The following is a 72,089-nucleotide window of genomic DNA, read 5'->3' as shown; positions in this document are numbered from 1 at the left end:
TCAGACCCATCAACAGAGGTAACAGACAAGAGAAATAAATCCCCCTGTGATGCTGATCAGACCCATCAACAGAGGTAACAGACAAGGGAAATATCTCCCCCTGTGATGCTGATCAGACCCATCAACAGAGGTAACAGACAAGAGAAATATATCCCCCTGTGATGCTGATCAGACCCATCAACAGAGGTAACAGACAAGAGAAATATATCCCCCTGTGATGCTGATCAGACCCATCAACAGACGTAACAGACAAGGGAAAGAAATCACCCTGTGATGCTGATCAGACCCATCAACAGAGGTAACAGACAAGAGAAATATATCCCCCTGTGATGCTGATCAGACCCATCAACAGAGGTAACAGACAAGAGAAATATCTCCCCCTGTGATGCTGATCAGACCCATCAACAGAGGTAACAGACAAGGGAAATATCTCCCCCTGTGATGCTGATCAGACCCATCAACAGACGTAACAGACAAGGGAAAGATATCCCTTGTGATGCTGATCAGACCAATCAACAGAGGTAACAGACAAGGGAAAGATCTCCCCCTGTGATGCTGATCAGACCCATCAACAGAGGTAACAGACAAGAGAAATATATCCCCCTGTGATGCTGATCAGACCCATCAACAGACGTAACAGACAAGGGAAAGAAATCACCCTGTGATGCTGATCAGACCCATCAACAGACGTAACAGACAAGGGAAAGAAATCACCCTGTGATGCTGATCAGACCCATCAACAGAGGTAACAGACAAGAGGAATGTATCCCCCTGTGATGCTGATCAGACCCATCAACAGAGGTAACAGACAAGAGAAATTTATCCCCCTGTGATGCTGATCAGACCCATCAACAGAGGTAACAGACAAGGGAAATATCTCCCCCTGTGATGCTGATCAGACCCATCAACAGAGGTAGCAGACAAGGGAAAGATATCCCCTTGTGATGCTGATCAGACCCATCAACAGAGGTAACAGCCAAGGGAAAGATCTCCCCCTGTGATGCAGATCAGACCCATCAACAGAGGTAACAGACAAGAGAAATATATCCCCCTGTGATGCTGATCAGACCCATCAACAGACGTAACAGACAAGGGAAAGAAATCACCCTGTGTTGCTGATCAGACCCATCAACAGAGGTAACAGACAAGAGAAATATATCCCCCTGTGATGCTGATCAGACCCATCAACAGAGGTAACAGACAAGAGAAATATCTCCCCCTGTGATGCTGATCAGACCCATCAACAGAGGTAACAGACAAGGGAAATATCTCCCCCTGTGATGCTGATCAGACCCATCAACAGAGGTAACAGACAAGGGAAAGAAATCACCCTGTGATGCTGATCAGACCCATCAACAGAGGTAACAGACAAGAGAAATGTATCCCCCTGTGATGCTGATCAGACCCATCAACAGAGGTAACAGACAAGAGAAATATATCCCCCTGTGATGCTGATCAGACCCATCAACAGAGGTAACAGACAAGGGAAATATCTCCCCCTGTGATGCTGATCAGACCCATCAACAGAGGTAACAGACAAGAGAAATATATCCCCCTGTGATGCTGATCAGACCCATCAACAGAGGTAACAGACAAGAGGAATGTATCCCCCTGTGATGCTGATCAGACCCATCAACAGAGGTAACAGACAAGAGAAATATATCCCCCTGTGATGCTGATCAGACCCATCAACAGACGTAACAGACAAGAGAAATGTATCCCCCTGTGATGCTGATCAGACCCATCAACAGAGGTAACAGACAAGAGAAATATATCCCCCTGTGATGCTGATCAGACCCATCAACAGAGGTAACAGACAAGGGAAATATCTCCCCCTGTGTTGCTGATCAGACCCATCAACAGAGGTAACAGACAAGAGAAATATATCCCCCTGTGATGCTGATCAGACCCATCAACAGAGGTAACAGACAAGAGAAATATATCCCCCTGTGATGCTGATCAGACCCATCAACAGACGTAACAGACAAGGGAAAGAAATCACCCTGTGATGCTGATCAGACCCATCAACAGAGGTAACAGACAAGAGAAATATATCCCACTGTGATGCTGATCAGACCCATCAACAGAGGTAACAGACAAGAGAAATATCTCCCCCTGTGATGCTGATCAGACCCATCAACAGAGGTAACAGACAAGGGAAATATCTCCCCCTGTGATGCTGATCAGACCCATCAACAGAGGTAACAGACAAGGGAAAGATATCCCTTGTGATGCTGATCAGACCAATCAACAGAGGTAACAGACAAGGGAAAGATCTCCCCCTGTGATGCTGATCAGACCCATCAACAGAGGTAACAGACAAGAGAAATATATCCCCCTGTGATGCTGATCAGACCCATCAACAGACGTAACAGACAAGGGAAAGAAATCACCCTGTGATGCTGATCAGACCCATCAACAGAAGTAACAGACAAGGGAAAGAAATCACCCTGTGATGCTGATCAGACCCATCAACAGAGGTAACAGACAAGAGAAATGTATCCCCCTGTGATGCTGATCAGACCCATCAACAGAGGTAACAGACAAGAGAAATATATCCCCCTGTGATGCTGATCAGACCCATCAACAGAGGTAACAGACAAGGGAAATATCTCCCCCTGTGATGCTGATCAGACCCATCAACAGAGGTAACAGACAAGAGAAATATATCCCCCTGTGATGCTGATCAGACCCATCAACAGAGGTAACAGACAAGAGAAATATATCCCCCTGTGATGCTGATCAGACCCATCAACAGACGTAACAGACAAGGGAAAGAAATCACCCTGTGATGCTGATCAGACCCATCAACAGAGGTAACAGACAAGAGAAATATATCCCCCTGTGATGCTGATCAGACCCATCAACAGAGGTAACAGACAAGAGAAATATATCCCCCTGTGATGCTGATCAGACCCATCAACAGAGGTAACAGACAAGAGAAATATATCCCCCTGTGATGCTGATCAGACCCATCAACAGACGTAACAGACAAGGGAAAGAAATCACCCTGTGATGCTGATCAGACCCATCAACAGAGGTAACAGACAAGAGAAATATATCCCCCTGTGATGCTGATCAGACCCATCAACAGAGGTAACAGACAAGAGAAATATATCCCCCTGTGATGCTGATCAGACCCATCAACAGACGTAACAGACAAGAGAAATGTATCCCCCTGTGATGCTGATCAGACCCATCAACAGAGGTAACAGACAAGAGAAATATATCCCCCTGTGATGCTGATCAGACCCATCAACAGAGGTAACAGACAAGGGAAATATCTCCCACTGTGATGCTGATCAGACCCATCAACAGAGGTAACAGACAAGAGAAATATATCCCCCTGTGATGCTGATCAGACCCATCAACAGAGGTAACAGACAAGAGAAATATATCCCCCTGTGATGCTGATCAGACCCATCAACAGACGTAACAGACAAGGGAAAGAAATCACCCTGTGATGCTGATCAGACCCATCAACAGAGGTAACAGACAAGAGAAATATATCCCCCTGTGATGCTGATCAGACCCATCAACAGAGGTAACAGACAAGAGAAATATATCCCCCTGTGATGCTGATCAGACCCATCAACAGAGGTAACAGACAAGGGAAATATCTCCCCCTGTGATGCTGATCAGACCCATCAACAGAGGTAACAGACAAGGGAAAGATATCCCTTGTGATGCTGATCAGACAAATCAACAGAGGTAACAGACAAGGGAAAGATCTCCCCCTGTGATGCTGATCAGACCCATCAACAGAGGTAAAAGACAAGAGAAATATATCCCCCTGTGATGCTGATCAGACCCATCAACAGACGTAACAGACAAGGGAAAGAAATCACCCTGTGATGCTGATCAGACCCATCAACAGACGTAACAGACAAGGGAAAGAAATCACCCTGTGATGCTGATCAGACCCATCAACAGAGGTAACAGACAAGAGAAATGTATCCCCCTGTGATGCTGATCAGACCCATCAACAGAGGTAACAGACAAGATAAATATATCCCCCTGTGATGCTGATCAGACCCATCAACAGAGGTAACAGACAAGGGAAATATCTCCCCCTGTGATGCTGATCAGACCCATCAACAGAGGTAGCAGACAAGGGAAAGATATCCCCTTGTGATGCTGATCAGACCCATCAACAGAGGTAACAGCCAAGGGAAAGATCTCCCCCTGTGATGCTGATCAGACCCATCAACAGAGGTAACAGACAAGAGAAATATATCCCCCTGTGATGCTGATCAGACCCATCAACAGACGTAACAGACAAGGGAAAGAAATCACCCTGTGATGCTGATCAGACCCATCAACAGAGGTAACAGACAAGAGAAATATATCCCCCTGTGATGCTGATCAGACCCATCAACAGAGGTAACAGACAAGAGAAATATCTCCCCCTGTGATGCTGATCAGACCCATCAACAGAGGTAACAGACAAGGGAAATATCTCCCCCTGTGATGCTGATCAGACCCATCAACAGAGGTAACAGACAAGGGATAGATATCCCCTTGTGATGCTGATCAGACCCATCAACAGAAGTAACAGTCAAGGGAAAGATCTCCCCCTGTGATGCTGATCAGACCCATCAACAGAGGTAACAGACAAGGGATAGATATCCCCTGTGATGCTGATCAGACCCATCAACAGAGGTAACAGTCAAGGGAAAGATATCCCCCTGTAATGCTGATCAGACCCATCAACAGAGGTAACAGTCAAGGGAAAGATCTCCCCCTGTGATGCTGATCAGACCCATCAACAGAGGTAAAAGACAAGGGAAAGAAATCACCCTGTGATGCTGATCAGACCCATCAACAGAGGTAACAGACAAGAGAAATATATCCCCCTGTGATGCTGATCAGACCCATCAACAGAGGTAACAGACAAGATAAATATATCCCCCTGTGATGCTGATCAGACCCATTTACAGAGGTAACAGACAAGGGAATGATCTCCCCTTGTGATGCTGATCAGACCCATCAACAGAGGTAACAGTCAAGGGAAAGATCTCCCCCTGTGATGCTGATCAGACCCATCAACAGAGGTAAAAGACAAGATAATTATATCCCCCTGTGATGCTGATCAGACCCATCAACAGAGGTAACAGACAAGGGAAAGAAATCACCCTGTGATGCTGATCAGACCCATCAACAGAGGTAACAGACAAGAGAAATATATCCCCCTGTGATGCTGATCAGACCCATCAACAGAGGTAACAGATAAGAGAAATATCTCCCCCTGTGATGCTGATCAGACCCATCAACAGAGGTAACAGACAAGGGAATGATCTCCCCCTGTGATGCTGATCAGACCCATCAACAGAGGTAGCAGACAAGGGAAATATCTCCCCCTGTGATGCTGATCAGACCCATCAACAGAGGTAACAGACAAGGGAATGATCTCCCCCTGTGATGCTGATCAGACCCATCAACAGAGGTAACAGACAAGAGAAATATATCCCCCTGTGATGCTGATCAGACCCATCAACAGAGGTAACAGATAAGATAAATATATCCCCCTGTGATGCTGATCAGACCCATCAACAGAGGTAACAGACAAGGGAATGATCTCCCCCTGTGATGCTGATCAGACCCATCAACAGAGGTAACAGACAAGGGAAAGAAATCACCCTGTGATGCTGATCAGACCGATCAACAGAGGTAACAGACAAGGGAAATATCTCCCCCTGTGATGCTGATCAGACCCATCAACAGAGGTAACAGACAAGGGAAAGATATCCCTTGTGATGCTGATCAGACCAATCAACAGAGGTAACAGACAAGGGAAAGATCTCCCCCTGTGATGCTGATCAGACCCATCAACAGAGGTAACAGACAAGGGAAAGATATCCCTTGTGATGCTGATCAGACCCATCAACAGAGGTAACAGACAAGGGAAAGATATCCCTTGTGATGCTGATCAGACCAATCAACAGAGGTAACAGACAAGGGAAAGATATCCCTTGTGATGCTGATCAGACCCATCAACAGAGGTAACAGTCAAGGGAAAGATCTCCCCCTGTGATGCTGATCAGACCCATCAACAGAGGTAACAGACAAGGGAAAGATATCCCTTGTGATGCTGATCAGACCAATCAACAGAGGTAACAGACAAGGGAAAGAAATCACCCTGTGATGCTGATCAGAACCATCAACAGAGGTAACAGACAAGGGAAATATCTCCCCCTGTGATGCTGATCAGACCCATCAACAGAGGTAACAGACAAGGGAAAGATCTCCCCCTGTGATGCTGATCAGACCCATCAACAGAGGTAACAGACAAGAGAAATGTATCCCCCTGTGATGCTGATCAGACCCATCAACAGAGGTAACAGACAAGGGAAAGAAATCCCCCTGTGATGCTGATCAGACCCATCAACAGAGGTAACAGACAAGGGAAAGATCTCCCCCTGTGATGCTGATCAGACCCATCAACAGAGGTAACAGACAAGGGAAAGATCTCCCCCTGTGATGCTGATCAGACCCATCAACAGAGGTAACAGACAAGGGAAAGATCTCCCCTTGTGATGCTGATCAGACCCATCAACAGAGGTAACAGACAAGGGAAAGATCTCCCCTTGTGATGCTGATCAGACCCATCAACAGAGGTAACAGACAAGGGAAAGATCTCCCCCTGTGATGCTGATCAGACCCATCAACAGAGGTAACAGACAAGGGAAAGATCTCCCCTTGTGATGCTGATCAGACCCATCAACAGAGGTAACAGACAAGGGAAAGAAATCACCCTGTGATGCTGATCAGAACCATCAACAGAGGTAACAGACAAGGGAAAGAAATCCCCCTGTGATGCTGATCAGACCCATCAACAGAGGTAACAGACAAGGGAAAGAAATCCCCCTGTGATGCTGATCAGACCCATCAACAGACGTAACAGACAAGAGAAATATATCCCCCTGTGATGCTGATCAGACCCATCAACAGAGGTAACAGACAATGGAAAGATCTCCCCTTGTGATGCTGATCAGACCCATCAACAGAGGTAACAGACAATGGAAAGATCTCCCCTTGTGATGCTGATCAGACCCATCAACAGAGGTAACAGACAAGGGAAAGAAATCCCCCTGCGTTGCATGATCATACCCATGTGTTTTTTATTAATCAATATTCTTACCAAATGAATCCTGCAGAAAATCATCAATCTGCTGTAATGTGTACAGTGAACCTAGCTGGTACTCACCCTGAGATGCTATATCTACTTTGTTGGGGATATCTTTTTCTCTATTCCTCCATCCTCATTGGGCAGCTCCATGGAATCCGGGCCCCCCAGCCCCCCCCCCCCCCACTGCCTCCAACTCCTCCCCACCATCACCTTGCATGTCTGTAATTACACTGGGCACATCACCCTGCATATCTGTAATTACACTGGCACATCACCCTGCATGTCTGAAATTACACTGGGCACATCACCCTGCATGTCTGAAATTACACTGGGCACATCACCCTGCTTGTCTATAATTACACTGGGCAAATCACCCTGCTTGTCTGTAATTACACTGGGCACATAACCCTGCATGTCTGTAATTACACTGGGCACATCACCCTGCTTGTCTATAATTACACTGGGCACATCACCCTGCTTGTCTATGAGTACACTGGGCACATCACCCTGCTTGTCTATAATTACACTGGGCACATCATCCTGCATGTCTGTAATTACACTGGACACATCACCCTGCATGTCTATAATTACACTGGGCACATCACCCTGCATGTCTATAATTACACTGGGCACTCTCCATTGTCTGTGAGACAGGTGTATCAGCATCGGAGTCAGCATTGCCACCGCCCTTGGTAACCACTGCTGAGAGCTCATTCACTATCACGCCCGCCCCTGAGCTCTCCGCCACGGCAACCTGCCACGGAAACCTAGGCTACATTAACATTACATCAACAGTATGAGTGACGGATCTTGAAATTCCGATGTTTGGGGTTGAGTCTGGACCTGGGGTGGAGGCCAGCGCTGCCCCGAATCCCCCGGCCCACTCTCATCTCTTGAGCCAGACACGACAGAGGGTCCATCAGTGCCCTGCTCCCTGTGCGTTCATGCCTGCCGCTTCCAATTTCCCCACAATCAAAACACTTCAGACTACCTGTGGTCGCATAAACCATGTAGGCTTTCCCGTCATACCTCACCTAATACATGTATTGATGTATTGTTATCTCTACCTTCTTGCCCTTTGTGCTGTTGTCTGTGCCCAATAATGTTTGTACCGTTTTGTGCTGCTACCATGTTGTGCTGCTGCCGTGTTGTGTTGCTACCATGTTGTTGTCATGTTGTGTTGCTACAATGCTGTGTTATCATGTGTTGCTGCCATGCTGTGTTGTTGTCTTAGGTCTCTCTGTATATAGTATTGTGTTGTCTCTCTTGTCGTGATGTGTGTTTTGTCCTATATTTTGATTTAATTAATTTGTATTTTTTACCCCAGCCCCCCGTCTCCGCAGGAGGCCTTTGCCTTTTGGTAGGCCGTCATTGTAAATAAGAATTTGTTCTTTACTGACTTGCCTAGTTAAATAAAGGTTAAATACAATTAAATAAAATACAAAATGTCAAACGTTTTTTGGGGTGAATATAAAAACATGAAAACCTGCCTTCTACAATCAGTAACATCTTTCAACATTGTATTTTGTACATACAAGTGTAACGGATGTGAAACGGCTAGCTTAGTTAGCGTGGGCGCTAAATAGCGTTTCAATCAGTGACGTCACTTGCTCTGAGACCTTGAAGTAGTAGTTCCCCTTGCTCTGCAAGGGCCGCGGCTTTTGTGGAGCGATGGGTAACGATGCTTCGAGGGTGACTGTTGATGTGTGCAGAAGGTACCTAGTTCGCGCCTGGGTATGGGCGAGGGGACGGTCTAAAATTATACTGTTACACAAGTAATAACTCTCTCATTGGGCGGGCGAATTTCCGGTAACATGTGAGCTCTCGCATCAGGTCGCCATTGGGAATTAACAGCGGCAGAATGGATATAGTAACCCTCGTAGCTGGGGAGAAAAGTGGCATGATTTGCAAAGAACACATAATTTGGAGTAACACCTGTCTCAACCAGCGCGCTCCTCTTTCAGAAACACAGTCTCTGCTTTAGTCATTCGCAAAGCAGTTATTCGATTTTCATAGCAAACCTGTTCTCCCACAGCGAGGAGAACATCCTCCATGGTGGAGAGACATGGACGGTCTCTCCACATGAGGTGCCCATCCCCACTGCTACCAAACAAATGCCACCCAAGAGACTAACTCGCCCAAGAATGAAGGCTATGTACACACTAAAAATCACTTAGCCTAAATCATGCTGGTGGAAAAAGATAAAGAAATAAAAAAATTAATTGCCATTAAAAGGCACAGCAAACCTTCACCACCCACAGAAAACCCTCCTCATCCACAGCACCCTCACACAACCAACACCAGAGAGAGAATGAGCTCAAGAGAGTGAGAGAGAGAGTGAGAGAACGAGAGAGAGAAGGTCGAATTTTGAAGGGAGGAAAGTAATCTCCAATAAGATATTTTTGGGAACAATGAGCAAAGATGCAAGCTGACTCTCTCACACCTAAACAGCTGAATGACGTCCGTTCGTGAAGCTCTTTTGCCAGGGGAATTCACTCCAAAGACAAAAAGTACAAAACTGGATGAAAAATAGAAGAATTCTAAAAAGCTCTTGAAACTAGGACAAATGTTACAGTGTTTGTCTGGAGTCTGTCCTTAGCTATGACTGATAGATGATGAAAACACACACACGTGAGACTAGGTTTAGCCCGGTGCTTGGGCAGGTACGTAAAGGAAAAGGTGTGTGTGTGTGTGTGTGTGTGTGTGTGTGTGTGTGTGTGTGTGTGTGTGTGTGTGTGTGTGTGTGTGTGTGTGTGTATGTGTGTGTGTGTGTGTGTGTGTAGGGGTGTTAGAGTTGGGCAAAGTGCCAGTCAGCCCTCTGCCTGGAGAGATAAACCTTCCTGCTGCTGGTCCCTCCACTTACACATCAAACAGCCATAATGATCCCACTGCGGACGAAAAGAGAGAGGGAGAGAGGGAGGGGGAGGAGGGGGAGGGAGAGGGGGGGATAGAGAGAAAGAGGGGTGATACATAGGAGGACTGGGGAAATTAAAGGGAGCGAGGGAGGGGGGGGGGTGGAGCGAGGGAGAGAGGGAGGGGGAGGTGGGGGGTGGAAAGAGGGAGAGAGCGAGGGGGAGGTGGGGGGTGGAGTGAGGGGGAGGAGGGGGAGGGAGAGGGGGGATAGAGAGAAAGAGGGGTGATACATAGGAGGACTGGGGAAATGGAAAAGGAGAGAGGGAGGGGGAGGAGGGGGGGTGGGGGGTGGAGAGAGGGAGAGAGGGAGGGGGAGGTGGGGGGTGGAGAGAGGGAGAGAGGGAGGGGGAGGAGGGGGAGGTGGGGGGTGGAGAGAGGGAGAGAGGGAGGGGGAGGTGGGGGGTGGAGAGAGGGAGAGAGTGAGGGGGAGGAGGGGGAGGTGGGGGGTGGAGAGAGGGGGAGAGGGAGGGGGAGGTGGGGGAGGTGGGGGGTGGAGAGAGGGAGAGAGGGAGGGGGAGGTGGGGGAGGGAGAGGGGGGATAGAGAGAAAGAGGGGTGATACATAGGAGGACTGGGGAAAGGGATAGAGCCCCAGAAACAGAGGGAGAGAGAGGGATGGGGAGGGGGGCTGAAGATTACTCGAACATTACCCCTATAGAGACACGTATGACTTCAATGCCTTAGCAACCCTGATGATTACAATATAAGTTATACAATATAATATCACAATAATGTGTTCTCCACAAGAGTTATTCAACAGACTTCTGAAAAGCACCAGTCATGGATAGGGTTAGAAGTGTCTGGTTAGGAGTGTCTGGTTAGGGTTAGGAGTGTCTGGATAGTGTTAGGAGTGTCTGGACAGTGCTAGGAGTGTTTGGTTAGGGTTAGGAGGGTCTGGTTATGGTTAGGAGTGTCTGGTTGGGTTTAGGAGTGTCTGGTTATGATTAAGAGTGTCTGGAAAGTGTTAGGAGTGTCTGGCTAGGGTTAGGGCTGTGGGGATCATGTCATTTTGTCAGCCGGTAACTGACATTTAATCTTGTCTTTACTAATATGTGAAATTTGTTTTGATTTAGAATGGGCCCAAATGGGCAGGAACAGGGGCAGGAACAGGAACAAGGGCAGGAACAGGGGCAGGAACAGGGGCAGGAACAGAAACAGCGGCAGGAACAGGAACAGGGGCAGGAAAAGGAACAGGGGCAGGAACAGGAACAAGGGCAGGAACAGGGGCAGGAACAGGGGCAGGAACAGGGGCAGGGGAAAAATACATATCATCTTTATACACACTCGGGACCATTGATACTAACATGTTTTTACAACAAAATATATTTCATTAAACTTGGCATCCCTTCTCTGCATGCTCAAGAAAGCAGAGACAGGAGATGGAAACGCACGGTGGTGAGAAATTCTGTAGCTAAAGGTAATGTGTCAGCTTATTAATTAGGAAAATTAAAAAATAATCCCTATTATTAGGTTATTTCAAATCAAATCCAATTCACTATAATTGTAGGCTAACTCTCAGCCCTACATAGTCAATGAACCAACAACATTTCCTCTGCTTATTTGTTCTCTCCCAAACTCATGGACAGACATTTTGGAGAATAGGTAACCCGTCCATCCATTAAGTATAATCATACAGTCCACACTCAAAGTCAATTACTTGAGTTTGTTCAATTTTGGAGAATAGGCTAGACCAATTATGTACCATAGACACCTTAAATCTATGTGTTTCTGCAATTAAGGCATTTTTTCGGGCTTGGGATATAGGCCTATTATTATGGATCAGCTCTAATGCAGACCATGTATGGATGTGGACAGTATGTACAACATCTTCAGCGCTTTGAATTAATCAGAACCTTAGAAAGTGCTGTCCATTTCAATGTTTGACTTTGATACAAGATCCACAAAGAATATGTTTTCCACTCAGTTTCAACCTGTTATTGAACTTCTTACTTCAAACTGACCGATCACAGTGAGATCAAACAATGTAGAATAACAGCGAGTTTTAAAAGCACAATACTGTTTTGATGATAAGTGTCAGATGTGATTTTCTATTGCATTTACATTAATGTCAGAGTGGTTAGAGGGTCAACAGAGCCCTGAGTACCAGACCATTAGGAAGTGATGGAGGAACAATAGAACCGTAAGTACCAGATCATTAGGACCTGATGGAGGAACAATAGAGCCCTGAATACCAGACCATTAGGACCTGATGGAGGGTCAACAGAGGGCTGAGTACCAGACCATTAGGACCTGATGGAGGGTAAGCAGAGGGCTGAGTACCTGACCATTTGGACCTGATGGAGGGTCAACAGAGGGCCGAGTACCAGACCATTAGGACCTGATGGAGGAACAATAGAACCGTAAGTACCAGACCATTAGGACCTGATTGAGGGTCAACAGAGGGCTCAGTACCAGACCATTAGGACCTGATGGAGGGTCAACAGAGTGCTGAGTACCAGGACATTTGGACCTGATGGAGGGTCAACAGAGGGTCGAGTACCAGACCATTAGGACCTGATGGAGGAACAATAGAACCGTAAGTACCAGATCATTAGGACCTGATGGAGGAACAATAGAGCCCTGAATACCAGACCATTAGGACCTGATGGAGGGTCAACAGAGGGCTGAGTACCAGACCATTAGGACCTGATGGAGGTTCAACAGAGGGCTCAGTACCAGACTATTAGGACCTGATGGAGGGTCAACAGAGGGCTGAGTACCAGACCATTAGGACCTGATGGAGGGTCAACAGAGTGCTGAGTACCAGGACATTTGGACCTGATGGAGGGTCAACAGAGGGTCGAGTACCAGACCATTAGGACCTGATGGAGGAACAATAGAACCGTAAGTACCAGACCATTAGGACCTGATGGAGGAACAATAGAGCCCTGAATACCAGACCATTAGGACCTGATGGAGGGTCAACAGAGGGCTGAGTACCAGACCATTAGGACCTGATGGAGGTTCAACAGAGGGCTCAGTACCAGACTATTAGGACCTGATGGAGGGTCAACAGAGGGCTGAGTACCAGACCATTAGGACCTGATGGAGGGTCAACAGAGGGCTGAGTACCAGACCATTAGGACCTAATGGAGGGTCAACAGAGGGCTGAGTACCAGACCATTAGGACCCGATGGAGGGTGAACAGAGGGCTGAGTACCAGACCATTAGGACCTGATGGAGGTTCAACAGAGGGCTCAGTACCAGACCACTAGCACCTGATGGAGGGTCAACAGAGGGCTGAGTACCAGACCATTAGGACCTGATTGAGGGTCAACAGAGGGCTAAGTACCAGACCATTAGGACCTGATTGAGGGTCAACAGAGGGCCGAGTACCAGACCATTAGGACCTGATGGAGGGTCAACAGAGGGCTGAGTACCAGACCATTAGGACCCGATGGAGGGTGAACAGAGGGCTGAGTACCAGACCATTAGGACCTGATGGAGGTTCAACAGAGGGCTCAGTACCAGACCATTAGGACCTGATGGAGGGTCAACAGAGGGCTGAGTACCAGACCATTAGGACCTGATGGAGGGTCAACAGAGGGCTGAGTACCAGACCATTAGATCCTAATGGAGGGTGAACAGATGGCTGAGTACCAGACCACTAGGACCTGATGCAGGGTCAACAGAGGGCTGAGTACCAGGACATTTGGACCTGATGGAGGGTCAACAGAGGTCTGATGAGTACCAGACCATTAGGACCTGATGGAAGATCAACAGAGGACTGAGTACCAGACCATTAGGACCTGATTGAGGGTCAACAGAGGGCTCAGTACCAGACCATTAGGAACTGATGGAGGGTCAACAGAGGGCTGAGTACCAGACCATTAAGACCCGATGGAGGGTGAACAGAGGGCTGAGTACCAGATCACTAGGACCTGATGGAGGGTCAACAGAGGGCTGAGTACCAGGACATTTGGACCTGATGGAGGGTCAACAGAGGACTGATGAGTACCAGACCATTAGGACCTGATGGGAGGTCAACAGAGGACTGAGTACCAGACCACTAGGACCTGATGGAGGGTCAACAGAGGGCTGAGTACCAGGACATCTGGACCTGATGGAGGGTCAACAGAGGACTGATGAGTACCAGACCATTAGGACCTGATGGAGGGTCAACAGAGGACTGATGAGGACCAGACCATTAGGACCTGATGGAAGGTCAACAGAGGACTGAGTACCAGACCATTAGGACCTGATTGAGGGTCAACAGAGGGCTCAGTACCAGACCATTAGGACCTGATGGAGGGTCAACAGAGGGCTGAGTACCAGACCATTAGGACCTGATGGAGGGTCAACAGAGGGCTGAGTACCAGACCATTAGGACCTGATTGAGGGTCAACAGAGGGCCGAGTACCAGACCATTAGGACCTGATGGAGGGTCAACAGAGGGCTGAGTACCAGACCATTAGTATTTATGGAAGGTCAACAGAGGGCTGAGTACCAGGACATTTGGACCTGATGGAGGGTCAACAGAGGACTGATGAGTACCAGACCATTAGGACCTGATGGAAGGTCAACAGAGGACTGAGTACCAGACCATTAAGACCTGATTGAGGGTCAACAGAGGGCTCAGTACCAGACCATTAGGACCTGATGGAGGGTCAACAGAGGGCTAAGTACCAGGACATTAGCAACCTGCGGTCATTAGAGAGTTGGGTTCTACCAATGCATCTCGAACATTAATGTAGCCTATAGATCATCTGCTGTAGCAGGAGAATACCATGACTCAATCATCATGTGGGATTTTACTGAATCATGACTGCTGGTCTGGCGGTAATATGGTCACCACAACACTAGTTGGGAGGGTTTGGAGTGTAGGGTTAGGAGTATGGAGTAGGAATACAGTCTCTCAGGACCCCTAAAAATATGTCATGCTCTGTTGTTTGATTTACTCTATTCCTCTGCTGTTATCCAGGCAAGTTGATGTTCATTGTCATGAGTCTTGACCTGGAGGCAGAACTGAGAAATTTCCCATTAGGCCAGCTGCAAAGTCAAAATTAGCAATATTGTAAAAATTCATGAAAATAAACATTTTCTCTTTTCATTTGAGGTTATGGTTAAGCATTAGGGTTAGCAGTGTGGTTACGGGTGGGGTTGGAGTTAAGGTTAGGTTTATAATCAGATTTTATGACTTTGTGGCTCTTCCAGCTTGTGACCACTCTGCAGAGCTGCCTCCAGAACAAGATTCATGACGAGAAATGCTAACCTGCTTAAAAGCGTGAAGTGGTCAGAACATGCGGTTTGAGAGTCAAATCCGACGGCGCAGGTTATTGAAATTCACCATCCATTTGTAGGAAAAGTTTTGCATTACACTTTCCATTTGAGTTAAAAGGATCATATCAAACATTGTGTGTGTGTGCCAGGGTCCCCTCTGAGGTGTGTTCAACGATTTATACACTACAGAAAGCATTCTCTCATGCCAGCCAGCATTCTCTCTCACTCTCTCTCCCTCTCTCTCTCACTCTCTCTCTCTCTCTCTCTCTCTCTCTCTCTCTCTCTCACTCTCTCTCTCTCTCTCTCTCTCTCTCTCTCTCTCTCTCTCTCTCTCTCTCTCTCTCACACTCTCTCTCTCTCCCTCTCTCACTCTCTCTCTCTCTCTCTCTCTCTCTCTCTCTCTCTCTCTCACTCTCTCTCTCTCTCTCTCACTCTCTCTCACTCTCTCTCTCTCTCTCTCAAATCTCAAATGGCAAATTACACATTTCAAGTCATCATCAATAATAAAGTTGTAGTCTTATATTCACCACTTGACAAAATACATTTAAGTGGAGAACCCCAGAAGCAGTGAGCCATCCCATTCCATCCCATCCTAAGCCAAGCCTTTCAAGTGCATTGATTCAGTAGCAACATGAGCTCTATTGATTATTACCTAAACTCATAAACAAACACAGTGTGATACCCTGGCTGTGGATTATGAAAACAAATTGCTCTCATGAAGCAGAGTGGGGTTTAATTTCATTACAGTGTACATGCTAGAGCTCTTTACAATTCAATTAGGCTCTAAATAAAACAAAAACCACTTCATAGGAGCTGAGGGTAACACTAATGTAGCGGTTATTTGACTATATCAACTGCATGACTGCAATAGCATTTCAGAGGATTTAAGAGATATTTAAGTATTCTCCTTACCTCATCTTTAGTCATAATTTGGGTAGTTTGCGTAGCTGAGTGGATAGATTAAAGCCACTTCAAATTTTAGTTCAACACTCTCTTCTTAGCCCACCCATTTAGAACAGGCAAATATTATATCCCTCAAAAAAAATAAACAAGAAAGATGTGATATAAGAATTCAGGGACTAAACAAATCATAGTTATTTAATAGGTACAATATGTTATATTAAAAAGGCTTATTCTGGAACTGATGGACCGTAATGGGAATACACTCAGCCAACGTTAACTCTGCTAGAAATCATACTATATACATGTATACTAACCAGGTAAATTCAAAAGATTGGACATGATTTCGAAAGGCACAAAGTCTATATAAAGGTCCCACACTTGACAGTGCATGTCAGAGCAAAAACCAAGCCATGAGGTCAAAGGAATTGCCTGTAGAGCTCCGAGATAGGATTGTGTCGAGGCACAGATCTGGGGAGGGGTACCTAAACAGTTTTGCAGCATTGAAGGTCCCCAAGAACACATAGCCCTCCATAATTCTTAAATGGAAGAAGTTTGGAACCACCAGAAAATCCTATAGCTGGCCGCCCGGCCGAACTGAGCAATCAGGGGAGAAGGGCCTTGGTCAGGGAGGTGACCAAGAACCCGATGGTCACTCTGACAGAGCTCTAGAGTTCCTCTGTGGAGATGGGAGAACCTTCCAGAAGGACAACCATCTCTGGAGCACTCCACCAATCAGGCCTTTATGGTAGAGTGGCCAGACGAAAGCCACTCCTCAGTTAAAGGAACATGACAGCCCGCTTGGAGTTTGCCAAAAGGCAACTAAAGATTCTCAAACCATGAGAAACAAGATTTTCTGGTCTGATGAAACCAAGATCGAACTGTTTGGCCTGAATGCCAAGCATCACGTCTGGAGGAAACCTGGCACCATCTCTACGATGAAACATGGTGGTGGCAGCATCATGCTGTGGGCATGTTTTTCATGCAAAGATGAACGGAGCAAAGTACAGAGAGATCCTTGATGAAAACCTGTTCCATATTGCTCAGGACCTCAGACTTGGGCAAAGGTTCGACTTCCAACAGGACAACGACCTTAAGCACACAGCGAATACAACGCTTCGGGACAAGTCTCTGAATGTCCTTGAGTGGCCCAACCAGAGCCCGGACTTGAACCTGATTGAACATCTCTGTAGAGACCTGAAAATAGCTGTGCAGCAACGCTCCCAATCCAACCTGTTTTTGCTTTGTCATTATGGGATATTGTGTGGAGACTGATGAAGGAAAAATAAACAATGAAATCAATTTTAGAAAAAGGCTGTAACATAAAAAATGTGGAAAATGTCAAGAGGTCTGAATACTTTCCGAATGCACTGAGTGTACAAAACATATTGAGTTGCACCCACTTTTGCCCTCAGAACAGCATCAATTCGTTGGGGCCTGCATTCCACAGGGATGCTGGCCCATGTTGACTTCAAGTTGTGGTGGACCATTCTTGATACACACTGGAAAATGCTGATTGTGAAAAACACAGCAGTGTTGCAGTTCTTGACACATTCAAATTGGTGCGCCTTGCACCTCCTACCATATCCGTTCAAAGTCACTTAAATAATTTGTCTTGTCCATTCACCCTCTGAATGGCACATATGCACAATCCATGTCTCATTTGTCTCAAGGCTTAATAAAAATCCTCTTCAACCTGTCTCTTCCCCTTCATCTACGTTGATTGAAGTGGATTTTAAAGGGGACATCAATAAGAGATCAAAGCTTTCACCTGGTCAGTCTATGTCATGGAAAAAGCAGGTGTTCCCAAGCTCTGTGAATTCAGACTATAAGGTTCTATATGATAATTTTTCTAAATGTAGTTATCGACATAGCCTGGTTCTGTTCAATATTTTCTACCTATATAGTATTCTAAATACCCAATTCAAACGAGGAAAATTGCTGCCACCAATTTTCAAAATTGCACCTTGTGTATTCTAAACCCCAAAAGTAAATTGAGACCCCAATTGATTTATTTATTTTTATATAAATTACCGAGGTCTGGAGCTTGATGTCCTTATACTGTATGTAGCTACGACCCTGCTTGAGTCACTACTTGGGCAAAACCATTGCCTCAACATGTAGGGGTGTACCACGGGAAAAGAAGAGTGTGCTTCTCAATCAACTGCAGGTGTTTACGCTCACGTCTGCAGGCAGAGCTCCGAGAAGTGGCACCGAACACAAGACAAACACAAACACTGGAAATGAATCCACGAACAGAAGGTCAATAAATTGACTAGAGTTACAACGATAACTGGGTAACTTGCAAGCTGTAAGGTAAGAGGAGTATTATATCTACCACAACCTTACCAGTTCCAACAGGAGTTACACTTATCTGACCTGGGAACTGTGCTGAGAAGCCAGGGTTTCCAAAACTAGGGGTCGCCTGATTTTAAAATTGGGAGAAAAGAGAACATGTGTGTTTGGTTGATAAAACCGGGGTAACATCAGTAAACTCTAGTAGCCGCTACAGGAGGTTGTAATAAACAGAACCGTTTCTGTTTCCGTCCTATGAATGTGGCTCTATCTTTTGAACGATTTAAGATCAAATATTATGACCTCATCACTGAAAGCTAAGACTCTCAGGAACCCATACATACTGTTTCCCTCTACTATACCCACAAGCAGGTTGGACACGTGTGGACAATACTAGGCACTAAGACTGGGGGAAAAAGAACATCACCAATGATGACCTTCTTTTCTACACAGAAGATCATACAACATTATTGCCTGATGATCTTCAGATCTTCTGAACTTTGCAATACCTTTCTGATGCATTTCAGTCACCTCAAACCATTTCAGAATAAAATACTGTGAAAGAAAATACTGCCAGACTGATTCGTAATAGACTGTCAAGTAAACATTGGCCGTTGATCACTTTTTTTTACATGGTTGGGCCATTGAAGAATTTTTATATCAAAATGGGGTCGCGGGCCCAAACATTTGGGAACCCCTGCTATAAGCAATCAACATCATAATAATAATGAAATTAAACAATTAAACATCATACATTTTAATAATTGAAACAGAAGCAAGCGATCAAAAACAATTACATTTTTAAATAATGAAGAAAAAAAATGCAATTCTTCAGGGATGATCACAGAGTTACAGGCCAGAGTAATCAAGCACAGTCCCTGCAATGTATGTTCGTGATTTTAGAATCAGGTCACATCATGTGCTTCCACTATAGGAGATGTCTATATTTGAAATGAATTTCATCCCCACAGTATGGATTCACCTCACGTGTTATTACATTAATTAAATATGTATACTGTGGTATATTTAATGAGCTACGTCCATGTGGATTTGACGGCTGTAGTGAACTGCTGAGTACTCCCTACGTCTTATCCAAAGACCACGGTCAGATGAACAATATCCCAAAAGAATACTAACAGTTAATTGTGAATAAGCACATTATCTATCACTCTGGTCATGATGATGCAGAGAGATCAAAGATTGTAGGAGAGTAAAGAGATTAAAATATAATATCAGACTGTAAATTTGTTTAGTTCACCACAAACATCTAGAGGGCTAGTTTGACATCTTGCGTCAAAGACTTTCATTGACACAAGTAGACACATGCACGCACACACATACAGACACTCAGACACTCACACTCAGACACAACCCTTTAGAATAAAATGGAGGTACGTCCTTATTCCCACAGGGAAAGTTTGTTTAGTATGTATCTCCAGTCCTATCCTGGCGTCCAGGTGACCTAAAAGCAGCCAGGTGACCTACAAGTAGTCAGGTGACCTACAAGCAGTCAGGTGACCTACAAGCAGCCAGGTGACCTACAAGCAGTCAGGTGACCTACAAGCAGCCAGGTGACCTACAAGCAGCCAGGTGACCTACAACCAGTCAGGTGACCTACAAGCAGCCAGGTGACCTACAAGCAGCCAGGTGACCTACAACCAGTCAGGTGACCTACAACCAGTCAGGTGACCTACAAGCAGTGCCAACGGCATGTTTTAACAGCTGAATGATACCTTTCCTCCCCTTCCTCTCCCCCTTCTCACGCCATCCTCAACCCCCACCGTTAGTTCAAATATTCCCACTCGTGTTTTGTTCTGCTCCCCTCCCCTTTGGGATGACGCATTGTGTGAGTGTGTGTGTGTGTTTGCGCATGTGTGTGTGAGCGCACAATCAATCCCATTGAAGGTGAGAGCAGGAGGTCTGTGAAAAGCAGATAAACGAGGGAACGCCATGGGAGAATAGAAATAGTTGTTGTTTGAATTGTTTCACTGTGAGGGGGAAGGCAGGGGGAGAGGAGGAGAGGGGACGGGGGAGGCAGGGGGAGAGGAGGGCACGGGGAGAGGGGGAGAGGGGACGGGGGAGGCAGGGGGAGAGGGGGAGAGGGACGGGGGAGGCAGGGGGAGAGGGGGAGAGGGGACGGGGGAGGCAGGAGGAGAGGGGGAGGCAGGGGGAGAGGGGACGGGGGAGGCAGGGGGAGAGGGGGAGGCAGGGGGAGAGGGGGGCAGGGGGAGAGGGGGGGAGAGGGGGAAAAGGGATGGGGGAGGCAGGGGGAGAGGGGGGGCAGGGGGAGAGGGGGGGAGAGGGGGAGAAGGGATGGGGGAGGCAAGGGGAGAGGGGGGGTAGGGGGAGAGAGGGTAAGGGAGCCAGAGGAAAAAGCAGATAGAAGGGAGAAGGACAGGGGGAGATATAACGGCACTAGAAGACAACCAGGCAGAAATCCATAATGAATCTTTAGAAGAGGAGGGAAGGAAAAAGGATACGCTTGATTATTAGGAACAGATTACCCTTTGCCCTTCTAGTGCAACCTTCACAATATCTTATGAAAGTGGTTAAATCACAAACAGCAAAATACAAAAACGTAGCTAGAGTGGTCATATCGTTTTGGAGGCATGACGCAGTTACTGTAGCTAGAGGAAAGGTAATTTAATCTACTGCTGTGTTCTGCGTTCAGTATTCATACTTCATATAATTTATGTTCCATACCGTAACTCTGAACTAGCTCTCCCCTGGATCATGCAGCGGTGTGTGTGTGTGGGTCATGTCTGTGTGTGCGTGCGTGCGTTTGTGTATCTGAGTGTGTGAACCGGAATTTGAGTGTGTGAATGTGCGTTTGTGTGCGTCTGCTGATGTAACAGGCTGTAATGCTCTGTGTTGTCTACTGCTGATGATGATCTCGGAGTGTGAGACTGTTCGTGGAGGGTAGAATCACACATACGGTACTTATGATAACACATTATATAATGTCTATATAGAAGAAGAGGTGGTTATTGGACACCGAGCTGTTTGTGATTGCCTGTGGAGAGGAAGGGAGAGCACTCTGTTAAATGGCACAGTGTATGTTTGGTTGTGTGTGGTTGTGTGTGTGTGAGAGAGAGAGAGAGAGAGAGAGAGAAGCCATAACAATGGATGTGCTGTCAACTCCTGTCTAGGTTCTGTCAGGGCTCTGGATGCTAATGTGACCGCACAGGGACACAACACATCCAACCAGACCAACATCCTCAGCATGACCAACCAGACAAACATCCCCAGCATGGCCAACCAGACCAACATCCCCAGCATGGCCAACCAGACCAACATCTCATCATGTCCAACCAGACCAACATCCCCAGCATGGTCAACTAAATCAACATCCCTTCAGCATGGCCAACCAGACCAACATCCCCAGCATGGCCAACCAGACCAACATCCCCAGCATGGCCAACCAGACCAACATCTCATCATGTCCAACCAGACCAACATCCCCAGCATGGTCAACTAGACCAACATCCCCAGCATGAACAACTATACCAACATCCCCAGCATGGCCAACTAGAACACCATCCCCAGCATGGCCAACTAAATCAACATCCCCAGCATGGCCAACTAAATCAACATCCCCAGCATGACCAACTAGACCAACATCCCCAGCATGAACAACTATACCAACATCCCTGGCATGGCCAAACAAACCAACATCCCGCCATCATGTCCAACCAGACCAACATCCCCAGCATGACCAACTATACCAACATCCCCAGCATGGCCAACTAGACCAACATCCTCAGCATGAACAACTATACCAACATCCCCAGCATAGCCAGCTAGACCAACATCCTCAGCATGGCCAACTAGACCAACATCCCTGGCATGTCCAACTAGACCAACATCCCCAGCATGGCCAAATAGACCAACATCCCTGGCATGGCCAACTAGACCAACATCCCCGGCATAACCAACTAGTCCAAACATCCCCGGCATAACCAACTAGTCCAACATCCCCATCATGTCCAACTAGACCAACATCCCCATCATGACCAACTAGACCAACATCCCCATCATGACCAACTAGACCAACATCCCTGGCATGACCAACTAGACCAACATCCTCAGCATGAACAACTATACCAACATCCCCAGCATGGCCAGCTAGACCAACATCCTCAGCATGGCCAACTAGACCAACATCCCTGGCATGTCCAACTAGACCAACATCCCCAGCATGGCCAACTAGACCAACATCCTTGGCATGGCCAACTAGACCAACATCCCCGGCATAACCAACTAGTCCAACATCCCCGGCATAACCAACTAGTCCAACATCCCCATCATGTCCAACTAGACCAACATCCCCGGCATGACCAACTAGACCAACATCCCCATCATGGCCAACTAGACCAACATCCCCATCATGGCCAACTAGACCAACATCCCCAGCATGGCCAACTAGACCAACATCCCCATCATGACCAACTAGACCAACATCCCCGGCATGGCCAACTAGACCAACATCCCTGGCATGGCCAACTAGACCAACATCCCTGGCATGGCCAACTAGACCAACATCCCTGGCATGACCAACTAGACCAACATCACTGACATTGCCAACTAGACCAAAATCCCCAGCATGGCCAACTAGACCAACATCCTCAGCATGAACAACTATACCAACATCCCCAGCATGGCCAGCTAGACCAACATCCTCAGCAAGGCCAACTAGACCAACATCCCTGGCATGGCCAACTAGACCAACATCCCGGCATAACCAACTAGTCCAACATCCCCGGGATGGCCAACCAGACCAACATCTCATCATGTCCAACCAGACCAACATCCCCAGCATGGTCAACTAAATCAACATCCCTTCAGCATGGCCCACCAGACCAGCATCCCCAGCATGGCCAACTAGACCAACATCCCCATCATGATCAACTAGACCAACATCACCAGCATGAACAACTATACCAACATCCCCATGATGGCCAACTAGACCAACATCCCCAGCATGGCCAACTAGAACACCATCCCCAGCATGGCCAACTAAATCAACATCCCCAGCATGGCCAACTAAATCAACATCCCCAGCATGACCAACTACACCAACATCCCCAGCATGACCAACTATACCAACATCCCTGGCATGGCCAACTAGACCAACATCCTCAGCATGGCCAACTAGAACAACAGCCCTGGCATGTCCAACTAGACCAACATCCCCATCATGACCAACTAGACCAACATCCCCGGCATGTCCAACTAGACCAACATCCCTGGCATGGCCAACTAGACCAACATCCCTGGCATGGCCAACCAGACCAACATCCCTGGCATAGCCAACTATACCAACATCCTCAGCATGGCCAACTAGACCAACATCCCTGGCATGGCCAACTATTCCAACATTCTCAGCATGGCCAACTAGACCAACATCCCCGGCATGGCCAACTAGACCAACATCCCCGGCATGTCCAACTAGACCAACATCCCCATCATGACCAACTAGACCAACATCCCCGGCATTTCCAACTAGACCAACATCCCCATCATGGCCAACTAGACCAACAGGGGACATGTACAGGGGACATGTACAGTACACACCTACTCATTCCAGGGTTTTGTTTATTTTTACTATTTTCTACATTGTAGAATAATAGTGAAGCCATCAAAGCTATGAAATAACACATATGGAATAATGTAGTAACCAAAAAAAGTGTAAAACAAATCAAAAACATTTGTCATATTTGAGATTCTTCAAAGTAGCCACCCTTTGCCTTGATGTCGCAAAAACCGTCAGGCGCTATGATGAAACTGGCTCTCATGAGGACCGACACAGGAAAGCAAGACTCAGAGTTACCTCTGCTGCAGAGGATACGTTCATTAGAGTTACCAGCCTCAGAAATTACAGCCCAAATAAATGGTTCAAAGAGTTCAAGTTACAGACACATCTCAACATCAACTGTTCAGAGGAGACTGTGTGAATTTGGCCTTCCTGGTCAAATTGCTGCAAAGAAACCACTACAAAAGGACATCAATAAAAGAAGAGACTTGCTTGGGCCAAGAATCATGAGCAATGGACATTAGACCAGTGGATGTTCAACCCCAGGATGTGGATGCTCACCTTACACTGTGATTCCCCAGTGTTTCCTCCTTTGTCATAGAAAAAAAAATGGCGTACCAAAAACAGCTGATTTATTGGATAGATTTATTATAGATATATTGCAAATTTGAGATTTTTGGTTCCAACCGCTGTGACTTTGTGCGACACAGAGTAGGTGAACAGATGGTCTCTGTATATGCGGTTCTCACTATGAAGCATGGAGGCGAAGGTGTGATGGTGTGGGGGAGCTTTGCTGGTGACACTGGCAGTGATTTATTTAGAATTCAAGGCATACTTAACCAGCATGGCTACCACAGCAATCTGCAGCAATACGCCATCCCATCTTGTTTGCGCTTAGTGGGATCATTTGTTTTTCAACAGGACAAAAACCATAAACACACCTCCGGGCTGTGTAAGGGCTATTTGACCAAGAAGGAGAGTGATGGAGTGATGGAGTGCTTCGTCAGATGACCTGGCCTCCACAATCACCCGACCTCAATCCAATTGCGATGATTTGGGATTAGTTGGACCGCAGAGTATTTGCCCTACTTCTGTAACTACTCGAGCAAGACTCCACAGTCTGAACAGAACACAGTCTGAACAAAACAAAGTCTGAACAGAACACAGGGAATTCAGAGCAGTGTCATAATCACTCAATTCAATGCTGACTCCTAATGGTTCTCATTCCTGACTTATCCTCTGAACAGAGCCAGTCATATCTCTCATCTCTCTCTCTCTCCCTCTCTCTCTCTCTCTCTCTCTCTCTCTCTCTCTCTCTCTCAATACTAAATCCTCTCTTTTACATTGTTCTTTGCTGGGATGCACAGATGAAGCAATGCCTGTTTTAACAGTTTTACAGCTTTTTTCATGACTTGTGAATGTTAATGTGATATCTGAGTGAGAGTGACTAAATAATTTGTGACCCTGGAGGTCAGGATCCCTGGGTTTGTGCCCTGAATGTCTAGTTGGTAATTTGGCCATGACAGGTATTTTTTTTGGGGGGGGGGCAGTCACTGATCCCCTAGCGGCCGGGGGCCATAAGCGACCGCTTCTGTCGGCCTTGCAGTAATGAAAGAACAGTGTGTATGTGTGTGAGTGTGTGTGTGCTTGTATTCGTACATGTGCAGAGACAAAACCACGTATATTCATTATTTTATACCCAAGTTATTATCTTATTTATAGCTCTGTCTCCCCACGTGGAGAGGCCAAGGTCTTTTGGGTGATTTGACAGTTGGATAATGAGAGTGCAACACAGTGACACACACACACACACACACACACACACACACACACACACACACACACACACCTCAAGATACCAAGCTTATTCACTCACCTCAGTAATTACAATTCTAGCTCAGCACTGTGAAGAAACCCTAGTTTTGTTTTTTACCTTGCCAACTACATGAGTCAACTAAAGAGTAGCCAGTTTCTGTGCTGCTTGCTTTTAAAGCTCGGTGAAAGAGTGCAACACATATACATTGAACTATGCTCACAGCTTGCTCTGTGGTGTCTGCGTGGTGCTAAATCCACCCGGCTGAACACTCCAAGCAGCCTACCCAACCACTCGGAGGCGTCCACATTGTCCGAAAGCACACAGTTGCCACTTATTGTATCACATTGCAATGGTAAACCTGAGGAGGGACAAAATGCAATTTCAGAATGTGCCACCCCCTCCCCCGTATTCCGAAATTGTATTTTTGCCCCCTCCCATGACCCCTTGTCCCCAGTGAAAGTTGCGCCCCTGAGTAATTTGATTTACTGTAGTGGTTGGTGAATGTGATTCTCTGTGAACATAATCTGTGATGTCTGTAATGATGCACAAAGACACTCATGCTAGTGATGCGCGAGTCAGCTGTTTGTTCACCCGAACAGGCCCGCAATTGCTAATAACACATCCACAAGGCCCGTACCTGGCGAAACGATTTGACAGGCCTTTTTAGATAGGAATATGTTTCTGCTTGTAATATCAGACATTTTGCTAGGCTATTTGTTAGTCAACTTGCCTATAATTAAATACATGCAGCTTCTCTTCTGTCATTACTTGTTGCTCTAGAACACTAAATCAACCTTGCTCTCCAGAAGAATGTCATAAATCGATAGAATTAATGCTTCAACCTAGTTGACATCGGTAAAGTTTGTTTACTCCTTCATCTCTGCTTCTCTCACACAGCAAAGTTGTTTAAGGAGCGAGGAGAAAATGCAAAAAATACAAATACGGAAATATTTTCCATCCAAAATTTCAGTTTGACGGATTTAAGGGAAATTAAAAGCTGTTAAAACGACGACAAGATTTAAGTTCAGCTTGGATGCATATTTTATGTGGTTGAAATTATTTTACTGAAATTAATTCTGTAGGAGTTAATATTAAGGCTATATTAGCGGCTACAGTCAGTGTCCAGATTTCAGTTAAGCTACTATTCCATTTAGCCTATCTGAACAGTACAGTTCACTTAGACGCGCCATTTTGAAGTCCTCGTCTTGTGACTGTCTAATTTGTATGGCGTCTTACAATTGTCACACATAACATAGTTATCATCCTCTTTTACCACTTCACCAAGTCTTTCCCAAACACTAGGCTACTGTTCTGGCCCTCCTTCTATTCATTTTTAACTCTCCACTGCGCAGCTTTTCTCTTATTGAATTAAACTTTGACATTGTCCTTTTTGCCTCAGTGGATCAACATTTTCTGCCCAAGTTACCAAAAGCAATTGGCATGTATTGGCATGTATTGGCATGTATTGGCACGCTACAGTTATGCCATAAAGCAAGGGTGTCAAACTCATTCCACGGAGGGCCAAGTGTCTGCTGTTTTTTTTTCTCCTTTCAATTAAGACAAGTAGGTGAGGGGAGTTCCTTACTAGTAACCTTATTCCACGGAGGGCCAAGTGTCCTCCCACTCCTCCCTTGTACTTGATTGATGAATTTAGTTTGACACATACACAACCGTTCAAAAGTTTGTGGTCACAAAGAAAAGCATATTTTTTGTCATTTAAAATAACATTACATTTATCAGAAATAAGGTATAGACATTGTTAATGTTGTAAATGACTATTGTAGCTGAAAACTGCTGATTTTTAATGGAATATCTACATAGATGTACAGAGGCCAATTATCAGCAACCATCACTCCTGTGTTCCAATGGTACGTCAACAGTGAAGAGGCGACTCCGAGATGATGGCCTTCTAGGCAGAGTTCCTCTGTCTAGTGCCTGTGTTATTTTGCCCATCTTAATATTTTCTTTTTATTTGCCAGTCTGAGATATGGCTTATTCTTTGCTACTCTGCCTAGAAGGCCATCATCCTGGAGTCGTCTCTTCACTCTTGCGGGTTACTATTTAATGAAGCTGCCAGTTGAGGACTTGAGGCATCTGTTTCTCAAACTAGACACTGTAATGTACTTGTCCTCTTGCTCAGTTGTGCACCGGGGCCTCCCACTCTTTTTATTCTGGTTAGAGCCAGTTTGCGCTGTTCTGTGATGGGAGTAGTACACAGCGTTGTACGAGATCTTCAGTTTCTTGGCAATTTCTTGCAGGGAATAGCCTTCATTTCTCAGCACAAGAATAGACTGATGAGTTTCAGAAGAAAGGTCTTTGTTTCTGGCCATTTTGAGCCTGTAATCGAACACACAAATACTGATGCTCCAGATACTCAACTAGTCTAAAGAAGGCCAGTTTTATTGCTTCTTTAAACAGCACAACAGTTTTCACCTGTGCTAACATAACTGCAAAAGTGTTTTCTAATGATCAATTAGCCTTTTAAAATTATAAACTTGGATTAGCTAACACAATGTGCCATTGGAACACAGGAGTGATGATTGCTGATAATGGGCCTCTGTACCCCTATGTAGATATTCCATAAAAATCATCCGTTTCCAGCTAGAATAGTCATTTACAACATTAACAATGTCTTCACTGTATTTCTGATCAATTTGATGTTATTTTAATGGACAAAAAAAAAGTTTTCTTTAAAAAACAAGGACATTCCTAAGTGACCCCAAACTTTTGAACGGTAGTGTATACCCTAAAGCTTAGGCATTATGCCCCATTCACATTAACCATGAGAACTCTGTTACGTAGCGCCAGAGGTCATTTGTTTGAATGGGGACCGTCCACAACAGAGTTGAATGCTCCATTGTCAGACGGACGGACAGAAGATGAAAGTATGTGGTTTTCGACTATGGTTTTATGGGATAGCTAACAACTTGTAAAACAGAATCATTCTATTTGTATGGTATTATCCAGAAGAAAGTTCACCCAGTGACAGATTCATTCCATTTACATGGAGCCAGACTTTGTCTTTGTGTGTGTGTGTGTCTTAATAACAATACCACCGGTTTTAGTGTGTCTAGACGTTATGCTTGACTAAATACCTAATTAAATGCATTGTTTCAAAGGGATGTGTAACTAAAGAACTAGAGGTATTTGTAGATCATAGGATAGAACTCAGAGCCCTTGAACAGTTTGATAGTGCTCAGGACACACAACCTACACACAACCCAGCATCCAAACATAGACACCATGTCCTAAAGTCCAACAATACAGCACACATCTACTGAACACACTCTTATGTGTGGTCTTTCTGTAACATTGTGTGCCATACGGCCTACGTTTTGATAGGCTGATTCAGCCGCCTAATTTACATATTACCCAGCTGACCTTGCATGGTCTTTATCTTCCTACGCATCCTAAATACAGAGAACTGAGCACTGTGCCCTCATACACACACATAAACACTTACAAACAAGGAACATGCGCACATATATGTAACATATGTGTGTATGTGTTTGTGTGTTAGCGTGGGTGTGTAATCTGTGTGTTATCATTTTGTGGCCAGCCTTGCAGAGTCTTGTCAGAGTACGTGAGGAATACCCTGAGTAATCCAAGATTTTAGGTGAGAATAAGTTCTGGAAAGGATCTTTCCTTTCAGCTCCGTGGAAAAAGACTGGTAAGCCCCTTTGGTGATGCGTTCTCGTTCTCTTTCTCTCTCTGACACACACACACACACCTTTTCTCTCTTCTCTTGCACATGGTTGATCTATTTCTCCCTCTCTTTACTTATCTCGCTTCCTCTCTCTCCCTCCCTCACACAAGCTTCATCCTTTTCCTTTTTCATTTATTCAAAAACATTTCTCACACTCTCTATCCATTACTCTCTCTCCCTTCCTTTTCAGTTTTTTGTAAACCTACTCTGGTGAATCCTTTCCATTAGATTAGGCTGAGTGTGGGAAAATGATGTTGTATTAGTTTCTCTCTCTCTCTCTCTCTCTGTGTGTTTGTGTTGTACATAGCTTTCTTGGAAACAAATCAAATCAAAGAGGAGATAATAAACACCAACCAGGATTATCCCTTTTATGGAGTCAGATGGGGAGAGAAATAAAAAGAGAGATAGAGGCCGTCACTGAACAGACAGCTTCGTTGCTAAGAGACCAGGAGGTTGTCCCAACACAGAAAATACCCCAAACCAGGTGTGACACCTGCAGAGGAGTGGAGAGGATAGGCATGGAGAGGAGTGGAGTGGAGAAGAGTGGAGGTGATAGGATAGGATAGGAGAAGAGTGGAAAGGAGAGGGTGCTCTGTTAATCATCCTGCATAGAACCCTGGAACTGACTGCTACTCTGACCTCAACACAGCCTTGCAACCCACTCCTCTCCTGCACCCCTAGAGAGAGAGAGTGTGGGGGGGGGGGAGTAGGGTGAAGAAGGGAGTGAGGAAGAAGGGGGAAAGGGTAAAGAGAGAGCTGACATAAGTAAAAACCTTGTACACCCTCCTCTCAATCCACAGACACTTTCTGACATCCTGTAGAAAGTTTAGACGAGGAAAAAAAGGGAAGAGTTGTGTGTGTGTGTTTGTGTGTGTTGGTGTGTGTTGGTGTGTGTTTGTGTGTGTGTGTTTGTGTGTGTTTGTGTGTGTGCAGGCGTGTATCTCAGCTTTATCCTCTTACAGCTCCCGCCCTACTTTGTGCAATTTCCGCCTGAAGACATACCCAAATCTAACAGCCTGTTGCTCAGGCACAGAACCAAGGATATGCATATTCTTGGTACCATTTGAAAGAAAACACTCTGACGTTTGTGTAAATATGAATTGAATGTAGGAGAATATAACACAATAGATCTGGTTTAGATAAAACAATGAAAAAAGCCATACGTTTTTATTTTTTATTTTTGTATCATCATCTTTAAAATGAACAAGATAAAACAAACATTCAGATAGGATGATGGGGACAATTTCAGTGAAAAATATAAGAAGGCAACAGTACTTGTGCAAAGTTTCAGAATGATAACTTCCAAAATGAGTGTGCTACATGACATTTATCATGAAGTCACCCAGGTGTCCCACACAAGTAGCCCAAATGTACCAAAGTGGCCAAATTGGTGAAGGTATATATTTTGAAACAAATAACCATATACAAAATACCAAAATGGTATTCTAACACCTCCCCCCAAATAATTGATTAAAAAAATGAAAAAAATAATAATTATTGATTAAAAAAATATATGAATATATATATATATATATATATATATACATTTACAAAATAACATGGGTAACTATTTACACACTTTCAATATTTGGAAGACCCTCAGTCCTCTATCAAATCAAATCAATTTATATAGCCCCAGCCTAAAACCCCAAACAGCAAGCAATGCAGGTGTAGAAGCACGGTGGCTAGGAAAAACTCCCTTGAAAGGCAAAAACCTAGGAAGAAACCTAGAGAGGAACCAGGCTATGAGGGGTGGCCAGTCCTCTTCTGGCTGTGCCGGGTGGAGATCATAGTGGTTGTAGAGGGTGCAACAGGACAGCACATCAAGAGTAAAAATGAACAGTTTAGGGTTTCATAGCCGCAGGCAGAACAGTTGAAACTGGAACAGCGCCAAGGCCAGGTGGACTGGGGACAGCAAGGAGTCATCATGCCAGGTAGTCCTGAGGCATGGTCCTAGGGCTCAGGTCCTCCGAGAGAAAGAAAGAGAGAATTAGAGAGAGCATACTTAAATTCACACAGGACACTGGATAAGACTCCCATTTGGAGTCAGTGTCACTGTGAAAGAAAATGTTCCGTTAGAATAGTTTCACATATGAGCCCTGTATCAACAGGTATAATAAACAGATATATATAGAGAGTACAGGGAACATAAGGTTGAATATATTATTATGACCTGCTAGATCTACTGTTTCTTTTATATTATGACATTTCAGCTAGATCTACTATCTCTATTGTATTATGACAGACCAGCTAGATCTACTGTCTTTATTATATTACAACAGACCAGCTGTAACTGCTGTCTCCACTTCACTTTGGCCATTGTTGTGGGCCTGCCCTCCCCTCAACAGCCTCAAATAGGCTAATTCATGTGGGTTGGGGTGGGGCGGCAGACACAGGCATCTCACATTTCATGACATTACATGTTTATATATTGCTTCTAAAATAAATAAAAAATCACAAATTATTTTTTATGTTATTAATTTCAAACAAGGGCATTAGCATTTTAAGAATTTACCAGTCCAAAATGATGTTCTCTCCTTCACAATCGCTAAATGAATCGTCCTACAACAATCTCTGTCTCACTTTCCCAATCAATTTATTCTAAAATTGTGTGTACATCTGTATATCTAGACTTAGATTTAGCTTTCCAATTGTCTAAGGGTGACAGATATCAAATAATATAAAATAAAATGTATTTGTCACACACATGGTTAGCAGATGTTAATGCGAGTGTAGCGAAATGCTTGTGCTTCTAGTTCCGACAATGCAGTAATAACCAATGAGTAATCTAACCTAACAATTCCAAAACTACTACCTTATACACACAAGTGTAAAGGGATAAAGAATATGTACATAAAGATATGAATGAGTGATGGTACAGAACGGCATAGGCAAGATGCAGTAGATGGTATCGAGTACAGTATATACATATGAGATGAGTAATGTAGGGTATGTAAACAAAGTGGCATAGTTTAAAGTGGCTAGTGATACAAGTATTATATAAAGATGCAGTAGATGATAGAGTACAGTATATACATATACATATACATATGAGATGAATAATGTAGGGTATGTAAACATTATATTGAGTAGCATTGTTTAAAGTGGCTAGTGATATATTTTACATAAATTTCCATCAATTCCCATTATTAAAGTGGCTGGAGTTGAGACAGTGTGTTGGCAGCAGCCACTCAATATTAGTGGTGGCTGTTTAACAGTCTGATGGCCTTGAGATAGAACCTGTTTTTCAGTCTCTCGGTCCCAGCTTTGATGCACCTGTACTGACCTCGCCTTCTGGATGATAGCGGGGTGAACAGGCAGTGGCTCGGGTGGTTGTTGTCCTTGATGATCTTTATGGCCTTCCTGTGACATCGGGTGGTGTAGGTGTCCTGGAGGGCAGGTACTTTGCCCCCGGTGATGCGTTGTGCAGACCTCACTACCCTCTGGAGAGCCTTACGGTTGTGGGCGGAGCAGTTGCCGTACCAGGCGGTGATACAGCCCGCCAGGATGCTCTCGATTGTGCATCTGTAGAAGTTTGTGAGTGCTTTTGGTGACAAACCGAATTTCTTCAGCCTCCTGAGGTTGAAGAGGCGCTGCTGCGCCTTCTTCACAATGCTGTCTGTGTGGGTGGACCAATTCAATTGGTCTGTAATGTGTACGCCGAGGAACTTAATACTTACTACCCTCTCCACTACTGTCCCATTGATGTGGATAGGGGGGGGGTTCCCTCTGCTGTTTCCATAATCATCTCCTTCGTTTTGTTGCCGTTTCGTGACACCACACTCCGAGGGCCCTCACCTCCTCCCTGTAGGCCGTCTCGTCGTTGTTGGTAATCAAGCCTACCACTGTAGTGTCGTCCGCAAACTTGATGATTGAGTTGGAGGCGTGCATGGCCACGCAGTCGTGGGTGAACAGAGAGTACAGGAGAGGGCTCAGAACGCACCCTTGTGGGGCCCCAGTGTCTAGGATCAGCGGGGTGGAGATGTTGTTACCTACCCTCACCACCTGGGGGTGGCCCGGCGAAGTCCAGTACCCAGTTGCACAGGGCGGGGTCGAGACCCAGGGTCTCGAGCTTGATGACGAGTTTGGAGGGTACTATGTGTTAAATTAAACAATGGTGGCCCTCTTGAAGCATGTGGGAACAGCAGACTGGGATAAGGATTGATTGAATATGTCCGTAAACACACCAGCCAGCTGGTCTGCGCATGCTCTGAGGTCGCTGCTGGGGATGCCGTCTGGGCCTGCAGCCTTGCGAGGGTTAACACGTTTAAATGTTTTACTCACATCGGCTGCAGTGAAGGAGAGTCTGCATGTTTTGGTTGGGGCCGTGTCAGTGGCACTGTATTGTCCTCAAAGCGGGCAAAAAGTGATTTAGTCTGTCTGGGAGCAAGACATCCTGGTCCGCGACGGGGCTGGTTTTCTTTTTGTAATCCGTGATTGACTGTAGACCCTGCCACATACCTCTTGTGTCTGAGCCGTTGAATTGCGTCTCTATACTGACGCTTAGCTTGTTTGATTGCCTTGCGGAGGGAATAGCTACACTGTTTGTATTCGGTCATGTTTCCGGTCACCTTGCCCTGGTTAAAAGCAGTGGTTCGAGCTTTCAGTTTAACACGAATGCTGCCATCAATCCACGGTTTCTGGTTTGGGAATGACTTAGTCGCCATAATGATTGATATATAAACAGCTGAATCTGCGCGTTTACCAAACAATGCAGTGTGTAATATGTGTTTCTCCTTCCGGTATGAAACTTCAAAATAGCGAATGACTCTCTGGTCTTGCAACACATAAACATGGCATATTGCCGTTTACCTCAGCTCATTGGCTATATACCCAGCTAGATTTTAAGACGATCAGTGGTCATTGTGTTAAAAGACAGTCAATCAACGAAACAGCGGGCAAATCATTGGTGCACAATGATGTCATGACTTGTTGTCTTCAAATCGGTTTCTTTCAGTCAATATGTCCCGCGAAATGGCCCATCATGTTTGATTGTGTTACAAACAAACCAGTTGATTGCAGTGAAACCAAACATGACTGGAAAAGTCACGTTCTGTGTGGGTTATTTACCTGGAATGTGTCGTCGAAAATGGAATGAGACGGAATTCACGACACAAGTGGTTCACAAAATGTTTCGTGTTAGGCTATAAAAATTGATTTTATCAAACTAAAGATCATTCATTGTGTAACAATGAGCATTGGAATTGCAAACAGATGAAGATCGTCAAAGGTAAACGATTTACTTTAATGCAGTTTGTGATTATGTTACGTCTGTGCTGGTTAAAATTGTTGTTTTTTATAGGGCTCTATGCTCAGATAATCGCATCGTATTCTTTCGCAGTAAATTTTAGACAAAAATTTAAATATTTTTTAAATCTGACAACGCAGTTGGATTAGCAAGATTCTAGGCTTTCGATACATGTGAGACACTTGTATTTTCATGAATGTTTAATGTGACTATTTATGTAGCGATCACCGTATGTTGTGGAATTTCAGCCCGCTAGCGGGTTCCGTGCGCAGAGAGGTTAAGCAATATCAGTCCTCAATATCAATATTGCTAGCCTTATCATCTGTGTAAAGTGCATGTGTTTGTTGAAGCAGAGTAGCTGTTGAGAGACATCCATCTGCAATGCCAGAGTCTGCACACCAATGCCAGTCCAGTGCAGCGGAGTGGCACAGCAGTGACAAACGTGCTGTCATTCCATCTCTCCATTACACACACATAGGCATACTCTACCACACACAAACACACACACACACTTATGCATTTCCCCAACAACAGTCCCAGCAGGTTGACAACACTCAAAGAGAGGCAGTTACTTTCATTTCACCATTAAGACACACTTTACATATAGTTATTGTATTCGTGGTTGTTTTCTTTTAACAAGTCGAGGTAGTAGCCATCAAAGCTGGAATCCGTAATGGTGAAAGTGCCACGTCAGGCAGCGATATTACAACAACAAAGAAGTTATTAAAACTTTTTCTCCCTGTGCAATGTTTGGTTTTTGGGACCTATGCCATCATAAAAGTTACACTTTTGGCTAATCTGTCCATAGAACATTCTTCCAGAATTCTTGATGATCATCCAGGTGCTTTTTGGCAAACTTGAGTCGACTTTCTGGACGACATGGGTCCTGTTGTTTCTGGTGAAAACCAAACACTGCATTCCACAGTAAGAACCTCATACCAACTGTCAAGCATGGTGGTGGTAGTGTGATGGTTTGGGGATGCTTTGCTGCCTCAGGGCCATCATCTAAGTAATGGAGAATATCAGGCCATCTGTCTGTGAGCTAAAGCTGAAGCACAGCTGGGTCAGGCAGCAAGACAATGATTCAAACAATAAAGCACATCTACATCAGAAAGGCTGAAAAGCAACACATTTCAAGTTTTGGAATGGCCTAGACAAAGTCCAGACCTAATCCCAATTGAGATGTTGGGGCGATTTTATGCTCGAAAACCCACAAATGTCATAGAGTTAAAGCACTTCTGCATGGAAGAGTGGGACAATCATTCAGTGTCAGAACATTCAGTATCAAAAAATGCAGATAATAGAAAATCAGAAAGGGTCCAATTACTTTTTCAACGCACTGTGCGTACGGGCTTCCAATATAAAGTTGATTACAAATGTTGAATATGTTTTGGATCAACATACTGTATACCCCTAATATTACGAGAATACATTCTCATAACCTGGATAACATTATTGAACAGGAATTTCCATCTGGAAGTGGATGAACCGCCCAACATGCAATATTGACTCACAAATGAATCTATGTATTGTTTTTTATCATTTTTTATTGTGTTTTTATTTCACCTTTATTTAACCAGGTAGGCTAGTTGAGAACAAGTTCTCATTTGCAACTGCGACCTGGCCAAGATAAAGCAAAGCAGTGCGACACAAACAACAACACAGTTACACATGGAATAAACAAACATACAATCAATAATACAGTAGAAATATATATATATACAGCATGTACAAATGAGGTAGGATAAGAGAGGTAAGGCAGTAAATAGGCCATGGGGGCAAAGTAATTACAATATCGCAATTAAACACTGGAATGGTAGGATGTGCAGAAGATGAATGTGCAAGTTGAGATACTGGGGTGCAAAGGAGCAAGATAAAAAATATATATATATGGTATGGGGATGAGGTGGATTGGATGGGCTATTTACAGATGAGCTATGTACAGGTGTAGTGATATTTGAGCTGCTCTGACGGCTGGTGCATAAACTAGTGAGGGAGGTAATTGTCTCCAGCTTCAGACATTTTTGCAGTTCGTTCCAGTCATTGGCAGCAGAGAACTGGAAGGAGAGGCGGCCAAAGGAAGTATTGGTTTTGGGGGTGACCAGTGAGATATACCTGCTGGAGCGTGTGCTACGGGTAGGTGCTGCTATGGTGACCAGTGAGCTGAGATAAGGCAGGCCTTTACCTAGCAGAGACTTGTAGATGACCTGGAGCCACTGGGATTGGCGATGATTATGAAGCGAGGGCCAGCCCACGAGAGCATACAGGTCGCAGTGGTGGGTAGTATATGGGGCTTTGGTGACAAAACAGATGGCACTGTGATAGACTGCATCCAATTTGTTGAGTAGAGTGATGGAGGCTATTTTGTAAATTACATCATCGAAGTCGAGGATCGTTAGGTTGGTCAGTTTTATGAGGGTATGTTTGGCAGCATGAGTGAAGGATGCTTTGTTGCGAAATAGGAAGCTGATTCTAGATTTAATAATGGATTGGCGATGTTTAATGTGAGTCTGGAAGGAGAGTTTACAGTCTAACCAGACACCTAGGTATTTGTAGTTGTCCACATATTCTAAGTCAGAATCGTCCAGAGTAGTGATGCGGACAGCGGGTGCGGGCAGCGATCGGTTAAAGAGCATGCATTTAGTTTCCCCTGCATTTAAGAGCAGTTGGAGGCCACAGAAGAAGAGTTGTATGGCATTGAAGCTCATCTGGAGGTTTGTTAACACAGTGTCCAACGTATGTCCAGGTATACAGAATGGTGTCGTCTGCGTAGAGGTGGATCAAAGAATCACCAGCTGCGAGAGCGACGTCATTGATATATACAGAGAAGAGAGTCGGCCCGAGAATTGAACCGTGTGGCACCCCCATAGACTGCCAGAGGTCCGGACAACAGACCCTCCGATTTGACGTACTGAACTCTATCGGAGAAGTAGTTGGCGAACCAAGTGAGGCAATCATTTGAGAAACCAAGGCTGTTGAGTCTGCCAATAAGAATGTTGTGATTGACAGAGTCGAAAGCCTTAGCCAGGTCGATGAATATGGCTGCACAGTAATGTCCCTTATCGATGCTGATTATGATATCGTTTAGGACCTTGAGAGTGGCTAAGGTGCACCCATGACCAGCTCTGAATCCAGATTGCATAGCCGAAAAGGTACGGTGGGATTCGAAATGTTCGGTAATCTGTTTGTTAACTTGGCTTTCAAAGACCTTAGAAAGGTAGGGCAGGATGGATATAGGTCTATAACAGTTTGGGTCTAGAGTGTCTCCCCCTTTGAAGAGTGGGATGACCGCGGCAGCTTTCCAATCTATGGGAATCTCAGACGATATGAAAGAGAGGTTGAACAGGCTAGTAATAGGGTTTGCAACAACTTCGGCAGATTGTTTTAGAAAGAGAGGGTCCAGATTGTCTAGCCCAGTTGATTTTTAGGGGTCCAGACTTTGCAGCTCTTTCAGAACATTAGCTATCTGGATTTGGGTGAAGGAGAAATCTCCTCTCCTCTCCTCTCCTCTCCTCTCCTCTCCTCTCCTCTCCTCTCCTCTCCTCTCCTCTCCTCTCCTCTCCTCTCCTCTCCATATCCAGCCCTTTGGCATCCTCCTCTCCTCTCCATATCCAGCCATTTGGCACCCTCCTCTCCTCTCCTCTCCTCTCCTCTCCTCTCCTCTCCTCTCCTCTCCTCTCCTCTCCTCTCCATATCCAGCCCTTTGGCATCCTCCTCTCCTCTCCATATCCAGCCGTTTGGCACCCTCCTCTCCTCTCCTCTCCTCTCCTCTCCTCTCCTCTCCGCTCCTCTCCCCTCATATCCAGCCCTTTGGCATACTCCTCTCCTCTCCTCTCTTCTCCTTTCCTCTCCTCTCCTCTCCTCTCCTCTCCTCTCCTCTCCTCTCCTCTCCATATCCAGCCCTTTGGCATCCTCCTCTCCTCTCCATATCCCTGTCCTCTTCATATCCAGCCCTTTGGCATCCTCCTCTCCTCTCCTCTCCTCTCCTCTCCTCTCCTCTCCTCTCCTCTCCTCTCCTCTCCTCTCCTCTCCTCTCCTCTCCTCTCCTCTCCTCTCCTCTCCTCTCCTCTCCATATCCAGCCATTTCGCACCCTCCTCTCCTCTCCTCTCCTCTCCTCTCCTCTCCTCTCCTCTCCTCTCCTCTCCTCTCCTCTCCTCTCCTCTCCTCTCCTCTCCTCTCCTTTCCACTCCCTCTCCCCTCCTCTCCTTTCCACTCCCTCTCCCCTCCTCTCCTTTCCACTCCCTCTCCCCTCCTCTCCTTTCCTCTCCCCTCCTCTCCACTTCCCTTCCGCTCCCCTCCCTTCACCTCCTCTCTGTGTTCGGCCCTCTCTCTCTGACACCACACCAGGCCACCAGCTGACTCTACCCAGATGGCTCTTTGACACTCAGATGTGGAATCAGGTGGTGCCCTGTTCATATCTGCATATTTAGTGTCACATTATACGCTATATTAACGCAGGGTGTTTGTGACTCAAGGTAACGTCTAAGTCAACAGAATCAAATAAAAAAGTAAACAACTTTCCTTCTTAACTGCAGCATCTCCACTGATGACCTTTCAAGGGTACGGCTGGGCGTAAGCGTACAACAGGATCTCTTGCTGTTCCTGGAGAAGAGTCTTTATGGATTTTTAATCTAGACGGGCGAGGTGTAATCCACTCAGAGCAATTTGTATTTGTATTTTATTAGGTATCCCCATTAGCGGCTGCCAAGGCAGCAGCTACTCTTCCTGGGGTCCAAACACATTAAGGCACTTACATTACACATAAAACAAAAGATAAACCACTGTCACACCACCACATATCCACAACACCAAATGTATGATACGATCATACAACAATACCACAATGCACATGTGTGTAGAGTTAGTGTGCGTATGTGTGTGTCTGTACCTGTTTGTGTGTCTCTTCACAGTCCACGCTGTTCCTTAAGGTGTATTTTTATCTGTTTTTTAAATCTGATTCCACTACTTGCATCAGTTACCTGATGTGAAATAGAGTTCCATGTAGTCATGGCTCTATGTAATACTGTGCGCATCCCATAGTCTGTTCTGGATTTAGGGATTGTGAAGAGACCTCTGGTGGCATGTATTACAGGGTATGTATGGGTGTCCAAGCTGTGTGCTAATAGTTTAAACAGACAGCTCTGTGCATTCAGCTTGGCAACACTTCTTACAAAAACAAGTAGAGATGAAGTCAATCTCTCCTCCACTTAGAGCCATGAGCGATTAACAGGCATATCATTAATGTTAGCTCTCCATGTACATTTAAGCTGCCTTGTTCTGAGCCAATTGTAATTTCCTGGACTTGGACAGGTGCGACATACCCAAGGCCTGTAGGACCTGCCTGGTTGATAGTGTTGTTAAGGCAGAGTAACACTTTATTATGGACAGACTTCTCCCCATTTTAGTTACTATTGTATCAACATATTTTGACCATGACATTTTACAATCTAGGGTTAATCCAAGCAGTTTTGTCACCTCAACTTGCTAAATTTCCACATTATTCAATACAAGTTAGTTGAGGTTTTGGAACCTTTGTCCCAAATACAATGCTTTTCGATTTTGAAATATTTAGGTAATCCTTGCCGCTCTTTGTTAAGTGTTGCAGACATTTCAGTCACTGTAGTAGCTCACGTATATGGTGTTGAGTCATCCTCATACTCAAAGCTGTTGTTAGTAAAATTGAAAACACAAGGGGCCTAAACAGCTTCCCTGTGAATTCCTGATTCTACCTGGATTATGTTGGAGAGGCTTCCATTAAAGAAACACCCTATGTGTTCTGTTAGAAAGGTAATTCTTTATGCACAATATAGCAGGGGGTGTAAAACCAAAACACAAAACAATTATTCCAGCAGCAGACTGTCACATCCTGATCTGTTTCACCTGTCTTTGTGATTGTCTCCACCACCCTTCAGCTGTTTCACCTGTCTTTGTGATTGTCTCCACCCCCCTCCAGGTGTCACCCATCTTCCCCTTTATCCCCTGTGTATTTACACCTGTGCTCTCTGTTTTGTCTGTTGCCAGTTCGTCTTGTTTGTCAAATCAACCAGCATTTTCGTGTTTCAGCTCCTGCTTCTCCCACTCTATCTTTTTCTCGCCCTTCTGGTTTTGACCCTTGCCTGTCCTGACTCTGAGCCCGCCTGCCTGACCACTCTGCCTGACCCTGAGCCCGCCTGCCTGACCACTCTGCCTGAGCCTGCCTTCCATCCGGTAGGCTCTGGCTCTGGATAAGAGCATCTGATAAATGAGTAAAATGTAAATGTAGAGAATTCACATTTAAGGGCAACATATTACAGACTTTCACCATGTTTCCATCCACAGTTTTTATGCGAGTAAAGTCATACCGTATATATTTTTTAAAAATCACGACAGCTGTGATTGAAATGTTATCAATGCAGACAGATTACTTGTTTATTTGACTTTATTTGACGATATTTTTTACATAATAACCATCATAATGAAGTAAACTTGGAGTCACGCGACAATGTAGTGTGTGGTCCTCCCACTATGACTCGGGAAACCATGCATTTTATTAGGCTACAGATGAATTAAGTTGAACTTCACAGGGTGGTGAATGTGCGAGGTGAACTTGATTCTCCTTTATTATTCTGGTGACATGATGATTGATGCTTGACTGCAGTTTGACAAATAAAAATGATCCATAGTAATCTCATGTAGACTAGCCTACCCACTGTAACTGTGAGCTGTAGTCTAGAGTGCAGGTGCCAAGACCAGAGTGGGCACATTTGCTATTTAACGCAACAGTTTTTGTGACAAAACTAAAACAAAACTGCTTTTTATGGAAACACACAACTGGTGGGAAAATGCTTATATTTTCTTTATGCTGATTCTAGAATATTCACAATAAAATCTGTCGCCAATGGGATGGAAACCTACCTAATGTTGTTGATAGGGTTAAGTAAAGAGAGACATGGAAAGAGACAAACTGTGGGAACTGTAGACAACTATTTGTTAAGTTTTAAAACGTTTTTATCTATTGAAAAATAAAATGTTACTCACTTCAACACTAACCTCCTGGCTCTCATGAAGACCTCCACAGGAAAGGAAGACCCAGATTTACTTCTGCTGCAGTGGATGAGTTAATTATTTACCAGCCTCAGAAATCGCAGCCCAAATAAATGCTTCACAGAGTTCAAGTAACAGACACATCTCAAGATCAACTGCTCAGAGGAGACTTTGTGAATTAGGCCTTCATTGTCAAATTGCTGCAAAGAAACCGCTACTTAAGGACACCAATGAGAAGTAGAGACTTGCTTGGGCCAAGAATCATGAGCAATGGACATTAGACCGGTGGAAATCTGTCCTTTGGGCTGATGAGTCCAAATTTGAGATTTTTGGTTCCAACCGCCATGTCTTTGTGAGATGCAAAGTATTTGAACGGATGATCTCCGCATGTGTGGTACCCACCTTGAAGCATGGAGGAGGAGGTGAGATGGAGTAGGGGTGCTTTGCTGTTGACACTGTCAGTGATTTATTCAGAATTCAAAGCACACTTAACCAGCAAGGCTACCACAGCATTCTGCAGCGATACGCCATCCCATCTGGTTTGCGCTTAGTTGGACTATCATTTGTTTTTCAACAGGACAATGACCCAACATATCTCCAAGCTGTGTAAGGGATATCTGACCAAGAAGGAGAGTGATGGAGTGCTGCATCAGATGACCTGGCCTCCACAATTACCCGACCTCAACCCAAATGAGATGATTTGGGATGAAATGGATCTCAGAGTGAAGGAAACGCATCAAACAAGTGCTCAGCATATGTGGAACCCCTTTAAGACTGTTGAAAAATCATTTCAGGTGAAGCTGGTTGAGAGAATGCTAAGAGTGTGCAAAGCTTTTTAACACTTTTTTGGTTACTGTATGATTCCATATGTGTTATTTCATAGTTTTGATGTCTTCACTCTTATTCTACAATGTAGAAAATAGTAAAAAATAAAGAAAAACCCTTGAATGAATAGGTGTGTCCAACTTTTGACTGGTACTGTATATCTATAGGTTTATCTAACCTATACTTACACTGCATAACTATATACATAACTGTGTGCTGATAGTCAGGGGGAATTATGATTTTACTTATAGGAAAAGCTTGACAGTGTGCTATAGAATCATAAACCAAACCAGCACTAAGTAAGCATGTAACAATTAACGAAAATCACCATGACGACAATGGAAAACGTTATGCACCAACCGTAGAGCTGGGCATAAAACGTGTCTACATAAGGGAAAATCGGACACTGTAAAGACAGACACTGATTGGTGGTAAGGCGAACAACTCTTCCAGCAATTCTCTTTTGTCTTCTTCGAAAAGACAAGACCAATTTCTTGTCTGTCCCTTCTACTCGATGTCTGCACTCCGCTCATACATTCCTCCTTAATGATTCAAAAGAAAAGGACTGGCCTATAGAGTATGGTGTAAGCTCATTCCAGGCATCCTTACTTACAGCGACTAAACCAATGCTTTTAAATCCTTGAGGGTGAGTGAAAAGTGTACACTTCAAGGAGAAGAGAGAAACACGGTATTGGATAAGGGTCTGACTCGCTCCCTTGGGGGGTTCCAGAAGGATGTGAGATGGAGATGGAACGTCAGAATACTGCAGAACAACTCCCCATCACACCCCATCAGGGACGTTCCTAACAATGATCCCAATCTCCCTGCTCTTTATCAGCCCATCACCAGAGGTAACACTGACACCAGGAACCATGATATTGAGAGAAGACCAACATTAGTTAAACATCTACTTTAAAATTCAGTATAAGCCCTGCTGGCAAACTAAACCCCAAGTGGTAGCATTGGGTTTGGTTGCACTACACAGTTCTGTTCTCTCATCTCCTGCCCTGTCACATGATGATTCATAGATTTGTACCCGGCGATGCTTAGGCTTCATGGCCAGTATTGGCAGAGACATCTTATACACATTTGGCCCTGTTTTAAGGGCCCTTCCTCCCTCCCTCTCTCTACCTTTCTTCATTGTCCACCTTTCTTCCTGCCCTTCTCCCTCTCTGGCGTTGGCACACCTGTCACCAGCCTGGCAAGAGCAGGCGTTGTACCTGTGTGTGTGTGTGTATGTGTGTGCTTACATGCATTAATGTGTGTGTGTGTGTGTGTGCTCCATACCCTCATCCAGAGCTGAGCAGTGCACTGACTTTAACAGGGATATAAATCTGATCAGCACTTTAACAGGCCTCATACTCACTATGCCCCTGAGACATTTACCCCCAGTGGGGCAGATCAGTCAGGCATCCTCCAGACGGCAGACCTACAGCCCTGTTAGCCTGCAGACAGGCCCCAACTAGCAGCACACTACACCAATAATCACATTTTAATCACTGTCCCATCGTGGAGCAGCTGAATGGCAGAGCGTACACACATTAGTGAGGACATTACCTCTGAAGAAGGGAGAGGAGAGGTGAGGATGGAGCGATATAATTGAAAGGATAACAGTTATTGTCATATTTATTGACTGCTGGGACATTGGGTCAGTGGGATAGTAACACACTTGGCACTCTGTAGTCACTTGGACAACATTAAATCTGGAGACACATGCTTCTACATCTGCATTGCTTGCTCGTTGGGGTTTTAGGAAAGGCTGATTGTTGATTTTGATGATAGTTGATTTTAACACTGTAGTTATACGCTGTAGTCACATGCACACACACACAAACAAATACACACACACACAAATGCACACACGCCTCCAAGTACACACACACACACACACACACACACACACACACACACAGAGAGAGCAGCATAGTTACCAGTATGTTAGTAGAGTAATGATTGCGTGAAAATCCTATTTTCATGCAGACAACCTGTTGATTGGTTGGGGTTCCCAAAGAAACTAACAACCATGTCATAACCTCCAATAATTCCATATGGCTCACAGCCCAGAATCTCAATCCACAACCACAAGCCATATGGTAGTAGCTCCATCGTCCTCTCTGATAGGCTATGAAAATGTGCTTGTCATATTGCAATACCTATTACAGTGACTTCAGAAAGTATTCACACCACTTGACATTTTCCATATTTTGTTGTGCCTGAATTTAAAAAGGATTTAAATTAGATGTTGTGTCACTGGCCTAAACACAATATCTCATAATGTCAGAGTGGAATTATGTTTTCAGAAATGTTTAAAAATTAAGAAAAAATGTTTTACTGAAATGAGTCAAGGATTCAACCCCTTTGTTATGGCAATCCGAAACAAGTCCAGGAGTTACAAATGTTCTTAACAAGTCACATAATAAGTTGAATAATAGTAATAATAGTGTTTAACATGATTTTTGAATTTCTTTCAGTATCCCATAAATATACTGTAATTATCAGTAACGTCCCTCAGTCGAGCAGTTAATTTCAAACACAGATCAACCACAAAGACCAGGGTGGTTTTCCAATGCCTCGTCAAAAAAAGGCACCTATTGGTAGATGGGTAAAAAAGGAGAAAACTGAGAATGAATCAACAACATTACAGTTACTCGACATTACTAACCTAAATGACAGTGAAAAGAAGGAAACCTGTACAGAATAAAAACATTCCAAAACATGCATCCTGTTTGCAATAAGGCACTAAAGTAAAACTGCAAAAAAATGTGGCAAAGAAATACACTTTATGTCTTGAATAAAAGCGTTAAATCCAACACAACACATCACTGAGTGCCACTCTTCAAATTTTCAAGCATGGTGGTGGCTGCATCATGTTATGGGTATACTTGTCATCGGCAAGGACTATGGCATTTTTTTTTTAGGATACAAATAAACGGAAAAGAGTTAAACAGGCAAAATCCTAGATTATTTCCAACAGAAACTGGGAGGCAAATTCACCGTCAGCAGGGCAATAATCTTAAACACAAGACCAAATATACACTGGAGTCACTTATCAAGACGAAATTTACTCTTCCTGAGTGGCTGAGTTACAGTTTTGACTTAAGCTTGAAAATGCATGGCAAGAATTTAAAAAACAATAATGTCCAAATAATTTACAATCCAGCGGTCATGCTGGGACAGAGAGGGTGTTATTCAAAGGCATCCAGAGCAGAGAGGCTGTAGAGTAATCCAGGTGACATATACCAGACAATATAGTCTTGGTCCTCAGCAGAGAGTCTGTAGAGTGAGCTAGGTTATATACCAGACCATATAGTCTTGGTCCTCAGCAGAGAGGCTGTAGAGTGAGCTAGGTTATATACCAGACCATATAGTCTTGGTCCTCAGCAGAGAGGCTGTAGAGTAATCTAGGTGACATATACCAGACCATATAGTCTTGGTCCTCAGCAGAGAGGCTGTAGAGTAATCTAGGTGACATATACCAGACCATATAGTCTTGGTCCTCAGCAGAGAGGCTGTAGAGTGAGCTAGGTTATATACCAGACCATATAGTCTTGGTCCTCAGCAGAGAGGCTGTAGAGTGAGCTAGGTTATATACCAGACCATATAGTCTTGGTCCTCAGCAGAGAGGCTGTAGCGTGAGCTAGGTTATATACCAGACCATATAGTCTTGGTCCTCAGCAGAGAGGCTGTAGAGTGAGCTAGGTTATATACCAGACCATATAGTCTTGGTCCTCAGCAGAGAGGCTGTAGAGTGAGCTAGGTTATATACCAGACCATATAGTCTTGGTCCTCAGCAGAGAGGCTGTAGAGTGAGCTAGGTGTTATACCAGACAATATAGTCTTGGTCCTCAGCAGAGAGGCTGTAGAGTGAGCTACAGTGCCTTGCGAAAGTATTCGGCCCCCTTGAACTTTGCGACCTTTTGCCACATTTCAGGCTTCAAACATAAAGATATAAAACTGTATTTTTTTGTGAAGAATCAACAACAGGTGGGACACAATCATGAAGTGGAAAAGACATTTATTGGATATTTCAAACTTTTTTAACAATCCAAAAAAGTTCAGTGAGGATCTCTGAATGATCCAATGTTGACCTAAATGACTAATGATGATAAATACAATCCACCTGTGTGTAATCAAGTCTCCGTATAAATGCACCTGCACTGTGATAGTCTCAGAGGTCCGTTAAAAGCGCAGAGAGCATCATGAAGAACAAGGAACACACCAGGCAGGTCCGAGATACTGTTGTGAAGAAGTTTAAAGCCGGATTTGGATACAAAAAGATTTCCCAAGCTTTAAACATCCCAAGGAGCACTGTGCAAGCGATAATATTGAAATGGAAGGAGTATCAGACCACTGCAAATCTACCAAGACCTGGCTGTCCCTCTAAACTTTCAGCTCATACAAGGAGAAGACTGATCAGAGATGCAGCCAAGAGGCCCATGATCACTCTGGATGAACTGCATAGATCTACAGCTGAGGTGGGAGACTCTGTCCATAGGACAACAATCAGTCGTATATTGCACAAATCTGGCCTTTATGGAAGAGTGGCAAGAAGAAAGCCATTTCTTAAAGATATCCATAAAAAGTGTTGTTTAAAGTTTGCCACAAGCCACCTGGGAGACACACCAAACATGTGGAAGAAGGTGCTCTGGTCAGATGAAACCAAAATTGAACTTTTTGGCAACAATGCAAAACTTTATGTTTGGCGTAAAAGCAACACAGCTGAACACACCATCCCCACTGTCAAACATGGTGGTGGCAGCATCATGGTTTGGGCCTGCTTTTCTTCAGCAGGGACAGGGAAGATGGTTAAAATTGATGGGAAGATGGATGGAGCCAAATACAGGACCATTCTGGAAGAAAACCTGATGGAGTCTGCAAAAGACCTGAGACTGGGACAGAGATTTGTCTTCCAACAAGACAATGATCCAAAACATAAAGCAAAATCTACAATGGAATGGTTCAAAAATAAACATATCCAGGTGTTAGAATGGCCAAGTCAAAGTCCAGACCTGAATCCAATCGAGAATCTGTGGAAAGAACTGAAAACAGCTGTTCACAAATGCTCTCCATCCAACCTCACTGAGCTCGAGCTGTTTTGCAAGGAGGAATGGGAAAAAATGTCAGTTTCTCGATGTGCAAAACTGATAGAGACATACCCCAAGCGACTTACAGCTGTAATCGCAGCAAAAGGTGGCGCTACAAAGTATTAACTTAAGGGGGCTGAATAATTTTGCACGCCCAATTTTTCAGTTTTTGATTTGTTAAAAAGTTTGAAATATCCAATAAATGTCGTTCCACTTCATGATTGTGTCCCACTTGTTGTTGATTCTTCACAAAAAAATACAGTTTTATATCTTTATGTTTGAAGCCTGAAATGTGGCAAAAGGTCGCAAAGTTCAAGGGGGCCGAATACTTTCGCAAGGCACTGTAGGTGTTATACCAGACCATATAGTCTTGGTCCTCAGCAGAGAGGCTGTAGAGTGAGCTAGGTGTTATACCAGACCATATAGTCTTGGTCCTCAGCAGAGAGGCTGTAGAGTAATATAGGTGTTATACCAGACCATATAGTCTTGGTCCTCAGCAGAGAGGCTGTAGAGTGAGCTAGGTGTTATACCAGACAATATAGTCTTGGTCCTCAGCAGAGAGGCTGTAGAGTGAGCTAGGTTATATACCAGACAATATAGTCAGATGGATTAAGATTATCACTTATAAGTCCTCTGAATATCTCACACAGAGATGTAGAGTGGAGGAAGGTGGGTGACGTATGGAGAGGATGGAGGAAGGTGGGTGATGTATGACGAGAGTGGGGGAAGTTTGGTGATGTATGAAGAGAGTGGGGGAAGTTTGGTGATGTATGGCGAGGATGGGGGAAGGTATTGATGTATGGAGAAAGTGGGGGAAGGTGGGTGATGTATGGAGATGATGAGGGAAGGTATTGATGTATGGAGAAAGTGGGGGAAGGTGGGTGATGTATGGAGAGGATGGAGGAAGGTGGGTGATGTATGAAGAGAGTGGGGGAAGTTTGGTGATGTATGGCGAGGATGGGGGAAGGTATTGATGTATGAAGAAAGTGGGGGAAGGTGTGTGATATATTGAGAGAGTGGGGGAAAGTGGTGGATGTAGGGAGAAAGTGGGGAAAGGTGGGTGATGTATGGAGAGAGTGGGGGAAGGTGGTGGATGTATGGAGAAAGTGCGGGAAGGTGGTGGATGTATGGAGAAAGTGGGGGAAGGTGGTGGATGTATGGAGAAAGTGGGGGAAGGTGGTGGATGTATGGAGAAAGTGGGGAAAGGTGGTGGATGTATGGAGAGAGTGGGGGAAGGTGGTGGATGTATGGAGAGAGTGGGGGAAGGTGGTGGATGTATGGAGAGGATGGGGGAAGGTGGTGGATGTAGGGAGAAAGTGGGGAAAGGTGGTGGATGTATGGAGAGAGTGGGGGAAGGTGGTGGATGTATGGAGAGAGTGGGGGAAGGTGGTGGATGTATGGAGAGAGTGGGGGAAGGTGGTGGATGTATGGAGAAAGTGCGGGAAGGTGGTGGATGTATGGAGAAAGTGGGGGAAGGTGGTGGATGTATGGAGAAAGTGGGGGAAGGTGGTGGATGTATGAAGAAAGTGGGGAAAGGTGGGTGATGTATGGAGAGAGTGGGGGAAGGTGGTGGATGTATGGAGGAAGTGGGGGAAGGTGGTGGATGTATGGAGAAAGTGGGGAAAGGGTGTGTGATATATGGAGAGAGTCCGGCTGTGTTCCTGTTTTTGTTGCTTTTTCCTCCAGGAATTATGAACCCCACTGTCATTGCTTCGTTAGTTGGGTGAACCCCATTGTTAAAAAAAAACTGTTCTGGTAGTTGTTGTACTTGCCCAACACCCCTTACTTTCACCATAGTGATACCTACAAGCCATCCCACTTGTATCAGCCAATTACAGTCTGCCATTCCCCGTGCACCTCCCTGAACTCTGCTCCTGCCATCAGAGTGAGATCGGCGTCTGAAGAGGATGGACTCATTGGACTGTTCCTCAACTTTCTGTATATGACGTGTGTTTATTGCACATATCTAAGTGTAAGTAATGTCCAACCTGTCATTGCTTCATTAGTTGGGTGTTGCTAAGGCAGTTTAGTTATTTACCATGTTTATAATGTTATGGCGGTATTTTCCTTTTCCATGTGCGTCATGCTGGCCTGCAAGCCAAGATGTTAGCCAGTCATGCTAGCATATTTATCCTGTGTACCACATGTCTTGTTTAGGGTAGCCTATTCATTGTTATTATATTCATATTGTCTGTTTATGTGTACAGCTGTGTTTATGGACATCCAGCACCTTTATGTAGCCTCATGCTAGTGTGTACTGTATTTGCTTTATGTAGCATGTAGCCTCATTTTGCCTTATATGTATCATGTAGACTCATTTAGCCTTAGGTTACATGAGGCATAATTTAACCTTATGTAGCATGTAGCCTAATCTGGCCTTATTTAGCATACAGCCTCATTTAGCCTTCCGTAGCATTTAGCCTCATTTAGCCTTATGTAGCACGCAGCCTCATTTAGCCTTATGTAGCATGCAGCCTCAGTTAGCCTTATGTAGCATTTTGTCTAATTTAGCCTTATGTAGCATGCAGCCTCATTTAGCCTCATGTAGCATGTAGTCTAATTTAGCCTTATGTAAAATGCAGCCTCATTTAGCCTGTGCCTGGTGGCACAGTTACTATTCCACGTTGGGGCCTCGTGCACATGTGCCGACGTTCGTTACACTGCAGTCACCTTTCAGTTACTTTCTGTCATTCATTGGTATAGATTTATCATATGCGTACCAGTAATTGGGCCGTTGTCCTGTTAGTGTATTTCCATAGCCTGTAAATGTGCTTTTCTATTAAATAGTAGCATGTATACCTCCATAGTCTACTACTGTATGTAAACCAGTACGTATGGTTATGTATTTATTTCCTATAGCACCTCTTAGACTTACACTGTCAACACAATGAGTATGGTGTGGTGAATCCTTATCTGTAATAAACCTGATCTGAAGACATCTGACATGTTCTTCCCCAGACAGACCTGTGGTGTCTGAACGGTACCCACTGGCACCTATATCTCTCTACTAGTGCCCCTTCTACATGGTCCTCCCAGATCTGGCTTGACTATTTTTCACCCATGGTATTTACATGCTGCGCACACACACACACACACACACACACACACACACACATCGTGATTCACAGTCTGGTCTCACGAAGTCTCTCCTCAAGAAAACAGTGTTTGAATGTTTAAAAATGTTTAATTACATGAAGGATGCAGCTTGATATTTGCCCAGGTGTGATATACAGTGTAATGTCTAGTTACAATATAACCCAGGTTTACTGAGCATGATAATACAAATGTACCTGGTAGGAAATCACACAAACTAATTAAGCAGAGGTAGGCTATAGTAATTATTTTCTTGAAAGGTAAACGAGTTATCTAGCTCTTTTTTTTATAAAGAACAAACAACATAGTCTACGTCACAAAAGAAAAGTCTATTCCATAGTGTTTTAGTCAATACATAAGGGTTCTGATCAAAAGTAGTACACTATGTAGTTTGTTTTCAATAAAACGTCACAATACGTTCGATTTGGCTGACGGAGAGTAAGGAGACCCCCAGCTCTGCTATAACCATTGACAGCTACGTGACGTTTTCAAGGGATTCTTAAATAAATGTTTTAACTATTTGGTTTTAATAACATCACCTTTTGAAGAGCATAGTCAGAACCATGCAAAATAGTTGCGCACATTTACTGTAGCTCTATCATCAGAGATATACAGCAAGGAACTGCATGTTTTTCATGATCAGTAAACATCAATGATCATGTCATTTCAGATACGTAAAGGTACCTATTAATTTGGCAAGTACAGTGCCTTGCGAAAGTATTCGGCCCCCTTGAACTTTGCGACCTTTTGCCACATTTCAGGCTTCAAACATAAAGATATAAAACTGTATTTTTTTGTGAAGAATCAACAACAAGTGGGACACAATCATGAAGTGGAACGACATTTATTGGATATTTCAAACTTTTTTAACAAATCAAAAACTGAAAAATTGGGCGTGCAAAATTATTCAGCCCCCTTAAGTTAATAATTTGTAGTGCCACCTTTTGCTGCGATTACAGCTGTAAGTCGCTTGGGGTATGTCTCTATCAGTTTTGCACATCGAGAGACTGACATTTTTTCCCATTCCTCCTTGCAAAACAGCTCGAGCTCAGTGAGGTTGGATGGAGAGCATTTGTGAACAACAGTTTTCAGTTCTTTCCACAGATTCTCGATTGGATTCAGGTCTGGACTTTGACTTGGCCATTCTAACACCTGGATATGTTTATTTTTGAACCATTCCATTGTAGATTTTGCTTTATGTTTTGGATCATTGTCTTGTTGGAAGACAAATCTCCGTCCCAGTCTCAGGTCTTTTGCAGACTCCATCAGGTTTTCTTCCAGAATGGTCCTGTATTTGGCTCCATCCATCTTCCCATCAATTTTAACCATCTTCCCTGTCCCTGCTGAAGAAAAGCAGGCCCAAACCATGATGCTGCCACCACCATGTTTGACAGTGGGGATGGTGTGTTCAGCTGTGTTGCTTTTACGCCAAACATAACGTTTTGCATTGTTGCCAAAAAGTTTAATTTTGGTTTCATCTGACCAGAGCACCTTCTTCCACATGTTTGGTGTGTCTCCCAGGTGGCTTGTGGCAAACTTTAAACAACACTTTTTATGGATATCTTTAAGAAATGGCTTTCTTCTTGCCACTCTTCCATAAAGGCCAGATTTGTGCAATATACGACTGATTGTTGTCCTATGGACAGAGTCTCCCACCTCAGCTGTAGATCTTTGCAGTTCATCCAGAGTGATCATGGGCCTCTTGGCTGCATCTCTGATCAGTCTTCTCCTTGTATGAGCTGAAAGTTTAGAGGGACGGCCAGGTCTTGGGAGATTTGCAGTGGTCTGATACTCCTTCCATTTCAATATTATCGCTTGCACAGTGCTCCTTGGGATGTTTAAAGCTTGGGAAATCTTTTTGTATCCAAATCCGGCTTTAAACTTCTTCACAACAGTATCTCGGACCTGCCTGGTGTGTTCCTTGTTCTTCATGATGCTCTCTGCGCTTTTGACGGACCTCTGAGACTATCACAGTGCAGGTGCATTTATACGGAGACTTGATTACACACAGGTGGATTGTATTTATCATCATTAGTCATTTAGGGCAACATTGGATCATTCAGAGATCCTCACTGAACTTCTGGAGAGAGTTTGCTGCACTGAAAGTAAAGGGGCTGAATAATTTTGCACGCCCAATTTTTCAGTTTTTGATTTGTTAAAAAAGTTTGAAATATCCAATACATGTCGTTCCACTTCATGATTGTGTCCCAGTTGTTGTTGATTCTTCACAGAAAAATACAGTTTTATATCTTTATGTTTGAAGCCTGAAATGTGGCAAAAGGTCGCAAAGTTCAAGGGGGCCGAATACTTTCGCAAGGCACTGTAGCTAGCTAAGCAAACAACATTAGATTTAGCTTGCTTCATCAGAGATTAGGCTTTTGGAAAGAGCTTTGCATCGTCAAGTCCTCGCCCTGGTAGTTGTCAGTCTGAATACTGTCATCACCACTATAGATGCTAATGTGCCAAACAGGGCCTCATTAACATCGACACGACTGTAGTGGAGCGGATCGAGAGTTTCAGGTTCCTTGGTGTCCACATCACCTACAAACTTTAATGGTCCAAACACACCAAGACAGTCATGAAAAGGGCACGACAACACCTTTCTCCCTCAGGAGACTGAACATCTTTTTTTGCATGGGTCCCCAGATCCTCAAAAAAATCTACAGCTGCACCATCGAGAGCATCCTGACCGGTTGCATCACCGCCTGGTATGGCAACTGCTCGGCATCCGACCGTAAGGCTCTACAGAGGGTAGTGCGTACAGCCCAATACATTACTGGGTCGGTGTCAGAGGAAGCCCCCAAAAATGGTCAAAGAATCCAGTCACCCAAGTCATGGACTGTTTTCTCTGCTGCCGCACGGCAAGCGGTACCGAAGGGCCAAGTCTAGGACCAAAAGGCTCCTTAACAACTTCTATTCCCAAGCTATAAAACAGCTGAACATTTAGTATTTGCATAGTCACTTTACCATTTAGCTACATGTACAAATTACCTCGACTAACCTATAGCCCCGCACATTGACTCGGTACGATTACCCCCTGTATAGAGATTTGTTATTGTTTATATTTAGTAAATATTTTCTTGATCTGCATTTTATTTTTTATTTTATTTGATCTTTATTTAACTAGACAAGTCAGTTAAGAACAAATTCTTATTATGGGATATGTTGAGATATATTGATGGTTAAGGGCTTGTAAGTAAACATTTCACAGTAAGGTGAAATACCTGTTGAAATACCTGTTGTATTCAGCGCATGTGACAAATACAATTTGATTTGAATTAAGTCAAACAATATTTGGAAATAGCCATCTAGTTTATCCCCTGAAAGTTTGGTTTCTAGATAGCCATATTGACGTGAGCTGTTGTTAGCTAGCTAGCCATATTGACGTGAGCTGTTGTTAGCTAGCTAGCCAGATTGACGTGAGCTGTTGTTAGCTAGCTAGCCATATTGACGTGAGCTGTTGTTAGCTAGCTAGCCATATTGTCTATATATAGTCTATATCGTGTCTGTCAGCAGCAATCGTAATTAAACAATGATGAAAAGGGGATCATGTTAGCTAACTTCCCTAGGTAGGCCTACATCAGGTTGTTTAGCCAACGTTCAAAGTAAACTTTATCAGCTAACAGGACCACGGCAAATGCACCCTTCTGCTGCTTGAAAGGCAGAGCCCACAAAAGATTGGAAATTGACCTAAACCACTCATACTTGTCAGTCATAGTTCACTTTTTATTCAATATCACTCAAATATCCAATTAATGGTGGCCAATATCGATATCGATATCGTGAGGCTACCCTATGTATTTTAAATTACATGATCATTAATGTTTACTGATCATGAAAAACATGCAGTATATCTCTGATGATAAAGCTAAATGTGAGCAACTGTTTTGCATGGTTCTGACTATGCTCTTCAAGAGGTGATGCTATTAAAACCAAACAGTTATAACATTGATTTAAGAATCCCTTGAAAACGGCATGTAGATGTCAATGGTTTTAGTGGATCTGGGGGTCTCCTTGCCCCCCAAGCAGGCAAATCAAATGTTCTACACCTTATTGTGACGTTTTATTGAAAAACGCAATTTGAGACCTCTTTTCATTTAACAGTACAGTACTTCTGCCTCAAATCACCACTGAAACCTAGGAGAAGCCTTCATCAGGTATGCACGTCCATGGAGAAGTTATATATGCTAAATCTAGCCAGTCTCAATGTGATGTAAAACCTAATGCACTGAATGTCTACGGATCATTCTGCCACCAGACAGAAAGTCGATTTTTACGGTCACTAATCAGAACAGCCATTGTGGGGGTGGGGAACCATGGGGGACCAGCCCCATAAACTCCCCCAGAAAGGAGGCTGGTACGGCTGATCGATGACCCTCCAGACCATGCCCTTGGCAATGGTGCCATAACTTGTCTCATGATCACATGTTGAGTCCATAAATGGAGGAGAGTGCCACGTAGGGGTTAATTTCCTTTATATTAAAGAGACATTTTTAAACATCCACACACACACCGTCTTGTATAACTAACCTTGGGGGACACACAATCCAGTCCCATTCAAAATCCTATTTTCCCTAACCCTAACCCAAACCTTACCCCAAAAACCTAACCTTAACTCAATCCCTAAACCTAGCACTGACCCTAAAACTAACCCTAGCTCCTAACCCTAAACCTAATTTGAACCCTAACACTAATTCTAACCTTAACCCTAAACCCACTAGAAATAGCATCTGACCTTGTGGGGACTAACAAAATCTCAAATTGTTTGTTTGTTTACTATTGTTGTGTGGACTTCTGGTCCCCACAAGTATAGTTAACCACACGCGCATACACACCCGTGGAGCACTCGCAAATACACACAGACAGAGAGACACACATGCATTATGGGTTACCATGGTAATATCTGAGTCTGGAGACGTATCCAGTTTCACTTGCATGTTGACGTTTATTGTCATGAATCTTGTCCTGGAAGCAGAACCGAGCGATTTCTGCTGGATGGGCCAGCTACAAATTCAAAATGGGCTATATTGTAAAATTTTATGAACAATTTTTTCAAATTTAAGGTTAGGTTTAAAATCAGATTTTATGACTTCATGGCTGTGCCAGCTAGTGACCACTCTGCAGAGCTGCCTCCAGGGCAAGATTCATGACAATAAAGCCAACCAGCGTTTCACATTCTCAATCTAACAACGATGAAGTCAAAGTGCCAAGACACAATACATCCCCACATGCCACTACTACACTCTAATGGCCAGACAGGGGCCATAATTTTTACCCACCGACACCACTGTTGCGTGTGTGTGCGTGTGTTTGTGGAGGGGGTGTTATAGGGAGAAACATATGTTCATATACAGCTACAGTACCAGTCAAAAATTTGGACACACCTACTCATTAAAGGGATATTCTTTATTTTTACTATTTTCTACATTCTACTATAAAATAACACATATAGAATCATGTAGTAACCCAAAAAGTTTTAAACAAATCAAAGTAACTTAGATTTTTCAAAGTAGCCACCCTTTTCCTTGATGACTGCTTTGCACACCCTTAGCATTCCAACAGTCTTGGCTGCTTTTCCTTCACTTTGCGGTCTAACTCATCCCAAACCATCTCAAAGGGGTTGAGATCGGGTGATTGTGGAGGCCAGGTCAGCCTTGAGGTGTGTTGAGTCATTTTCCTGTTGAAAAACAAATGACAGTCCCACTAAGCACAAACCAGATGGGATGCCATATCGCTGCAGAATGCTGTGATAACGATGCTGGTTAAGTGTGCCTTGAATTCTAAATAAATAACTGACAGTGTCACCAGCAAGGCACCCCCACACCGTCACACCTCCTCCTCTGTGCTTCATGGTGGGAACTACACATGCAGAGAGAAACTTAATCTGTGTCTCACAAATACATGGTGTTCGGAACCAAGAATCTGAAATTTGGAGAAAAAAAGTATATGTAAATCTGAAAATATTCTGATTACAAAGTTATAATTTCCTAATATAACTTTTCAGATATTTTATATCTGATCAATTAGTTTTCGTATGAATGAATTATTTATTTTACTTCACGTTAGTCTCATTCCAAACGTCGTAAATTGTTGGTTATCTGCACGAACCCAGTCTTCACTATCAGTCATCCATACATCAATTGTCTTAAATCATTTATTTATTAACTAACTAAACAATCACAGAAATGCATAAACAAAGAAAGTAAATATTGTTACAAGAACTGATATGGGGAATGTGCCCTACTGGGCTAAACCGGCATGGCGGCTTGTTGTACAAAAGGGAAGTGGGGGTCGACTGAGATATAACAACGCACAGTTGATCATTCTAACAATTGAAATGCTAATCCTTTGCACATGAACGCTCGCTCACTCATTCGGGAACAACTGCAATCCATATATATATTTACGCTCGGGGTGTCATCGGGATCTCTGCTTAAAAGTTAGTTTCTGTTGGAGAGTTTCCGTCCTCTCTCTCTTTTTCGTGCTTAGTTCAGAGTGACATTCATTCATGTTGTTGTAGAATGGATGTCTCGGCGGTTGTCGTTCTTCATGTTCAATGATACCGAATTCCTAGCTGCAGACTAGTAATTACTATCAAAGACTTGTTCTTATTCTGTCGGTATCGATAGTCTAAGAGTTTAACCACGTGGTATGGTTAAAAGATTCAGCAATGGTCTGCAACCTTTGTCCTCTCGTGATTGAGAAAAACATGGTCTTGTGATAGAAAACCCGAGTGGGGTTTTATTCGGAAGGGCAGAAAAGGGCCTGTCCCAGGATGCCCGACCATAACTGTGCTCATGGGAGGTCCTCTGATTTAGTTAAACTCAAAAGGGAATTGGAGTTTCCTTCATTAAACAGTCCAAAATCACATTACACAATTATACAAACAGTATCATCCTCACTCATTCATCTTATACAACAATTAGATGTAAACCTCATATCTGAGGATATTAAATAAACAGCGATATAGTAATGTGGCCACACCGTCTCCCATGAGCTTCACCAAGAATACCAAACGGACCAGTTCGTAGCTGGATTCTTCACTGATCTTTTATACCTTCTCCGGAACATAAATGTTATTCAGACCTCAAGTTCTGTGAGGTGGAAGAAATTCCTTTGTTCTCTATGAAACTTCACTCTGTCTCTATACTGTGGCCATGAGGAGAGAATCTCTTCGAGGAATTTATGACCTAACTGACCACAGCAGCCTAGTTGTAGGAGGCAGGGAGAGCGGGATGGGGCTTGCTGTACCCAAAGAGGGCAACGTCATGACATTGCTGTCCTTTTATAGTGGTTTCTTTGCAGCAATTCTCCTCTGAACAGTTGATGTTGAGAAGTGTCTGTTACTTGAACTCTGTAAAGCATTTATTTGGGCTGCAATCTGAGGCTGGTAACTCTAATGACGTTATCCTCTGCAGCAGAGGTAACTCTAGGTCTTCCTTTCCTGTGGGAGTCCTCATGAGAGCCAGTTTCATCACAGCGCTTCACGGTTTCTGCGACTGCACCTGAAGAAATATTCAAAGTTATTTAAATTTTCCAAATTGACTGACCTTCATTTCTTAAAGTAATGATGGAGTGTCGTTTCTCTCTGTCGCTTATTTGAGCTGTTCTTGCCATAATATGTACTTGGTCTTTTACCATATAGGGCTATCTTCTGTATACCACCCCTACCTTGTCACAACTCAACTGATTGGCTCAAACGCATTAAGAAGGAAAGAAATTCCACAAATTAACTTATAACAAGGCACACATGTTAATTGAAATCCATTCCAAGTGACTACCTCATTAAGCTGGTTGAGAGAATGCCAAGAGTGTGCAAAGCTGTCATCAAGGCAGAGAGCGGCTACTTTGAAGAATCTCAATTATAAAATATATTTTGATTTGTTTAACATTTTTTTGGTTACTACATGATTCCATATGTGTTATTTCTTTGTTTTGATGTCTTTACTATTAATCTAGAATGTAGAAAATAGTAAAAATTAAGAAAAACCCTTGAATGAGTAAGTGTGTCCAAACTTTTGACTGGTACTGTGTCTGCATGTTTGTGTCGTCCATATCTTAGATCTCAGTTGATTTTTGTGTCATAGCATCGGTGTGTTTGAGTGACTGTCAGCCTATAAATTAATATCAATATACAGTATATAAATAATCCACCAAGAGGGCTTTATGTTTTCTTCCCTCCTCTTTGTTCTATGTTGTCCTTGATTTAAAAAATCCTGTGGACAGAGGTGGAGAGAGCAGGTGAAAAACACCCCGTCTCCAGACACTCTCCAGACACACACTGGTTCCTTGTCGACCGATCAAGAGCCTGGTTGTAATTTCATTAGCCATGTCCTGACCCAGCACTGCAGATCTTGACCCCCGACACTTAATTGTGTGTGTGTGTGTGTGTGTGTGTGTGTGTGTGTGTGTGTGTGTGTGTGTGTGTGTGTGTGTGTGTGTGTGTGTGTGTGTTGGGGGATTGGGGTGTAAAATGCTGACATAGTGAAGGAGTAGGGTTCAGCATGTTCAGTCAGAGAGAAAGAGACAAGCTCATGGAGCAGCGGTTTCATATCCCTATATGCAGACGGAGTGATGCTGAAGATACACACGACACAGGGTCAAACAGGTTATTTGTTAGTTATATTTGCCTGGGAAGAGTTGATCTGTCTGTGGCCGTGTACATACACTACAAACTGCATGAGATAACATGTACTGCTCAGTGACATTATGGCACATATCCAACTGAACATCAACACTATACGCCTTCTTGCCACTGTCTGATCACTCAAAATAACTACACTGTGTCAATGTGGTGGAGAAAGTGAAGGGTTTATTATCGAAATAGATAGTTGGAGATTACTACACTGTATTTATAGTCCCATAGGGAAATGTAGTTTGCAGTCAGGATGACATACAACTCTAGATTGAATACTAGACACACAGACACTACAGTGGATATACTGTATACCAGGGGTAGGATATTCTGACACACCCGATTCTACTAATCAACAAGCTCCTTGACTTTGATTGGCTGAATCAGGTGTGTTTGTTTAGAGCTGGATTAAAAGCCTGCAAAGACCGCAGCTCCCTGAAGGAGGGTTGACCACACCTGTTACATAATATTGTAGATGTAGAGCCTACAGTGGATGACTTCTGTAGTAACACTGTAGATACAACTATTTTCATTTAACACTATTGGACCAGAGCAACGTTGGTTTGACTAAAGAGACACTATAAAAGTTAGAATGTCTAGTCTACTGTAGTTGCACTCTGTAGTGACAGTCTAACATTACCGGCAGAGAGCAGTGCTGGGTGAGCAATGTGTGACTCTGACAGGACAGCAGGTGTTGAGGGAGACGCCACGCCGCAACGGAAAAGGACAAACATCTCCTTGACAACGGAGAACAGCTGGTGGCGGGGTGCAACGTGTCTGATCTGTCAGGTACAAACTTCAAATCAGGGTTCGACAGCTGAAGCGCCGGCGCTACCGTAAACTTTAGCATTAGCAAATGCACCTGCATCTGTCACAAATCACCATGGTTACCAGAGAGAGAGAGAGAGGAAATTATTGATTTTGAAATCATCTGTATCTGCACACCTGTCCCCTCTCCTTTTGCAAGGTCACATGTTTAAATCAGGGATACTTTCCTCACTATACATGGAATACATTCAACTGGCCTTCTGTGAATCATACAGGAAATGTAGGAGGAAACATCAGGCATATGGAAGCTCCATCTGCCAATGAAATGGCAGTATGGCACAATGGTGGTAACATGCAGAAGTTATTGTGTGTAGATAATTGTGTGCAATTTTCTTATGCATTATGGTGACTCATTTTCATCTATGATGAACAACAAAAATGTGGCTTTTGTTCCCAGCCCTATTGAGAGAGGTTGTGTGTGTGTGTGTGTGTGTGTGTGTGTGTGTGTGTGTGTGTGTGTCACATCAGGTCATATCAGATTGATAGAGAGTAAACAGCTATTCAAATTATTCATAGTGTGTCAAGCTTTTGATTTTGTTTTGGATCTGCATTCCAATTAGTACCTTTTTTTGTGTTTCATATCAGATGTCTAATTGGGTAATTAGTATAGGCTCATTAACAGCAATAAATAAATAATTCCAATCAAAATCATCTCAGTCAATTGACCTCAGTACTGCATTAAAGTTCCACTACTAGAGATGTTTCAAACTCTCCCACTCAATTGCCACGTCCATAAATTGACAAGACCGAGTGGTTGCTTAGCAATTGTAGAGATTAAATAGGTAGCAGGTTAAGTTTCTTAGCAACAGGAAGGGTGTGTAGGTGTGGATAGAAGGGGTGTACTGTATGTCTTGGGAAATATTTTGTCTCTCAGAAATGCAGCAGAAGCTATACACAGGAACATAGAGAGACATACTGTACATGTACTGTACATGTTCATTTGAGCCTTAACCCTTTGATGTGTACAATCCCGTATTTGTGATCGTTGTTGAGTGGTCCCTGCAGCGTACCATTGCAAAAATGTGTTTGGAACAGTAGCAAAAGAACAATGGATGCAGAAAATGCATCTAAACAGCGTTGTTGTCTGAAAAACATCAAAACAAAGTTTTGTACTGATGGAAAATGAAGGTTCTTCACAACCATCCCTTCACCTCATTTTGTTATAGCATCTTTGGTCTGGCAGATGTTTACGTGATAACCAGAATGCACTGTAGGATTTCAACAAACATGGCGCCACACATAGCTGGCATTTAGCTTAGTATTAGCTCATCATAATCAGTACAACCTTACAAAAAGTATTTTAATAACACATCAAATGTGTCTATTACAATCTATGCAAGAATAGGAATGCATGATTTGTCACCAGTAATTGAAAACATGAATAAAACAGTAAATACATTATGCTTACCCACATACACAGTACCAGATAAAAGTTTGGACACACTATGTGATGTCTTTACTATTATTCTACAATGTAGAAAATAGTAAAAATAAAGAAAAACCCTTGAATGGGATGATATGTCCAAAATTTTGACTGGTGCTGTGTATCGCCTGCTACAGTAGAAACCACAACACGATATACACATACGATAATGATAGCGAATTATGGCACTTACTTTGATAGGAACACACACATATCCAAGGCTATTATTACTAATATTAACAACAATGAAGGCAATGCAGGTGCCAGCCAGAAAATGTGCCAATGGGGAAAACATTTGTGCAGGTTCTGTTCTGACTGGAGATGCGCAAATGTCTGCATACTTGATCCGTGGAAACACCGGGGAAGTGCGTGGGCTCTCATCGAAGAGAGGAAGAGAGAAGCTTGTCCGGCTCAGTAAAGCCTCAAACAAATTGTCCGCAACAGTGAAATGGGCTACTTCTATGTGAATTAATGAGGAGGTGGAACACACCTCAATTCAAACTCTTGTTAGAAAGTAAAACTTGTTAGAAAATGATTTGAAATTGACGTTGAAACATAGGTTACAGATAATTAGCAGGCAGCGTGCCTTGGTTTGAGGGCAGGGAGGGATACCTGTCCTGTTACGTAACAATCCCATTTTGGAACAGTGAGTGAGTGCATTGTGACATCACCTGTGTAAAGAAAACTCACGCTGGGGCGACCGTTAGAGATATTTGGAACTCACAGGTGAAAAGGCTAACTCCCACTCCACTTAACGTGCAGTGAATACCTGTGCTTCTTGAAAGGCCGACATAGTCCTCCAAGTGGTAAAACATTTTTTGAATGTAATGTAGATATAATTAAATATTCATAGGAATCCGAAAATTCCATGTCTTTGACTTTGTTTTGCTGCTTGGGAAAATGCAAAGTTATACTTTCTCCATTGTGAGTTTACTGGGCTTCTTTTTTATGGCTACATTTTGGTCCCACTGGGCACAGACATCAAATAAACATCTATTCAACGTTGATTCAACCAGTGTGTGCCCAGCACTTTCTCCTTCTCCACAATTCATGACTGGAGAACACACAGGACGCATTTTGGTTCCAGCCCAGCGCAAACACATCTGATTTACCCGTGCCTGTCCCTGGTAAATAAACAAATAAACTAAACCTAACAAGCATATCTGGTGATAGTATATCTGGTTGAATCAGGTGTGCTAGCGCTGACATGGAACAAAAATGATGCTGTTCAGGGAAGTGATTGAGAGACTTTGCTAGACTTGAGGTTTTGGAAGTCAAATCCATCCTCCTTAAGCTGTCCAAAAGAGGGAGGTAGGCCTGTCACAGTCATTTGATTGAATGGATAAATTAAAAAGAAAAGCCATGGGATTCATTTAAAATACTCTGTAAAGAGTGTCAATCAATCAATTCAAGACCAATGACTTTGTCTCAACAGACATCACTATTCACCTCAGGATCCCTTTGCCTTCACTTCCTGTGTCTGTGTGGTGTAGATGGATAACTTCCTGTCTGTCTGTCTGTCTGTCTGTCTGTCTGTCTGTCTGTCTGTCTGTCTGTCTGTCTGTCTGTCTGTCTGTCTGTCTGTCTGTCTGTCTGTCTGTCTGTTTATTCCGTCAATGCTGCCAGGACACAAAAAGAGAGGGAAGGAGGGAGAGAGAACGAGAGAAGAGAGAAAAGGAGAGAGAGAAAAATGAACAGACCCTACCTTTCCTTTCACAGACATTTGCCACAGACAGACAGACAGACAGACAGACAGACAGACAGACAGACAGACAGACAGACGATGAATACATATTTCTCAAGATGATGTCGTAAGCTTCATAACACCGTAACCCACGTCATAAGGGCTCAACACACAGTGATAACAACCACACAAAGACACACCACAACCACAGGATCTGACCAATAGAGTGACTCCAGAAATATGTCAGAGGAAGGGCCTAAAAATTTACAAAGACTCCAGCCACCCTAATATTATTCTGTTCTCTCTGCTACAGCACAGCAAGCGGTACCGGAGCGCCAAGTCTAGGACCAAAAGGCTCCTTAACAGCTTCTACCCCCAAGCCATAAGACTACTGAACAATTAATCAAATAGCCACCCGGACTATTTGCATTGATCCTCCCTTTTTTATCCTACTGCTACTCTCTGTTTATTATCTATGTATAGTCACTTTACCTCTACCTACATGTTACCTCAGTTACCACAACCTGTACCCCCCACATATTGACTCTGTACCAGTACCCCCTGTATATAGCCTTGTTATTATTATTTTGTTTTACTTTTTGTTTTACGTTAGCTTATTTAGTAAATATGTGCATTGTTGTTTAAGGGCTTGTAAGTAAGCATTTTAAGGTAAGGTCTACATCTGTTGTATTTGGTACATGTGACAAATAAGTTTGATTTGATTTAGTTTTACCCAATCATCTGGCTCATTATTTGGTGGTTGTAGAGTAATTAGTCTCAAGCGTCCCAAGTGTTTAATGTCACTCTCTCCCTCTCCAGCGAGACTGCCGTTAATTAAAATAAAAAACTCCAAAAATCTTCCTGTTTATTAGACACAGTGGAGGGTTGCTGTTGCACCAAATTGAGGTGTAATTGTAGCGCTGGGTTGAAAGGCACCGTCTCATCGCTCATCGGTTATGCTCACTATGGTAATTATTTGTGTTTTCATTTGGTGTCGCCACGGAAACGAGCAATGGCCACTTCAGAATCAAAAGGCTTGAGAGCCGGAGACACTTCCATGGTTAACATGATCTGTAGAGTGTCTTGGTAATTATGAATGAATCACTGTACTCTATTGAATCCCCAAGGCAGATAATAGGTTTACGTTGGCTACCATCAGCTTTCACACTTAGACATCAGACAAAGCATATGGCCATGAGAATATGGCCATCAACATGGGCTCTGACGAATGAGGAACACTTTTTATTGAGAAATTATATTTGACAGTTGATCTACTGTATGGTGTTATTACGTTCTGTGGACAGGTGACAGGGATATTAAGCATATGTTATGTAGGGCCTGGAGTTTTACGAAGTCAGGCGAGGAAAAACTCCTGAACATACCCATTATTAAAATGGGAACATTTCTATATTCCAAAAGTGTGCTGATCCGCTGTGTTGATAACAGGGAACAAAGGGAGGGTGATATACCAAAAAGAGGAGAATGAGGGGGTGATAAACCAAAGGGAGAGAGGAGAATGAGGTGGTGATATACCAAACAGAGGAGAATGAGGTGGTGATATACCAAAAAGAGAAGAATGAGGTGGTGATATATCAAACAGAGGAGAATGAGGTCGTGATATACCAAACAGAGGAGAATGAGGGGGTGATAAACCAAATGGAGAGAGGAGAATGAGGTGGTGATATACCAAACAGAGTGGAGAATGAGGTGGTGAAAAACCAAATGGAGAGAGGAGAATTAGATGGTGATATACCAAACAGAGAGAGGAGAATGAGGTGGTGATATACCAAACAGAGAGGAGAATGAGGTAGTGAAATGTTAAAGATAGAGGAGAAGGGGGCGGTGACATACCAAACAGAGAGGAGAATGAGGTGGTGATATACCAAACAGAGAGGGGAGAATGAGGTTGTGATACACCAAAGAGAAAGGAGAATGTAGGTGTTGATATCCCAAACAGAGAGGAGAATGGGGTGGTGATATACCAAACAGAAAGAGGAGAATGAGGTGGTGATATACCAAACAGAGAGAGTAGAATGACCTGGTGATATACTAAACAGAAGGAGTAGAAGGAGGTGGTGATATACCAAATAAAGAGAGGAGAATGAGGTGGTGATATACCAAACAGAGAGAGGAGAATAAGGTGTTGATATACCAAACAGAGTGGAGAATGAGGTGGTGAAAAACCAAATGGAGAGAGGAGAATTAGATGGTGATATACCAAACAGAGAGAGGAGAATGAGGTGGTGTATATACCAAACAAAGAGAGGAGAATGAGGTGGTGATATACCAAACAGAGAGAAGAGAATGAAGTGGTGATATACCAAACAGAGAGGAGAATGAGGTGTTGATATACCAAACAGAGAGAGGAGAATGAGGTGGTGATATACCAAACAGAGAGGGGAGAATGAGGTGGTGGTATACCAAACAGAGAGAGGAGAATGAGGTGGTGATATACCAAACAGAGAGAGGAGAATAAGGTGATGATATACCAAACAGAGTGGAGAATGAGGTGGTGAAAAACCAAATGGAGAGAGGAGAATTAGATGGTGATATACCAAACAGAGAGAGGAGAATGAGGTGGTGATATACCAAACAGAGAGGAGAATGAGGTGGTGATATACCAAACAGAGAGGGGAGAATGAGGTTGTGATACACCAAAGAGAAAGGAGAATGTAGGTGTTGATATCCCAAACAGAGAGGAGAATGGGGTGGTGATATACCAAACAGAAAAAGGAGAATGAGGTGGTGATATACCAAACAGAGAGAGTAGAATGACCTGGTGATATACCAAACAGAAGGAGTAGAAGGAGGTGGTGATATACCAAATAAAGAGAGGAGAATGAGGTGGTGATATACCAAATAGAGAGAGGAGAATGAGGTGGTGAAATACCAAACAGAGAGAGGAGTTGAGGTGGTAAAATACCAAACAGAGAGAGGAGAATGAGGTGGTGATATACCAAACAGAGAGGGGAGAATGAGGTGGTGATATGCCAAACAGAGAGAGGAGAAATAGATGGTGATATACCAAACAGAGAGGAGAATGAGGTAGAGATATACCAAACAGAGAGAGGAGAATTAGATGGTGATATACCAAACAGAGAGAGGAGAATTAGATGGTGATATACCAAACAGAGAGGAGAATGAGGTGGTGATATACCAAACAGAGAAGGGAGAATGAGGTGGTGATATACCAAACAGAGAGGGGAGAATGAGGTGTTGATATACAGTGCCTTGCGAAAGTATTCGGCCCCCTTGAACTTTGCGACCTTTTGCCACATTTCAGGCTTCAAACATAAAGTATTTTTTTGTGAAGAATCAACAACAAGTGGGACACAATCATGAAGTGGAATGACATTTATTGGATATTTCAAACTTTTTTAACAAATCAAAAACTGAAAAATTGGGCGTGCAAAATTATTCAGCCCCCTTAAGTTAATACTTTGTAGCGCCACCTTTTGCTGCGATTACAGCTGTAATTCGCTTGGGGTATGTCTCTATCAGTTTTGCATATCGAGAGACTGACATTTTTTCCCATTCCTCCTTGCAAAACAGCTCGAGCTCAGTGAGGTTGGATGGAGAGCATTTGTGAACAGCAGTTTTCAGTTCTTTCCACAGATTTTCGATTGGATTCAGGTCTGGACTTTGACTTGGCCATTCTAACACCTGGATATGTTTATTTTTGAACAATTCCATTGTAGATTTTGCTTTATGTTTTGGATCATTGTCTTGTTGGAAGACAAATCTCCGTCCCAGTCTCAGGTCTTTTGCAGACTCCATCAGGTTTTCTTCCAGAATGGTCCTGTATTTGGCTCCATCCATCTTCCCATCAATTTTAACCATCTTCCCTGTCCCTGCTGAAGAAAAGCAGGCCCAAACCATGATGCTGCCACCACCATGTTTGTCATTGGGGATGGTGTGTTCAGCTGTGTTGCTTTTACGCCAAACATAACGTTTTGCCATAAAGTTCAATTTTGGTTTCATCTGACCAGAGCACCTTCTTCCACATGTTTGGTGTGTCTCCCAGGTGGCTTCTGGCAAACTTTGAACAACACTTTTTATGGATATCTTTAAGAAATGGCTTTCTTCTTGCCAATCTTCCATAAAGGCCAGATTTGTGCAATATACGACTGATTGTTGTCCTATGGACAGAGTCTCCCACCTCAGCTGTAGATCTCTGCAGTTCATCCAGAGTGATCATGGGCCTCTTGGCTGCATCTCTGATCAGTCTTCTCCTTGTATGAGCTGAAAGTTTAGAGGGACGGCCAGGTCTTGGTAGATTTGCAGTGGTCTGATACTCCTTCCATTTCAATATTATCGCTTGCACAGTGCTCCTTGGGATGTTTAAAGCTTGGGAAATATTTTTGTATCCAAATCCGGCTTTAAACTTCTTCACAGCAGTATCTCGGACCTGCCTGGTGTGTTCCTTGTTCTTCATGATGCTCTCTGCGCTTTTAACGGACCTCTGAGACTATCACAGTGCAGGTGCATTTATACGGAGACTTGATTACACACAGGTGGATTGTATTTATCATCATTAGTCATTTAGGTCAACATTGGATCATTCAGAGATACTCACTGAACTTCTGGAGAGAGTTTGCTGCACTGAAAGTAAAGGGGCTGAATAATTTTGCACGCCCAATTTTTCAGTTTTTGATTTGTTAACCTTTCTGATCTCCCCATTCCGGATCCGGGATCGTGAATACAGACTCAAGCTCATTACCATAACGCAACGTTAACTATTCATGAAAATCGCAAATGAAATGAAATAAATATGCTAGCTCTCAAGCTTAGCCTTTTGTTAACAACACTGTCATCTCAGATTTTCAAAATATGCTTCTCAACCATTGCAAAACAAGCATTTGTGTAACAGTATTGATGGCTAACGTAGCATTTAGCATTAGCATTCAGCTGGCAACATTTACACAAAAAAACAGAAAAGCATTCAAATAAAATAATTTACCTTTGAAGAACTTCAGATGTTTTCAATGAGGAGACTCTCAGATAGCAAATGTTCAGTTTTTCCTGAAAGATTATTTGTTTAGGACAAATCGCTCCGTTTTCTGCGTCACGTTTAGCTATGAAAAAACCCCTGTATCCAGGATTGTGTAAATCTATCAGCAAGCTCATTAGCATAACACAACGTTAACTATTCATGAAAATCGCAAATGAAATTAAATAAATATGCCATCTCTCAAGCTTAGCCTTTTGTAAACAACACTGTCATCTCAGATTTTCAAAATATGCTTCTCAACCATAGGAAAACATTCATTTGTGTAAAAGTAGCTAGCTAGCGTCAGCATTTAGCGTTAGCATTTAGCGTTAGCATTTAGCGTTAGTATTAGCGTTAGCATCCAGCACGCAACATTTCAACAAAAACATAAAAGCCTTCAAATAAAAACATTTACCTTTGAAGAACTTCTGATGTTTTCAATGAGGATACTCTCAGTTAGATAGCAGATGCTCAGTTTTTCCAAAAAGATTCTTTGTGTATTAGAAATAGCTCCGTTTTATACATCACATTTGGCTACCAAAAAAAATCAGAAAATTCAGTCCTCAAAACGCGAACTTTTTTCCAAATTAACTCCATAATATCGACTGAAAACATGGCAAACGTTGTTTAGAATCAATCATCAAGGTGTTTTTCACATATCTCTTCATTGATACATCGTTCTTGGACACATGGTTTCTCCCCTATATCAAATGGAAAAGTACGAGCAGCTGGCAATTGCGCACCGAATTCCACGCAGGACACCAGGCGGACACTTGGAAAATGTAGTCTCTTATGGTCAATCTTCCAATGATATGCCTACAAATACGTCACAATGCTGCTAAGACCTTGGGCGAACGACAGAAAGTGTAGGCTCATTCCTTGCGCAATCACAGCCATATAAGCAGACAATGGAAAACAGAGCTTCAGAAATTCTGCTAATTCCTGGTTGATGCATCATCTTGGTTTCGCCTGTAGAATGAGTTCTGGGGCACTTACAGACAAAATCTTTGCAGATTCTGAAACTTCAGAGTGTTTTCTTTCCAAAAGAATATGCATAGTCGAGCATCTTTTCGTGACAAAATATCGCGCTTAAAACGGGAACGTTTTTTATCCAAAAATGAAATAGCGCCCCTAGAGATCTAACAGGTTAAAAAAGTTTGAAATATCCAATAAATGTCGTTCCACTTCATGATTGTGTCCCACTTGTTGTTGATTCTTCACAAAAAAATACAGTTTTATATATTTATGTTTGAAGCCTGAAATGTGGCAAAAGGTCGCAAAGTTCAAGGGGGCCGAATACTTTTGCAAGGCACTGTACCAAATAGAGAGGAGAATGAGGTTGTGATACACCAAACAGAAAGGAGAATGTAGGTGTTGATATCCGAAACAGAGATGAGAATGGGGTGGTGATATACCAAACCGAAAGAGGAGAATGAGGTGGTGATATACCGAACAGAAGGATTAGAAGGAGGTGGTGATATACCAAATAGAGAGAGGAGAATGAGGTGTTGAAATACCAAACAGAGAGAGGAGAATGAGGTGTTAATATACCAAACAGAGAAGAGAATGATGTGGTGATATACCAAACAGAGAGAGGAGAATGAGGTGGTGATATACCAAACAGAGAGAGGAGAATGAGGTGGTGATATACCAAACAGAGAGAAGAGAATGAAGTGGTGATATACCAAACAGAGAGGAGAATGAGGTGTTGATATACCAAACAGAGAGCGGAGAATGAGGTGGTGATATACCAAACAGAGAGGGGAGAATGAGGTGGTGGTATACCAAACAGAGAGAGGAGAATGAGGTGGTGATATACCAAACAGAGAGGGGAGAATGAGGTGGTGATATACCAAACAGAGAGGAGAATGAGGTAGTGAAATGTTAAAGATAGAGGAGAAGGGGGCAGTGACATACCAAACAGAGAGGAGAATGAGGTGGTGATATACCAAACAGAGAGGGGAGAATGAGGTTGTGATACACCAAACAGAAAGGAGAATGTAGGTGTTGATATCCCAAACAGAGAGGAGAATGGGGTGGTGATATACCAAACAGAAAGAGGAGAATGAGGTGGTGATATACCAAACAGAGAGAGTAGAATGACCTGGTGATATACCAAACAGAAGGAGTAGAAGGAGGTGGTGATATACCAAATAAAGAGAGGAGAATGAGGTGGTGATATACCAAATAGAGAGAGGAGAATGAGGTGGTGAAATACCAAACAGAGAGAGGAGTTGAGGTGGTAAAATACCAAACAGAGAGAGGAGAAATAGATGGTGACATACCAAACAGAGAGGAGAATGAGATAGAGATATACCAAACAGAGAGAGGAGAATTAGATGGTGATATACCAAACAGAGAGAGGAGAATTAGAAGGTTGATATACCAAACAGAGAGGAGAATGAGGTGGTGATATACCAAACAGAGAGGGGAGAATGAGGTGGTGATATACCAAACAGAGAGGGGAGAATGAGGTGTTGATATACCAAATAGAGAGGAGAATGAGGTTGTGATACACCAAACAGAAAGGAGAATGTAGGTGTTGATATCCGAAACAGAGATGAGAATGGGGTGGTGATATACCAAACCGAAAGAGGAGAATGAGGTGGTGATATACCGAACAGAAGGATTAGAAGGAGGTGGTGATATACTAAACAGAGAAGAGAATGAGGTGGTGATATACCAAACCGAAAGAGGAGAATGAGGTGGTGATATACCGAACAGAAGGATTAGAAGGAGGTGGTGATATACCAAATTGAAAGTAAATATATATAAAAACATATTTTAAAAAATAAAAAGAGTTCATGGTGGTGGTGGTGACATACCAAACAGAGAGGAGAATGAGGTGGTGATATACAAAACAGAGAGGGGAGAATGAGGTTGTGATACACCAAACAGAAAGGAGAATGTAGGTGTTGATATCCCAAACAGAGAGGAGAATGGGGTGGTGATATACCAAACAGAAAGAGGAGAATGAGGTGGTGATATACCAAACAGAGAGAGTAGAATGACCTGGTGATATACCAAACAGAAGGAGTAGAAGGAGGTGGTGATATACCAAATAAAGAGAGGAGAATGAGGTGGTGATATACCAAATAGAGAGAGGAGAATGAGGTGGTGAAATACCAAACAGAGAGAGGAGTTGAGGTGGTAAAATACCAAACAGAGAGAGGAGAAATAGATGGTGACATACCAAACAGAGAGGAGAATGAGATAGAGATATACCAAACAGAGAGAGGAGAATTAGATGGTGATATACCAAACAGAGAGAGGAGAATTAGAAGGTCGATATACCAAACAGAGAGGAGAATGAGGTGGTGATATACCAAACAGAGAGGGGAGAATGAGGTGGTGATATACCAAACAGAGAGGAAAGAATGAGGTGTTGATATACCAAATAGAGAGGAGAATGAGGTTGTGATACACCAAACAGAAAGGAGAATGTAGGTGTTGATATCCGAAACAGAGATGAGAATGGGGTGGTGATATACCAAACCGAAAGAGGAGAATGAGGTGGTGATATACCGAACAGAAGGATTAGAAGGAGGTGGTGATATACCAAATAGAGAGAGGAGAATGAGGTGGTGACATACCAAACAGAGAGAGGAGAATGAGGTGTTAATAACCAAACAGAGAAGAGAATTATGTGGTGATATACCAAACAGAGAGAGGACAATGACGTGGTGATATACCAAACAGAGAGAGGAGAATGAGGTGGTGATATACCAAACAGAGAGAGGAGAA

This window comes from Oncorhynchus mykiss, chromosome 3 (genome assembly GCF_013265735.2).
Source record: "Oncorhynchus mykiss isolate Arlee chromosome 3, USDA_OmykA_1.1, whole genome shotgun sequence".
In the NCBI taxonomy this organism is placed as follows: Eukaryota; Metazoa; Chordata; class Actinopteri; order Salmoniformes; family Salmonidae; genus Oncorhynchus; species Oncorhynchus mykiss.
This window is presented reverse-complemented; position numbering follows the sequence as displayed.